Here is a 72,089-nt window from a genome sequence, read left to right as displayed (position 1 = left end):
ACCTTCCGTAATGGAGCCATCGGGTTAGCCCAGCCATTCCTTTGTCTTGAGCACTTAACGGCTAACCAGCTAGCTTAACATAATAATGGGAAAAATTTCTAAAAACTCCCCCAGCCCACAACACATGCATGTACATAATTCCTCAACTCATCTAGATTTCATCAGGTTGAATTTGTTTCTTTCTTTCCCACATACTTGTTCTGAGTGTCTAAACAAATAAAATTATACAGCCCAATGCATCATTTTGGACAACAGAAATTCTATACTTTTTGTGAGGTTAAATCAAATGAATACCAATCTCAAGCCAATTATAAAGATTAAAAAGATTAATAGGTTGCCATACGGATAATTGCAAGAGTTTAAACAGACAAAGTAATTATTTCTCTTACTGGGGTTATTGAGCATGTTTACAAACATGGTATGAGAAGTACAGCTTGCTATACATGTTGGTTTTGGGTTTTTAAAAAATTATTTTATTCCCATAATAATAAAAAACCTATTTAAAGGCAATTAAAAGATAAAACAGAACTTGTTTTAAAAGTTAATTGTTAACTACAACTCTCTGCACTATGTCTCCATTTTATGTGTGTGGAGACAGTCTTAATATGAAAAGAATGGTATCTGCATCATACACCAGATCCTTTAACACATTTTTTTTTAATTGCATGTCTGGGGTTACAATACAGGATGTGAGAAAAGGTATTCTATCACCATCTGTTGAGGGTGGGGGCAGTGATCCTTATCTCCGTGGGAGATATTCTGCTAATGGGTCTTCCATTGAAACCAGGCGGGGCATTGTTCTTTATCTTTTCACAACCCATCCTTCCTCCAGCGAGTCATTTTCTGCTAATGGCCCATTGAGTCCCACTGTGTGACTGATAAAATTACTTCATCCCATTGGAAGTTGCTCCAGCCAGGGGGAAGAGCCCAACATTTCTTACCAAGATAAAAGCAGAGGTTTTGGGACACTAAGGGACCCCCTTTCTCCAGTGGACTCCAGAGGGAAGCTGGATTTCTCCACATCACCACTGGACCTCCGGAGAGAAACTGCACCTTCTGCAGGAGCACTGCTTCAACTGAATCACATCTGTCACTGCAGGAGGATGCAGCCACCATTTAATGGAACTGCTACCAACACCCTGCCTGACGGGGTGTCAGGTTGTACTCTGACTTTGTCAGGGTTTGGAGTTTGTTTCTTTGTAGTACTGTATTTCTATTTTAATTTCCCTAGTAAAGAACTGTTATTGCTAATTCCCATATCTTTGCCTTAGAGTCCCTTGATTTCAAAATTATAATAATTTAGAGGGAGGGGGTTTACATTCTCCATTTCAAAGATAAGCTCCTGCCTTTCTTAGCAGACACCTGTCCTCCAAACTAGGACATTGCAGTATTTTTTTTATTACATGGTTAAAACTGGTGGACACTTTGCTATATAAATATTCCTCAGATAAAGCTATTTAAGAATAAAATTTATGGCAATATCATTATCCACCTGCAGAGACAATATGTATGACGGTGTAGATACACAAAAGGAATTGATTATTTAGAATTATGTCAACATTTATCACTACACCAACTTAGTCTAAGTCTAATGAAATACTTAAGTCCAGCCTAAGAACAGCTAACAAAAGGTAAGTGGCTTTGGACACTCACATCTTTGTAGATAAAGGTGAATTTCATGCACAAATCTAAATATACATTGATTTTGCCACACAGTCATTTAAAATGTATAATAAATCATCTTTGGAGAATACAGAAAAGAAAAAAACTGCTGTGGTGTAAGAATAGAACTTATCAGTCTTTTACCAGCAATACAAAATAAGAGGCAGAAGCACTCTTCAAGGGAACAGATAGTATAAAAATTCCCGAAGTAGGCGAATGAAATGACATAAATTAAACAATTCTTTCTTGTCTCCCATACAAAAACAAGAAAAAATGTTGTGAAATAAAAACCTGGTTTGTCTTTGTTTTTTTGTTTATATAAAGGCATATAAACAGTCATATAAACATGCAACAGGCATGCAAGCAATTACTAGGTAAGGATTTATGCTAAGAGGTATGCAGAGTAGTAAATATAAGTCTCACTTATACACTTAAACAAGTTTTCAAAATATGTTTCTTATATTTTTTTCTTCCCTACCCTAGAATCTGTTTAGTTATAGTCAAAGAAATACATAAAATGGTGTGAAATATTGCTTTTGTAAAAATGTCCAGTGTTAAGTATTGAATCATAATATTTCTTATGTCTTTTAACTTACCCATAGCACGTGAAGAGGCAAAGTAGATTCATGGAGGGAGATTTTTATAACAGTCCTTTCATTCCTCCTATGGAATGAATAAGATTTCAATCATGTTTTAGTATATATTTCATTAATATAAAAAGGGCAAGAGGCAAAGTGAAAGTTTCACAGTTTGATTGTCCTCTCCAATCAAAATGTTCAATAACTGCAATGAAGTGAATTCTGCTAACCCTGCTCACCTTTGTTCCTGGGACAATAAAGGGACCACAGATGATTGTATTGCTTATTAAGACCAGCAGTGCAAGCAATGCAGTCTTTACACTTGGCGTCTAAACAGGGGTGAATTCCACCGGCGGGCAACCTTGGCCTTTTATTCTAGCAATTATATTATTATAAAATATGAGTTTTACAGTTTAACTAAATCCCATCTAGAATCTTCACCCAGAAAAACCAGCACTGCTGTGCCTTGTTCAGAATTTTTCTATTCCAGAGCTGGCATCCAGGTGTGTACTTGAAAAATACCTTTGATTTTATATCTACAATAAGCATAACACACTTTAAAAGCATAGATGCCACAGAGCTTAATTTAGAAACTGCTGCTTTTATTAAATTTAGCTACTTTTCCCCAGCAGTTTTACATCAATGTTGACTTCAAAGTGCTAGTAACTTTCATTAAATTGAATAACTTTCTCCTGTAATTTGAAAAGTAATGAAGCAGTTACTAAATGAAGCTGTTGACAAGAACAGAGGCTATTAAAAATTACATGGCAAAGTATGAGTCATAAACAATGATAGTGTTCAAGGGTAGTTTCTGGATAAAATTGCACAAAATTCACAAAATTTTTCTCAGTCATCTCCTCTGTGCATCTAAGAAGTGTGAATTCTACCTGATTAATTATATTTCTGTTCTTTTTCAAACAGGTTTTATGATGATGTCCTGCTCATTGTATCTGAGTATCTTCCAGCTGAGCATTAAGCGATACAATTACTATCTGCTATCAGCAACTTCTGATTTGCGTCATCTGTTCTTTTACTAAGGGTTGTCGTCTGTTCTTTTACTAAAGGCTGGACTTGATCTTGGACATCTTTTCCAACTTTAATGATTCTACAGTTCTATGATTCTCCCCAGAGAGAGAAGCAGAGTTTGCTTCAGAAGCATTTTTTATTTTGGTGTGCTTTGTAAGTGCCTTTCACTGTCCAAGGAAAAGTTTCTCAGTTTACAAAGGAACATGTAAATATGATGTTTTTATAAAGTTGATTAAAAGCATAGTAAATAGGATAGGATGAGTAAAATGTACTTTCTGTATTTTTCAATGATTTGCACATAGCATCATTCACAATAACTGGAGTTTTTCAAATCCTAAAGCCTTTATAGCTGAAGTTTATTTTCCTGGATTCTGTAATACTTTTCCAAGCTGCAGTAATGGGAAACTGAGTCCGGTTTTAGCAGGTGACAAAGAATTTCCCACTCAAAAAGAAATAATCTGAGCATACTCTCCTTTGATTTTACTTTTGTCTTGCTTGTTGGTTGGTACTTTAATGCCAAAATTGACTTTATCTTTGCAAGTGGTCACCTGATTGTAGTATAGCAGTCCAGTATGATGGAACTTTCTACCAGTAGTTCATGATCAGTTGAACCAAATGGAGAAATGCCCATCTTTGGATGTCTCCCTTTGCAAATGGTACAGACAACAGGTTTGATCTCCTGTGATCTGTCATGGTTTCAGGTTCAAATATTTATGTAACATTTTTGCCTGCAGGGAAGTTTCTGTCAACTCCCAGTTCTATTTCACACCATATATTAATAAAGAGAAAATTGATGAAAAAACTTGATGTACACATTGGAAGCAAGGCATTCTAGATAGCACTTAGGTAGATGGTTTCAACCTTGTTTCCATCAAAACATGCATCTTCAGAGCTCCAGTCATACACTTCAGAGTATACAGAAAGACTCCAAGTGGAGCTATAAGGAAAATTCATACCAGAGAAAACCCTTCTCTGCACCCTGTCACTAGTATAGGTGTGCCTTTGTGAACATTCTTTTTATAGAAGCTCAATTTATCATAATACATGGTCTAAACAATTCACTCTGTTTCTGGAGAGCCAGTATTCTTCTATAATCAACTCTATAACTAAGTGTGAAAAAGGGTTTTTAGATAGTAAGAGTACATATTTCTCCTTTTCGAATAGATAAAGAAGATATCTATTGTGATAAAGAACTACTCTCTCCTGGTCAGGAATTTTGGGATTTTTTGTGAAATTCTAGTGCTTACTATTTGGGTGGGCAGAACATAATGGGCACAATGAAGAATGTGCCTCACATGAAGCAGTGCAAGAGCATCAGTGGCCTGACCAGAGCTGGTTTTGTTGCCCGATGACTTTAGGGCAACACATCACCCCTCCTGTCCCAAGAGATGAACTGATGGAGCCCAAAGTGCTGAATGAATTCCTTGTTTTGATTTGCTTGCTTGTGTGGCTTTTGCTGTTCTTACTAAAATGTCTTTATCTCAATCCTCAAGTTTTTCTTTTCTGATTCTGCAGGGGAGTGGGCATGAGGCTGTGTGGTGCTTTTGCTGCCTACTGGAGTTAAACACAACATACATAAAACAAACGTAAATTAGAAAAATAAAAATGTATTTAGATTTGTTTACTCTTATTTTTGTTCACATAAAAAATTAAATTCACAAAGAACCCCCAGTGCTCAACAGCAGTGAATATTGAGTAAATCACTGAATTCCCCACATATGGATTCAAATAGGTAATTTTCAACATTTCTTTTAGAAAAAATTCTCTATCTTGCCTTATGGGCTTAAAGTGAGATCAATGTCTTGCTCAAAAGCAAGGATCAGCTGGTGCTCTTCCATTAACTAGTGCTTACTAAAATCTCTAAGAGGAGCAATTCCCCACAACTACCCCCATTCCAAGTATTGGCATTACTGTTTAAAAGCTCGATTTAGTGAGTGACTGCCACCTCAGACCACTCAAACATATTTGAAAGAAAGGCAGTAAATGTTGTACTATTAACTAACTCTGAAGACCTTGTCTGTTCATGACTTGTAAATAAGCTAATATCTCAAATGGGTCTTACTAGAAGGTATTGCATGCTTGGCATTTGTCTCTAAAAGACCTCTGAAGCTGGCACTGAGCACAGTAGACAGTAATTATCCTTCTTATTTGCTGGGCTGCAAGGAGACTTAGCTATAAAAAATGGTTCTCAATTACCTGTTTCATGGGTGATAGCCAACTCTACAACTAAATTAATGTATATGGCAATATTATTGACTCTTCTTCCCAAAAGACCATGTTCAATGCTTAGTGTACAGCCCTGTACCTGTAAAGGGATATGGATCTGATGAGAATTTCAATGGTTTTTCAGTAACTAGGTTGTTTAGAAGTGCAAAGCAATAGAGCTGTACACAACTGAATGCCTGCTCAATGCACGCTCTCCAATCTTATGGGTTAAAGTACCAAAAAAGGGGAAAGAAAAACTAGTAGTAGTGTCTAATCTGCCTCCCAATTAATTCACTACTTCAGTGCAACTTGATACTTCATTTTATTTATTTACTGAAGTTTCATCAGTATCAGAGGGGTTTTAAGGACCAGAACATCAAAATTTTTTGAGAAATTTTGCATTCAGTGAGAATTCAACAGCCATTTTAGAAACTCCACCTCTTCTGCTAGCTGAACATGACATTGAAAGTAACTGTTTCTCTGGAAGAAGGGCCTGGTTGAATACTTAACATTTTTACATTCCAATAAATAACTGCAACTCTCATAGCATGATGCATTCTGCAAAACCTGACTGCCATACGTCTTCCCTATTTTTCAGTGTTGTAAGTAATAGGGGGCTAGAGTGTAAATAGAAAGAAGATGAGAAAAAGGAAGGAAGTGTAGCTTTACATATAGAACAATTTTCCTAGTCTTGCATGAAGTACAAGAAGATAATAGAAGGTAAATACTAATAACATACTTGGTTCAGTTTCAGAACCAAAATACTTTTCAAGGAACTCTGTTGGAAATTATATCCTGCAGAAGTTGTAGCAGACAGAATGGGAAAAGACAATCTCCAAAAGCAAAGTACTAACTTTTCCTGAGTAATTTTTATTAGGAAATTCCTTATGGCAGGGAAAAAAAAAATCAATTTTAGTATTGATGTATTTTGAGACTGCTGCAGCAACCTATCAGCTTGTTGCCTTTTTCTGGTCCTCCATCTTAGCACAGCATTTGGGGCACAGCTGAAATCCTTTGGTAGACAGCTTCAAGATCATCACACCTATAGTCTGACCATAGGGGATGAAATCTGGGATGGTGCAAGAAACCTTGCAGCCCCACTGTCACCGTGCCCAGCCTGCTCATGCCCTGCTCCTGGATGGGTTACCAGGCCCTACCCCTCTCCCACAAGGAGTCCTCAATATCCTCAGCCCCCTGGGTCAAGGGATCTTCTGGCTCACGGGCGGCCAACAGTCTGAAAATACAGAAGTTGATGATTGCCAGATGGCCAGATGAAAGGGAGTGGTGAACACCAGTGGCAGCCTTTTGACCCACCACCAGTGTATGATACCTTTCCTAACTGGAAGAATCACGGTCATATAAGGGCAGGCATGTCTTCAAACGACACACCTGATGGACATACTTATCTCTGCCCAAGCTTCTAAAAAAGAATTGTTTTTGAAGCTATTGAAAGTAATTTTAATTATGTTGAATTCAGGAATCTCATTCTCAGATGAGAAGGGTGGGAGAAATATATGAAGATATTAATAATTCAAATATATCAAGATAAGTGTTTTGTTGTAGCCCATAAATCTTTACCCAGTCAAGTTCCAGGTAAATGTAAATTTTCATTTCAATACATTTTCTTCTTTGATAGTAGATAGTAGTAGTTTATACAGAAGCTGTAGATTTTTCTTCTGTATAAAATTTAAGGGGTTGAAAGAGCTAGCATGAAAGCTAGCATACTTTTTTCCCCTCAAACCTTGTTAGAGGCTTATATTGCCCCATTGAAAAATGATATTGCCTTCATTCACTTCTACCTCTCATATTAATACATCTGGTTTTGCTGTGCATATAAAATTTATAGCTCTGATTTTATTTTACTGAGCCTCGCAACAACAAAATCAAAATTATATTGGATTGCTTATACACTCAAATTGAAAGAAAACAGTGCCTGTGGGGATAGAAATGGTCATCTGCAATTTAAACTACCCCTCAGGACCCTCCAAACACAGAGGATGTTAAACAATATGTGGGAAAAATGAGTGTGAGTGTTGACATTTTAGAAAAAACAAATGTTGGCATGGGAGTATAGTCAGTAATGGAAAAGGAAATAGGTAAATTTTATTTCAAAACTGATCATGAGCTTATTTCTCAAGCTGGACAATTTTTGGTTTCACCCCTTGAAGGTGGTGATGTGCTGCTGATTATACTGTTTTCCATTGCTTGTCTGTGTTAAATGGTGGAGCAGTGGCACAGGTTGCCCTCAGAGGCTGTGCAGCCTCCATCCTTGGAAATATTCAAAAGCTGTCATGGTCCTGGGCAGCAGGTTCTAGATGGCCCTGCTTGAGTAGGGGATCAGAAGTCATGCAGAGATTGCTTCTGAGCTCAGGTTTCTGTGATTCTGTGAAATGTGATGTTAATTGTGCTTCTATGAATTATAGTATTCCACGTAAAAAGTTACTGAAATTTGACAACCATCTAGGCAGATGATAGTATAATATTTTTCCAGTGTTGAAATGGTTTGATTTCAAACAAGTTAGTGCCAGGCCAAGTGTTAGCACATTTTACTTACTATCTGGTTAGAAAATGGCTCTGCTTATCCATTGCAACAGAATGCAAAAATTGTCACACCTATTTTAATATAGAAATAATTCTGCCGGTCTATAAAAGAGATGTTTCCTTTTTTCCCCTCTTTTTATCTTATTCTCTTCCTTTTCCTATTCCTTAATATTTTCTGCATATTTACATACACATACATACATACATACATACATATATATACATGTGTATATATACGTGTATATATACATGTGTATACATATATATATGTATATATACACTGGTTTGCTAAAAGGTTGATGAAAACAAACAAGAAAAAATATGTCTATCACATTGTTTCATAATGTAGTTTAAATATTTTCTTGATTTAGTAGCTATTTTCCCCCAGAATCATGTACTAAAATGATTAGGTTTTCTGATCTTATCTAGTGCCTTCTAGAAGATTATTTCAAAGGACTGGGTGCATGAAGTATTGTTTTACTCTGATTTTAAGTACCTACTTGTAGTTTCTAACCTTGTTCTCCAAAAATCAGGTTTTAAGAAAATCTGTCTGTAAATGTACAGGTTATGTACTAACAAACATATATTGAGTACCCATATGCGTACCTATTAAATAAAAACCCACCATTGTTACTTCGTTCAGGTTCAGTTAGAATCTTTTGAATCATTAGATTTTTGCCCTGATTAATAGAAAACAAGACGTGTGTGTATTTTTCCCTCTGAGTGTTCCTGAAGCAATGCTAAGGAGAGGTTTGGGTTCTGCAATGCTATACATATTCATAGGATGTAATCTATATTCCACCAAATAATAGCAAAGATTAAATCCACAAAACTAAGTTAAAGAGGTTCTTGTTCAGTCCCCCTAAATAGTCACTAGATGCAGAGAAAAGAATTCAGAGCACTCCCATGGGATTTGGCATATTTTAGGACCTGGCAAACTATCATCTAGAATTGGTTCACCAGGACACACCTATAAAAACAAGTACCTATTAGTTTGTATGAGACTTCCCTAAAAACCTGGCTTTTAACATTACCCATTATTTTCACTGTGCTTAGTTTAAACTCTGGATCTGAGTTCAGCTTGCATAAATAGGTTGTGTGCTGGGGACTCTGCAGGGGCTGCCAAAAGAGTCACTCTCTCAGTCAAAGAAAATTAATGGCAGCAAAATTACTTCATGGAGCAAGCTAGAGTTTCTGTCCCATCCACACAGCAAATCCAATTCTCTCCTGCTTTGCCTCCTGAAACCTTCATGCTGGAAGAGATATACTTCATTGTATAACCAATTATTTGTGAAACAAATTATTTATTTATTTATAATAACCAGTTATTTACTATATTTATTAATAATAAAATTAATACCCATTATTTAGTTATTTCAATAACAGCAACTTTTTAAAAAAATACCATAAATTTAAAGAGAGTTTTGTTTGTTTCCTGCATTACCATTTTGTGTTGTTGATTAGGAAATGAGCCTGGGAACAGGAAATCATGCATGCTCTATTGTATAAGTTTATGGAGGTGATAGACTATAAAACCAACTTAGATGTCCTTTTAAAAAGCTTTGCCAATGTTTATTTTCTGTGAGATTTTGAAGATTGTAGCTTTAGAATTCTAAACTATACCATCGACTCATGTAAATAAGCAAATTTTCCTTGAAGTCAAGATCACTGGCCTGATTGACACCAGTTGAAAATTTGGCTTGAGCTTTTAAAAATCACTGTGAAAAAATGTTGGTGTTGTTTTTCTTGACTAAGATTGTTTGCGAAAGTGGAAAATGAAGCAAAAGCTTCAGGGCTAGAAGAGTTTCAGCTATGCAGCTCAAAGACAGCTGGGACAATGGGCCATTACAGGCAGTTGCTTCTTCCACATGACAGTAAAGTTAGTTGATCCTTTTTTTTTGGCTAAATCTGTGTCCTTTAGACCAATAAATCCTCTCCATGATGCCAGGGCATTTATGCCCTGGCAGAAAGAGATCAAGGGAGCTGTCAGCTGTGTCAAGCACAGAGACTGTCTGAAAGCCAAAAGAACTGTAACTTCATCTCCAAACTTGGCATGCCAAGTTTGAGACCAGCCCCATAAGAGAAGGCAGGGAAGCTCAAGGCTTGTCTGGGGCAGCAAGGCCTCTTGCAATGAGACCATTCCTCTCTTTCATTCCTTTGGTTGAAGTAAATTGTACCTTGCTTGGAAGAACATCTTCCTGTGTCTTTGCATACTATTTTTATTCACAGTAGTGGAGGGTAACAAGATTAGTTGGCTTGCTGTGCAAAGAAGCTGGCATAGAGAGAGATGCAGCAACTGGATTATAGCAAAGCATCCCAAAAAGACATACAGGGATAAGACTGCTGAGGAAATGTGTGTAGTGGAGAGAAAAGAGCGAGATCTAAGGTCAAGCCTTCTCATGGAATTATAAACAGTTGTACTCAGGCTGTTTGAAGTAAAATGAGAGTCAGTCATTCTTATGTAATAGAGAAGCAAAGTATTTAGAATGATCTGAACACTTCTTTGTTAGTATTTTTTTCCCTCTGAAATAATTTCATACTGTTTTGAATGTTCTGCAATTCCTGCTACTTCCTCAAACATTTCTAAATCAGTGCTTCACTTCCTTTGTTCCCCATAGAGCTGTTCTGGTGAAATCAGACAAATAACATTTTTTTAAAATCAGTTTGTTAATCATACTCTAATCTCTCTGCTTAGTTTAAGGATATAATGTAGAAAAAACATTTGCTTTTTACAGAGTTTTGTCTTATGGTACTGCAACACTTCCCACTTTTACACTGTCTTCTGAGTTGTGCCTTTGGCAGATGCAAATAGGCATGAACAGACTGATACAATGCTTGAAGTTGGAATACGTCTGTTAGTGATTACAAGACTGAGTAACAGCCACCTGAAATAGTAAAACTGGTCATCACTTTCAGCCTACTGTTCCATTTCGTAAAGGACATGTGCTGAGGTGGATATTTTGGGCTCCTGACAGTAGAAATTTGGGACACTGTTTAGAACTAGATGAAGGTCATAGACAGACATCCAGTTTGAAGAGTCATGTGATGAGAGTGAAAAGGTTTTTTTTGTGGAAAATATTATGAAAATATGACTGCATGTATATATGTATTTATATGTACATACACAACATCAAGAATAGTGTTTGCCAGTGTCTGTAGACTGCCTCCACCTAAAGAATGAAAAGCATCAACTACAGTAATTTCACGAATACAAGCCGCAGCAATTTGACAAAAATTTTGGTGGAAACCCGGAAGTGCGGCTAATAGTTGGGTGCGGCTAATATATTAATAATTTTCTGACATTTACAACCCCAGACGTGCCAGCCAGAGTGCCGAGCCAAGCACCGGCCAGTAAAAGCCGGCATTCCACGATTGTTACAGTGTTACTGTGTTGCCCTGGCTCCCTGCAGGCAGCATGGGGGGCGGGGAGAGAGGCGGGAGAGCTCTCTTCTTCCCTCCTCTGCCACAGCCCAGGGGAGGGGGGGGGGGGGGCGCCGCCATTGCCGCTGTTCAGGGAGGAGAGGTGGGGGGGGGGGGGGGCGGGGGGCGCCGCCATTGCCGTGGCCCGGGGAGCCGACGGGGGGGGGGGGGCGCCGCCATTGCCGCGGCCCGGGGAGCTGACGGGGGGGGGCGCCGCCATTACCGCGGCTCGGGGAGGACGCGGGGGGGCCGCGCCGCCATTGCCACGGCTCGGGGAGGAGGCGGGGTGCTTTGTCCGCGCCCGCCGCCGGCGCCACGGGCGCGGGAAAGCTCCGTCCCTGCCCACCGCCGCTGCCGTAGGAGCGGGGGAAGCTCCGTCCCTGCCTGCCACCGCGGGGCAGCGCCGACCCGGGGTGACCGAGCCCAGGGGCAGTGGCGGCCGGCCCCGAGCGGCAGCACCGGGCTGGGCCACCTGGCCCCGTCAGCGGCCCCTAGCGGGCCGAGCCTGCACAGCCTTAGCTCAGCCAGTAAACCCCGCCCTCCCGCGGTTCTGTTACTAATTGCACGCGGGTCCTCGCTGCGAACGACAGAGCGGCTTATATTCGTGTGCGGCTTATCTATGGACAAAAACCGAAATATTTGCCAACACCCAGAGATGCGGCTTATACTCAGTGCGGCTTGTATTCGTGAATTTACTGTAATCCCTACATTACCCTGCATTAAACTTCCTGATCCTGCAGCCACTGGCTGGGCAGATTAATCATAGACTAGTAAAAAGCAGTAGAGGCAAGGCATAAAGAGGGTACTTTCTGTCAGTACATCAACACTGTTCCCTTAAGACCCTTGCAGAGAAGCTTAATGAATTGTGGCCTTGATGAGCAGAGAGTGAGGTAGATTAAAACCTGAATGAATAGTGGCAACCAGAGAGTCACAATCAGTGGCACAAACTCTCATTGGAGGCCAGTGTTCCCTAGTTACCTGTACTGGGGCCAAGCCTGCTTAGCATCTTCATTAACAATCTAGATGGAGGGGGGCAGCACATTCCCAGCGAGTTTGCTGATGACACAAGCTCAGAGGAGCAGCTGAAGTGCCAGGTTATACTTCATCATCCTACAACAAAGTGGAACAACTCTGTGCACCAATATATACTGGGGGACACTCAGTTGGAAAGCAGCTTTGAAGAAGAGAACCTGGGGCTCTGGTGGACATCAAGTGGGACACGAGCCAGCAGTGTGCCCTGGTAGCAAAGAAGGCCAGGGGCTCCTCCTCCTGCATTAGGAGGAGTGTTGCCAACAGATGGAAAGAGGTGATCCTGACCCTCTACCCAGCCCTGGAGAAGCCCCATTTTGGAGTGATGGGTCCAGTTCTGGGCTACTCATCATAGGAGAGACACAGACATATTAAAGAGAGTCCAACAAGAGGCCATACAGATGATTAAGGCACTGAAGCTTCTCTCCAATGAGGAATAGCTGAGAGACCTGTGACTGTTCAGCCTGGAGAAGAGAAGGCTCAGAAGGATCTTGTCAATGTCTATAAATATCTGACAGGAGGATGAAAAGAGAACAGAACCAGGCTATTTCAGGCCTGTGACAAGATCAGAGTTAATGGGCACACACTGAAACACAAGTGGTTTCTTCTGAATACCAGTACACAAATTTTTACTGTGAGGATGCCTGAGCACTGGCACAGGGTGCCCAGGGAGGCTGTGGAGTCCCCATCCTTGGGGACACGCAAAAATTGTCTGGACATGGTTCTGGGAAAACAGCTCTAGGTGGCCCTGCTTGAGCAGGAGGTCTGAACTGGATGATCTCAAGAGGTACCTTCCTACCTCAGCCATTCTGTGATTCTGTGATCATGCTCCTCTTGAATGTCCCTTTTTGTAAAGGCCTCCTCATATGAAAGCATTTAAGACATTACCCAGAACAGGCAATGCTGACCCTTCTTCCACTAAAAACATTTGAAACACCAACATAACCAAAATTTTATGATCATGTCATTATTTTTTAACAGCTGAAGTATTATTATTATTATTATTATTATTATTATTATGGAAAGAAAAGCTACCCTTATTCCAGTTTTTGAGGATTATCACAGATACTGGTGTGATTATTCTGACTTACACTGGTTTAACTAAGAAGATAATCTGATCTCCCATTTATGAAATTTGCACCATTATATCTATCAATACAGAGCTTAGTCACCTCATAATACTTTTTTCTAAAATTGCTACTGCTCAAAAACTGTCTGTTGTCATTATTATTAGAATACTGAAGACGCCCTTGTTATTATGCTTCCTTGTATATGCTCCTGGTGTGGCAGGACTCCTTCCCTGCCTCCCTCTCTCTTCCTCTCTCTGTGATTTCACATGAGCGTTTCCAGTGACAGAGCCCTGCAAGGAGTCTGCCATCCCTCTAGCCCTGCTGTGCAGAGCGATAGCACCACAGACATCCTCTCAAGATTTTCTCTTCTTTTGAAACTCCCACCTTTGACTAGGAAGGAAAAGAAGAATTTATGCTCTTGCTGAGACACAAAGCAGCTGGGTTAGGTGGGAGGAGAGACACTGCCTCTATTTCACAGTCACTTCTGTCACTAGGTATGAGTTACGAGAGTTGGGTAGCAACTTCAACTGTGCAGATACTTTTTGTAACTCCGGGGTCAACCCCAGAAGTTTTACTGAATAACAAGTCCTTCACTAACACATCAGTTAGTCAGTAGGTTGAAAATTGCTATTTCCTTTACACTGGCTTTTGGGAGAAATTAACTGCATTCCACACAAGTAGATTACTTTCCTTGCACTGAGAGGATAACTCACATATTATTACAATTTTTATAACTTTTTACCAATGCATATTCTCTGGATTTTTCACTCCTAACACACTGTTGCCTAGAAATACATATATCAGGAGAGTACCACTGACCAAACTGGCAGAGATACAAGGTGAACTAAAGATTGGAAAGAACAAGCAAAGAGAAGAGTTGAACAGACTACAGGAATATAAGTTCAGTTTTAAGTTCTTATAAATTATTTAAAATAAAATGACAGGTTGGTACTTCTGTATCTACAAATTTAAATATTTAAATATCTAACTCTAGAAATTAAGAGATTGTTCCATTTAGAAGACATGAAGATGTACTTGCTAACTAATTTTGGGAAACGTATTATGACAAAATTATAAAACAAACAACTCTCCACCCCATCTTCAGCATCCATCACCTCCCGATTCCTAGAATACGTCTTAAAGGTGGAAGATCCACAATAGTCTTTATTTCATCAGAGAACGCTGAGAGCTGTAGTTCAGTATTATACACAGTTTCAAGGCATAAAGAAGTATTTTTGAAATACGAGGGATATTTATTATTTCATCTTACAGCTATCACTAAATTACTTCAGACCCACATTTGTTAACACTAACTGCAAATCAATTTCTTCTGCCAGTCCTAGAAAACAGAGAAATGTAACTCAAATGGATGCTCATTTAAGTGTTTTGATGGCAGAAAGAATAAAGCTCACAAGAAAACTGTTTTCTGAGATTTTGAATACTTGTGAGTGAACTTGAAAATTTGCATCAGATTTTTGTGCATCAGTATACTTCACCAAGTTCTTAGTCCCCTACCAGTCAAACTCCAGAAAAATTCTCATTCTCAGCCCCCTTGACCTCAGTATTTGCCAATTTTTACAAAGCAAAAACACCCAATGAGCTTTGAGATGTTACTTAAAGGTTATTTAGTTTGGGATAGTAAACAGGCAGTTCTAAGGTATTAAGATCAATCTTTATTAATGTTTACTCTGTGTTTTACAGTAGCATCTACCAGTTTTACTTATGAATCATGTGATCAAAGCACATCAATTCATCTCCTAATATATCAAAGTGCCCTGCTTTCCTTAAGAGATATTTCTCAAATTCTCTGATAGCTATTCCAACTTTTATTGCAAATTTGTCCCACTCTTCCTGTTAAATACTTTCCATGCCTTTGACTTATGTTAAATAAGAAACTGTGTTGGACTCTCAGCCTTCTCATGAGTTGTAGACATTTTTATACAAATGGTTTTGAGTTGCTGTTTGGGTACTGTAGTGATGTGAGATAAATAAGAGCCTAATGTCTTCTGAGAGACTTTGATAGAGATGATGATTTTCCTCAAGTATTATTACATTTAGGTATTTTGATTGGAATGTACTTCTCCAGAACTTGTAATGAAAACTACATATTGAATTAAAGCATTTGCAGAAAAGAAAGAACAATACTTTTACTGTGCAGTAGATGCAGCAGCACATCTCAGTCAAGGTATGACTTCCTTATTTCTAGGACAAATTTTACATACTACAAAACAATAACAAATTAGAAACTGATTGCCTTTTAACTTTAGAAAACCACTTTAAAATGCTTTATAAGAAGAAGAAGTAACCAAATTAAACCCTCAATCACTAGCAGAAGGGCATTTATTAATAAGCCACCAAACCCATCTCTTTAGATATTCCTCTTATTTAAAAAGGCAAACCTATCTACTTTACCCCACAGGTCTTATTGGATGAGAGAGAAGGGTTCAGAGTGTTTCACAAAATTATTCCTTGGCTCAGTTTTATAGCTGTGCTGGAATGGGACTATCACGTCCTGTACAGTAAGCACTAAATCAATTCATACAATGCACTTCTTTGTGTACTGAACTGAGCTAAATCCAAAATCTGAGACTAAGTCCTTTTGCATAAAATGATTGCTCTGTTTCTGCGTTCACTGCAGCCCACAGCCTCAAAGGTCTTGCTGTTGTTCTGACACAATGAAAGAAATACTCACTCAGAGGACATGTACTTCAGCAGGCAAACAACCACCAACAAGAAACAGATGGATTTAAACAGACAAATACAGAATGAAGATTGAACTGACTACAGGGAAATTTATTTTGCAACTGTTTCCAATTTATCTTTGGGACCTACAGTAGCTGCAATTCATAAGAAGTCAGAGCCAGCTTGCTATTTACATTGCATATAAATAAGTCTAAGTGAGTAATTACTGAAGGACTTGCTTTTCAAACTGTAGGTTTTTTTTGGAAGTCCTACTACCTCCTGGCACTTTTAATTTCTTGAGGATCCTAAAACTAATTAATATTACTACAAAGTCTTCTGAGTTTCTCAGCTGCAGATATGTGAGCAAGTTCTTGAATTTATTCTAAGATCATACTCTTAATACGGATATTGTCATAGAAAATCATTCATTCAAACACATCAAAAAAGTTTTTTAAACTGCATAGCCAGACTTTATATTAAATAAATTTCAAGCTTATGGTTAATATTGTTATAAACTCTTATGCTTTAAATTAAATTTGGAAATTTAAAAGCCCAAGAGTTACTGATATTGGCAACTGATTTTTTTTGTGTTTCTACTAAGACATAGTGTTGTTTGGCCAGCACATCTCAGTTTTCAACCAACACCTTGCTGCCAACCCTCAGACTAATTCCATTGTTAGCAAAGATAAAACCAATATTGGATAGAGCACTGGGAGCAGATATTGAATTGAATAACTGGGGTGATTGCTGCAGCAACCAATGCAGATAGTTAACACATAGGAGCATCGTGGCCATTTCGGTTGCATGTTCTGGACTTTCCTCCTTCCGTCTCTTATATTTTCCTGTGCCTTATCATACCAAGTTGATCTGACTGGGGGGTTTGCTAGCTTCTGAATATTTAAAATTTATTATTAGCACTTTTTACAAGATGCTATGATGGTTTAATGATGTAGGCATCTGTCTCCCAGCAAAGAGGCCAAGATGAACAAGACAGCACAGATCATTGAACAGTTGATAACAAATTTCAGGTGTCACATTACCATCCTATGTTAACATGGAGCAGAAATCACATTTTATTGTATTTTCACTTGTCATGTCAAGGACATGCTTTACTAACAACAATATCAATAATATAAATAATGTTCATATATTAATTACTATTTCCATCGTTTACTTCTGACAGCAAAGACAGGCTAAAGCTAAGACTGACAGCATGGCTTCTTTTCCCATATTCATAATGCATGTTTTTATAAAATCATATGCAATTTTCTGAGCGTTAAAGTGTGCTGTCATTTGTATATCTAAAGCTCTCTAAGATGCATATTATATACTGAATGAAACAAAAATCTTCAGGCTTTTCACTCCTTGTATAATTCCCTAGAGTTCCACAGATGCTATAAAAACCCTTAAGCCATACAAGTGTGACACTACAGTATTTCATTCAATATTTATATACATTTCTTAACAGAATACTGCACTGTATGAATAATCTTTGTGATTTCCAAATATTTATGTTTCTAAATCTTGCCCTTTGTATGACTACAGAAATTGCAGGAAATAAACCCTCCCTTGTGTATTCACAGGAATCTGGGTTATCTGGCTTAAACCAAATTCAAAACATACTTCAAAAGCAATTGCCACACAGAAGACACTGTTAATGTGAGTAACTTGGTTACATCTCTGCCATATGAAGTAGAGTGTCATGCATTGTTCTGAACATATCTATCAATACATGCAAAACAATATCTGATGTTATTTTCTTCTTTCAAATCCACTGAGAATCCATAGATAGCTGACACTCTTGACATTTACATAAAACTTGAATCTATTTCTTCAGGTAAAAAGCTGCAAACTTACACATAGGCTATCCCAATCTGTGTTTCAGGCTTGATTTCAAAATCACTTCATGCAAAATTTTTAGATCAGACTGTCCTCTATGCAGAAATCAAGACACAACAACATCTCTGAGCCCTTTTATAAAAATTCCTCAGCATCCATATTTTAGAAAATGTTTTTTAAGCTTCCTTAGGTCATGTCCAGATAGTACTGCATGTCCCATGTTCCCTAAAGCAAAAGTATCCTCGCACAGCTCCCAAAATGGTGAGTCACTGTTAAAAGAATTATCTGTTACTACTTCCACTGTTCATCAGTTATGAGATCAGCTATTTCGGCTGGATGGGACGCAGCACAGCAGAGCAATGCAGCAACTGGGCCTTACTGAACAGCTCACCAGGCAAATGACCCAAGCTTGACAAATGTTTGACTCCTCTCCAAATAACTCCTATACACTTCTTTGGAAAATATTCCTCATGAAGCAAATTTTAATGGGAAAAACCACAGGATTGCAAGGAAAGGTCCATATGGACCCTTTGCTGTTTCATATATGCTTTTAAGGGCCTACTGTATTTAGCAGGGTTACACTTCTTGGAATTTTAGCCCTTTCAAAAATTATAAATGACAAATATTGGAACAGTATTAGTGTATTAATATATTAAAGGCATCAATATATTAATACATTTTTATCATGTATAAGTTGCAATAATTCTCGTTGACTATTTCTAGGTCTTTCCTGAGAAGAAAGTAAAATATTATAGATAGCATTATATAAGATTTATTTTCTTGCTGATTATCCATTTTTTTTTAAATTTCAAGTTTGGAACACAATTTTTAAGCTGCTCAGTTAACCAAACATTCTTCAGAATTTAAAAATTTACTTTTCTGTATTTCTTTTCATCCACCAAGTTTTCCAAGTTTTCCAGTACTGTCAGTTAATTCTTTTGGGCTTTGTGTGAATTAGTTGTGAGCATCTGTTGTTTCTGCTGCAGAAAGAAATATCAAAGTATAGCTCTCACTCTACAACTTTCTGGAAATGTCTACTCAATGACTTATTACTTATAATAAACACAGAAGATATTTTCTCAAAAGCCAGTGTCAGCTGGAATATTTAGATAAGAACAGGATAGTCATTGCATGTGGGAAAGGAACAGAACTCCAAAAATTTGGGCAACAGAATATGTGAGGAGAAAGGGTGGTGAGTAACTTTCTTCTTGTCAGTCTGTTGATCAGTAGAACGGCTCACAGCAATTATTCACACATGGAATGCTGGAGGTATCTCTCTTTCTCCTCCCACCAAGCACAAATTTTATTGTTATGGCCCCAAGGGACCACCCCTGCCCCATTGCACACTAACTTCCAGAAAGTGTAGGTTGGACTCTACAGAAAAGAGAAAGCAAAGATATGCCAAAGAACAAAAAAAAGGCACCAGAAAAAAACCAGAGGAAAAGGGTAGAAGTTTGGTGTAGCAATTGTGATTCCATGCAGGACTCCATACACCCATCTACCTGAAGTAGGTGTAGATGTAGGCAGGTAAAATGTCTTGTTTTGAAAGCCTCCCTCAGTAGTTATGTGTGCCCAAGGGTGGCTTTATTGCATTTTGTGTTCTGATAATCCCAACTGCAGGTGTGCAAGATGTTCCTGTGTTACTCCTTTGGTGCTTTTAAGAAAAGGTGGTGCAAGTCTATCTCAAGCCTTTGACTGACTTGGAGATTCATCACAGTCTATTCATAACAGTCTACTTGCACTTCGGTTTCAATCCTGAAAAATGGTTAATGCCAGTACTGCAAAATCTATATAAAAGCTTCTTTCAATGGTCACCACTTGCAGAAAAAATTAGGGTTATACATAAAAGACTCTTTGTCTCCCTCATCAATTTGACCTGGGTCAAAACTCGAAAAAAAATGAGATTTATCCATAAGACTTCTGATGAAATTAGTGGAAGTTTTGTGTCTAAACTGCCATTACAGTTTTAGAACCTCATACTATGGTTGCTTGCAATGTTTAGGTCAGAAATACAAACAAAAGAAATATTTAGGTTGATTTCTTTCTCTTGAATCATGACCAAAAAAATCCAAAACACAAAACAAAAACAAAAAGCAGTGAAAGGTATTTTTACAATGTAAATTAATTTTATTCAAAACAGATTAAAAAATCTAACAAAGCTTGCCTAACTACATGAGGTAGTACATGTAGCAAAAGAGAAGGCAGAATATAGTATTCTGAAATATGAAGAATATGAATAAGTTTACAAGTTGGAGTGAAATAAATTCAACAACAGAAACAAAATATACCAAAAATAACATTTAACAGCTTTTCAGTCTTAAAGCACCAATACACTTTTCATAGAAAGAAACATAGTATCACCACTACATGTTCTTCATATACCATAATATGGTAAAATTAATGTAGCAAGCTGTTCACCATAAATGAATTCTTTAATATTGTGAAGCAACAAATGACATAATTATCACTTGGCTTCGTACCACTATACTTCCTGGCCTGCAGGAGTATTTGCCAGGTCACAAAGAGCAAGGTTAGCCTTTGTTACTCTTTTCTTTGGTTTTTTTTTGACATTTACTCCCATATTAATGTTTAGCATACTGATAATGTACAGTTCAAGGCTATAAGCTTGCAAATATTTTTGCATGTGTACAATTCTACATTTTTTTCTGAACCCAAATTTAGGTAAATTGAAGGAATCACATGGCAAAAATAAAGTGTGTTTGTGCAGAACTGCAGGTTTATTACTTAAATTCAGGTTACTGCACTTTTTAATAAAAAGATTTTATGAGATCCTTCAAGGTTACATGACTGTTTCATACACTCATCCCAAGACAGTGGAATATCTCTGAAGGACTGGGCCATAATGAATTATGGTTATTTGAACTAAAGAACTTAGCAGCATCCAATAAATAATTTATTAATATATTTTAAAAATAATAGACATGAATGGCCCAGTCTCTTAAGAACATTTTTAGAGGAAAAACATGCTAGCATAACCCAGGGCTTCTTCCTATATTTTATATTTCCCATTTTATTTCAAAACAGGTGTTTGTAATTGTTGTGATTAGTGGAAAATTGAGAACAATCCAGCTCTTCATTTATGCTTTCTTGGCTAATGCTACTTTAAATCATCAAAAAGTTATATATGTCTTTATTTTGCTTTAAGGCATGATTTATTTTATCAAAATATTGGGATGACTTCTTTTATGTACATTGAAAATAAATCCTCCGGCCTCCCTCTGGTATAATTTTAAGGTTACTGTTAGTGGCATATATAAAGCACCATATAATAATATATTCAGATGAAGAAAACAAAGAACATTTATGAGCTTTGAATTAACTGTATAGGAGTAACTGCTAAGAAAATATAGCAATATTTAACACAGGATTCAAAGTATTGTAATATATCATTATAGATTTTCAAAAGAATTTTTCTCCCATGTTTATTTTTAATGATTTTTTCATTAAGATTTATATGTAATTTAAACTTTTTGGTGGAAAGCAGTATACATCTTCTGTACAATAATGTTACAGCTTTATACAAATTTTAGGAATCACAAAGAATGGCCTGTATTAATCTTTTCCAAGCGCTCTGGTTTCACTTGCCTGTTTTATGTTTTACTTGCTAGATTCAAACAACAGCAAATACTCTGAAAGCCTTGCTTCCTGGAGGATTCTGTAAACTGAAACATAAAAACATTTCTTATGTCATTTTTAAGACCATAACACTTCAATAACAACGTTTTAAAATTTTTAATTGTTAATTCTAGTATCCTGCAGCACTTCTTGCGACAACTCATTAATTTATCTATCTAGGATTTCTTTAAAACTGCGACAACTGAAGACTGTCTGGGAAGGAAAAGGAAATGGAGGTGGAAGCAAGAAAAGGTACAATGCAACAGGTTGGCTGCAACAGCTTTAGAATTCATCATCTTCTGCTTCCCAGAAAACTTGCATGGTACTGCTGACCTCCCAAACTTTACTAAGATGATTTACATGCAAATATATGTGTATTCATACATATTTTCAAATTTGTATTTATAGATAAAATAAAATATGTATATTAAAGTATAAATTATGATCAAATTTGCAGCACTCTTCTTGTCTGCCTATCTACTCAAGATTAATATGGAGAACAAAAGTGTCAGTAAGGAAACACTCTAAGGGCACTGGATGATTACAAAGAAAAGTCAAAAATATGCAAAGTCATCCATTGAGCAAAGAAAATCTGTATTTTACAAGCTTTCAGATTTGTTGAAAGGTCTGAGAGAAAAAGAGAAGACATTCTCCTACCCACAATTAAAAACAAGACAAAAACACTCAATATTTTCCTACTTTTGAATTTTCTACAGAAAATTTTTGAGGCTTTTTTCTCCGCACAAATTTCTCAGAAAGACTATAGACTGGCTAGGTAGCAATCATTTTAGTCTAAGAAACAGTCTCAGCTTTACAGGACAAAAACAGTGGTACAATGTTTTTAAAGTAATTTCTATTACTTCTTTGAGAACCTGGAGAATCCTTTCAGGGATTAAATTTAATCAGCAACATATAGCCACGTGTTATCACACAATGCATTACACAAATACACTCAATACAACTAGTGAACTTTCACACCATCTCCATGTCTTTCAGAAAAACACTGTTAATAACAAATTATTTTTTAAAAAATGACATAAAAAGTCTGTTTAAATGATTGCAAATTTTAATGTTGGTGAGTATTAAGTATGATTCACGATCACTGGTTGGATACCATGTAAATAACTAATGAACATTTCATCATTAATGTAAATTGTTAATATTATGTTAACAATAATGTTAACCAATGAACCTGCAACATTAACGCTAATTTAAAAAAAAAATCCCTAAGGAAGTAAATGCAATTTTCTTATCAAATGTTGTATTAATTGCAACAGAACCAGCAAAGCAAACAAGAGGTTTACTTTATTTCATAAGCAGCTTTTCAGGGTACTGTTGTATGAGCTTAGAGGAGGCAGGCAGCTCCACCACCACAGCATCTCCAAATTCACCAGTTACACAAGCTCTGTAAATCACCCCTTGTTCGCTGGGATTCTAGACTGCCCCAGGTACAAACACACACAATGCAAGACTGTGAACCTTATCGAGGTCAAGAGTAAAGTGTAACCTTTGCAAATGGGCTCTGTACCTTTCTGAATATATCCCATTTTGGAAGGAAGCAACATAGACCTTCCTTTTGTCTACTGGCATCACATCAACGTAACCGCCCTGGTTGCGGACCACGCCGGCGTGCACGGCTGCCCGGCAGATGCTGGAGATCTGAGGAGGGAAGAAAAAGACTGGCTTTGCACTCATGCTTTTATTTCATCCTTTCTAAGAAGACAAATAAAGATATTTAAACCAAGTCTAGGAGACATAAAATAATTATATTTACTGCACGACTAATTTTATTAGTCTTACAGTATTTAAATCAGCTTCATTAGGAATTAGGTCATTTTATAGGAATTCAGAAAGATATTTCAGATCACTTTCACCATGATGCAAGAATCATTTATTTCAGGGTCTTTCAGTTCAAAGATCAGGAACATGTTTGAATTCCTCAGCCTTTCAAAATTAAAGGATCTATCAGCCAAAAACTCAAACATCAGTGAAATGATCCATAATTAAAGGGAGCATCACAGTTTTCTATCCAGGCATGGGTAAAACTAAAGCTAATTAGATGAAGGGTATAAGACAGAAGGGCATCAGACAGAAGATAAGAGATCTAAAATGAAAGTTCTCTGTGAAGTTAACAGCACTTACAGCTGCTTGAAACCTCTATTTTCTGATCACTAATTCCCTTCATGAACCCATGAGGATAAAACCATATTCACAAAAGGATCTCTCAGTAACAGTCTTGATAATGTTAATTTAAATAATTGATTTAAACTTGCAGTACTCTATAACTCTTTCAGCATTTTAATAATTGCCAGAAGAATGAGACTTCCTAGATATTCCAGAAGATAGGTCCCAATCTTTAAAACACAGCATAGCAAAGTGCAGTTCCAGTTTCAGTGTACCTCCACTTAGAGACAAGTTTTTTTTGGTGGGAAAAGTTTTCAATGCAATAGGTTTCTCCACAAGCAACCTTAAAAAACTTAGCCAATGTAAATATAAATAACTGGCCAAACAGGCCACAATTTAAACAAAAACTACATTTCTTCCAGTTAAAATTGGAATAATTTATATATGTTATCATAGCCATTTTCAATCTCAATGCTATATAAAATCAGGAATTTAAAACAGCAATGATTTTCCTACTTTCAATTTAAGCAAAGGAGTTGCCAGGTTCACTCATATATAGTTTATCTTTTAATGTTACAATATTTAAAGCAGTAAAGGTCTGAAATATTTAATGCAAATAATCTTTTCCAAAGATGCTTTAGAGTTTTTCTTTCCACACTGCTGGGCGCAGTTTTTGAACATTTCAGAAAGGATGCCATTTATACCCCTCTGTACTTTTCCTCCTCCCAAGGTTGCAAAACTTTTGTTCTACCCTGAACAGCAATAGATGCTTTATTGTTGAGATTATAGTACTCCTTATTTATCCATACTGTGGAGTAACTAAAGAGTAGACTGATCATGTGCAATTTCAAATACCCAGGAGGAAAAATGGCCTCAGCAATACAATTTTGATTACATTCAGAAGAAATAAAAGTTGATATTTACAAGCAATTAACTACACTGAAGAACTATTCATTCTATTCATTCCTAGTACAATAACACAGCAGTAACTTTTTTTTCAGTTCCCACTGCAGATATTTTAAAAAAAGGTTAGAGGTACAATTGGGGAAAAGAAAGATCAGCTCTTTCACCTCTGTAAGAGCAATCAAAATGCTACACGCTTTACATCATGAGATAGGGATATCCCTTCACAATTACATTTGAGGGTGGCTATGATACTGGTTGTTCCAACATAATTTGAAAGTTTCTAGTCAAGTAAAAAGGAAAGGAAAAGTCAAGGGATGGAGATTTTGACAGAGGAGGCTGACTGCTTGTTGGAAACTGTTTCCAGCAAAGGATGGCGCATTGTTAGGGTTGGCACCACACCTGGACCAATCAAGTATGGCTGGGCTAATGCACAGCATTTCAAAGCTGAAGGCAAGACACTTGAATGGAACATGTGAAAAAGGAGAGGTCAGAGAACTGGGGTTCATGAAGCCAGCTCAGAGGCTATTTTCAGATAAAAAAATTAACTGGTATTCTGACACTACATTCCAGATGAGACTGGAGAACAAATGCACATAGTTTTCAAATAAATGAACAATTACACAAGTATAAATTCATAATTAAGAACCGGTGTGTAGGAATAGCTATGAAGAGATGCATATATTTTTATAAACATATACAGAATCTTTTTTTTTTTTCCACAAAGTATTATCTCTCAAGCACTTCTCATTGTCTTGGAGAGAATTATGAATACTTTTGCAAAAGATTCAGGGAATATTTCCATATACAGTTACTGAAACAAAAATTAGTATGACTAAAGTTGTCAAATGGTATAAAATTATAACTCCATCAAACTTTTTAGATAAAAGATATTTGTTGGTCTCTAGCCCCTGGAAGAAGTAAGGTAGACACACTAAAAAATACAAATGAATTCTGCTGTGAAGATACCTATTTATCTCTTTTACCACTCTACTCTCTGCACTAAAAACTACTGAAAACATAATCTAGAACAGCACCTTCAGTGCTTCACCTTCATTATTCTGACAACATCTGAAGTTGGTAAGAAGACTCCCCTCTCTGTTTTTTTACCTGTATTTATGTCCAGCTTTTTTCCTAAAAGCAGTATGGCTGCACGCATTTCTATATAATGGAGATGAATGATGAGATAGTACACCCAAAACAGTTTTAAAGTATACCTCTATAACACTAATTCAAGTCACCTGGGATTCCTCCAGCCAAAGAAAATATATATTCTGAGATTTTCTCCTGTCAAGGTTAAACACAAGCATTTCTTCCTCCTACAACAGTCTCTTCTAACTCACTGGGAAACTTGGTCTGTAGCCCTTAATTTCAACCACAAAGCTGAAAGAAAATCATCTTCCACAAACTGGACTTGCATAGAAATCTATTTTCACTGCCCCTTTTATACACATTAAGGATCCAGTTCACAAATCAATTCTCTTTCTAAACTGGAAACACTATTCACACCCATGACACTGCTTATGGACAAGAGTGTTTTCAGGACAAGACACTCAGATAATCTAATGGACATCAAATAGTTTCAAAATGCTGAGGAGTAAATATTCACATACTATTTTCACACTTTTCAAAGAGCTGGAAAGTAATAAAAATCATCATCTGACCCAGCTGGTTGCCATACTACCCTTTATGAAATCCATAAGACAGTTAAACTCTAGAGCTTACTGTCAAAAATGCAAACTGCTTTCTCTGACACTACATTCTGGCTTCTCCACAGGAGACATGAAAAAGGAGGGACATAATTTAGAAATCTCTTTTCAGACTTTCTACCCACCTCAGAACTAAACATGCTGTAGAAAAGATGGGGAAAAAAGTTGACTAGCAAACAGAACGACAAAAAAAGTCTGTTAAAATAATATTACAGAGTGAGATACTTTACACAAATATATCAAAACCCTGTTGCAAATACTTAGTAATCCACAGAGATAAGAAATATTCAAAATAATGAGACTGTGGACATTTATTTTAAGAGGAATTTTTTTTTAATAGTCTGACAGAAGTTATGGTTGCATCAGGATCTAAATTGCAATGGTTTAAATGAGTATACACTGCTAATGTTAAGCAGTGGGAATATTGATAAAAAGTTTAAATCACGGGTTCAAAGTCTAGTGAAGCCTACAACAAATTTTCAAATAACTTTTAATATCTTCAGCATCTGACTACCACTAACTTAAATGGGAGCCTCTGAAAAAGAACTGTTGAAAAGATTGTGTAAAAAAATCATCAAATGGAAGAAATCTATCAATATCTAAAAATATCAATATTCTATCTTACAGTTATTTTATAATTTTTTTTCATAGTTTTATATCTCATAACACAATGTAAATCCCTATACTTACATCAGAATAAATTCGTGTACCAATTACACGAGCGTAGTGTGGATTTGCCTGCATACAGTTGTGAGGACAATACACCCTGAAAGACCAAAAACAAACCACATACAGTTAGGAAGAGTATCAGAGGATTAATATATCGTGTGCAATGACAGCATTATTAAGTAAAAATCAAGTTGATTGTCTCTACATATGGGTCCACAATGCTATTTAAAAGCTGTCAGTTTTTGAGGCTTTCACCATACAGGTGAAACCACTGCTGATGTGCTGAGGTTCATAATAAAAGTTCATAATCATACTTAAGCAAGTCTGGTCTTCTTTCCTTGGATAAGAAGATGGTGTTCTTGTTCAACATATGTGAGGCAAGTAGAAAAATCAGTGAAAAGAGAGTCTGTTCATTATTCTGTAATTTATCTAAGTGCCCTATACTAAATGTACAGTCAGATACCTTCTCAGAAGAGGCAGGTCTGACTGAGGACCTGCTTTGATACTGATGACCTGGTGACACAAGCCAATTTAGCAACTTATAATGAAGTTGAGCATTGGCATATGTGGCTAGAACGAAAAACTGTGGAAAACAGTGAGACTTCTAGCTGATTCTGGCAGGTCTAAAACTAACATTATCTTTATTAACTGCATTTTATTAACATTTGAGGAAAACTTTCTCGGTGATTAATGCCTTCTATAGCTTCAAAATGCACAGGAAAACCATGTGGGAAGCTAAGAGTTGTACAGAAGGTAACAGCATCTTATTTGCTAACTGTGATATGCTACAAGCAAGAACTCTCAGCTGACTCTAGGTCTACTCTGAGCTATTTCATTCGAAAAATGGAGCCACCCTACATGGGGCAGCCCTGGGCAAGTGTTCTTCTCTAAAATGTTATCCAGGCTCTAATCAATATTTGGGAAGTCACATCACTTGGGCATGCTCAAGTCTTGCCAGATGGATAACTAAAATATGCTGATAAGAGTTAGAAAGATATTTTGGTCAGAAGTGTTGAAGACATGCTGATTTATAAGATGAGAGTAAGAGGGAAAAATGAGGTTGTGTAATCAACGCCATGGCTGATTGCTGCTTGTAATTCCCAAGACTACATTTTCAGGATTAAGAGCATGCACAGAATCTTGAATGAATCACTGCCATTGTGAAGTTCCTTAAGTTGACATATCAGAATTACGAAAATTTTAACCTTGTATTTATTTTTTTCATTTTCCTAAAGACAAAACCTATTTTAATGAAGCTAGCTTCAGTTTTTAATAATGAAGAAAAAAGAGAAAGAAGATGGAGATTGTACCCATCCATTCCTGTGTTCCACTCCTTAGCTTACTTCTCCACATCTTCCATCTAGAAAGCCAGGAGTCATAGCCAAACACCAAGTAAGTCCATGGACCCAAGTGCTACATGAAGGGATGTTTTCCTAGCAGTTTTGGCTTTGTACTTGTTTCCTGTGTTGGCTGTAGGATTGCTATGAAAGTAATCCTGTGGATATCTCCAGCTTAATTTGTGGTAAATCATGCTACAGTGTATTTACCTTTGACTCATCTACGGTTTTAGGAACTGTTACCAAATTCCTTTGTCAAAATATTGCGGTGCAGGCGCCTTTCGAAGAGTTAAAACACAGGTTTCAAAGAAATGGCACAGATATTTAAAGCCAACCTGCAGACCAGACCTTACCTTAACCAGATATATTTCAAGATTTTTTTACCCAGTTTCTCCAGAACTCCCAAACAAATTGGCAACTTAAATGATAAATATCCTTCTATTTTATCTATTCTATCCATTCCATCTATTTCTAGCCTTTTAAATGTTATCCTTCGATTGTATCTGTTTTACAGGTAAATAAATTGAAACAAAGTGTATTTTGCCCAAGGTGCATATATATAATAATGAACAATGAAAAACAGAAATACACATTTATTAACAGTCTTTAATGTAAGGATTTCACTAAGATTAGTAACAGGATCTTAATGAGTAAAACAAAATGAGATTTTCCTAATGAAAAATTCTGCAGATCAGCTTTACCTGTCTTGCCTTCTACTGAGACTAAAGACTAAAATATCACTTGGACACTTTTTACTTCATTTTTACAGCTACTGTTGTCACCTTTCTCAACAACTTAAAATAATTAGTAAATGGTAGAAAATAGAGCAACACTTCAAATTAATAACATTTTATGAATTTTACCTTGGACAGTGTGAGGCTGGTTTTTGAAATGGGCACAGTTGTTCCACTGTGGTTTCACAGGTGATAGCCTGAACTAAAGAAAATAAAATACAAACAAGTAAATGCGTGCTAATTAGAAAGAACAGAGAAGTACTGAGCTTGTAAGAAATAAATACTAACCTGTTACCTTAGAGACAGTGAAGGAGTTAGCAGACTGGTATTTTCTGAAGAAGAAGAAATATTAGGAGTTATCAGTAAATAACATATTTCAGTGATTTCCTTTAGCTTTTAGAATAATTTTTATTAGAAAATATGGAAATAAACCCAAGAGAATGTCCCCAGTCAGTTTTTACTCATTTCACCCCCTTCTCCCCAGTTGGGAATATATTTATTGCAATGACACATTTCCTTTGTACTCCCTGTGAATCTGTTTCAAAAACAGCAATCTGTGTTAAACTCTTTCAGGAATTTAATCTGCTATGAGAATGTGTGACAGGAACCAATAAAGCAATATATTGAACCAATAAAGCAATATATTGGTCCCTCATAATGTAGCATGTGGTTTCTCAGAAGCTTTCCCCTACCAGAAGAGCTCATTCACCTTTTGCTAAAGGTTCATTCCTATAAACTCCAACACTGAGAAGGGTTTCTCCTCACAGCCTTTCTGAAATGTCTCATTACATTTTACTTTTGGATCTTGCATCTCCTGTTATCATTACTATAATTTAAAACCCAGTATAACATGTAAGAGTTCTCTTTTTCCCAGTAATTATATGGCACTCAGGTATATCTGCTTCCTGTTGTTATAAAAAGTCAGGTACATAGATTATGTTGTTTCATTACAAATTGATGAACGTTTCTATTTTATTCCCCTCATCTTCTATTTTCCTCCTCTTTTAATTCCTCTGGGATATGCCTCTGATTGTGATATTTTTCATCTGTAACAAAGAAGCTGATGATGCCTTTGGCACCCATTAAGTTACATATTAAAAAAAAACCAAAACAACAAAACAAGGAAATGATTCCCTATTCACCTTTGGAGAAAATTGCTCCTGTGGACTCCACTGTTTGCCTGCATTGGTTTATTTACTTGTATGACCCCTCAATTTCACATTGCTCATTTACTGGACTCCAATTTGCTTCCACTGATGTAGTTCATCCTTCTGTTACCCTAGCATTGTTGAACACTGGTGTAGGAATATGTATTCTATTGTTGACTGGCTTGTTGAGATATTCAGAACAGTACCCTTCCTAAGAAAATCCAGCAGCTGAAACATTGGTATTAGCAATCCTGATAAGAAATCAAAGCAGCTGAAGATTAGGACATTTGCTGTATGCTGCACTGACACTTTTCTGTATTCTCTATTCTGTTTTGCAATACATAGTGGAGATGAGATCCACTTTATTTCATCTATTCTTGAATAGATGAAATAGCAGTTAATGCAAGACTCCATCTACAGACATTGGTTGGAGTCAGGTAGCTGCAAGGCATCCCCTGCCTTGTTGATGGGCCTTTTGAAGGTTTGAAACTTTGGCAAATAAACTTTATTTATCCCATAGCCAAAATAACTAGCCCTGAGTTCCAGTTCTCAGAGAATAGGTGCTAAATGCCCTTTATAGGTTGCACAATCATACAGTTTTGTCTCATATAGCATAGAAACACAGATTTCAACTGTTAGGAAATTAGTCTGTTCCAGTTTAAAAACTTTTTTACAGCTTATCTACGCCTAAATTTGTAAGCAAGCTGGCTCCTAATATGTTAGCATTGATATAATCCAGATCTACTTCTCCCTTTGTATAAAAGCAAGTAAAAAAGAGAAATGCTTGTATCTTCATTTTTAGGCAGGTATATCAAACCAGAGTCAGGTCATCAAGTGATCCAAATAAACTAATTGATATCAATGCCTTAAGTGCTACCCAGGTGACCAAATTATAGGCCAGTGAATTTAGTCTACCATGTCAATGCTCCTCTCTATGCTGGATTAGACATACCTGCTGCAAAGAGAAATTATGACAGGTGTCATAGCCTGTATCATTTGTTTGCACAGTACAGAGTGAGAGCACAGCCTCTGATGATTACCTAACTCCTTGACTCTTGGGTTTATGTGTGAGCCAAGTATATCACTCAGAAAAACACAGTTTTCTTTCAGCTCAGTATTACCCCATGAGATACACACATACCACTATTGCACGTATACTAACTGTAGACAGAAATAAGGACAGAAATGTAAAGCTATGAAGAATACATTATGATATAGTGAAGTGTAATTTGCAAATACCAATAACATCTTAGATTTAAATATATTAGTATTGACACTTTTCTATCATTGGATAATTAAATATGAAACAGCCAAGCATTCCAATTTCTAAGCATTGCTTTTCTGGGTTTTCCTTTAGCATGTCTACAAGTATTTGGAGATGTTTTCACATACCAGTCCTAAGGAAAGCACCTCAGCAGTGCAGTAAACCTCCAAATTAAGCTTCCACAGTATGGAATATTATTCCATCACTGACCAATGTAGAAATCATGCAAAATATTTGTGCAAAATGTCATATGCAAACTGTGGAACTGTGATGAAATTAATGAGCCATACAGGAAGAGGTGAATTTTCTTCTTATTCCATATGTATTCTACAAGAGGGTCATTTACAAACACAAACTTGTAATATTATTGTTTTAACTGTCATAGATTGCTCTGTCCATGTCCAAAACACATAAATAATCTGCCAGTTATGCCAGTTTTTGACAATAAATATATACTCTTAACAATTCATTAACTGAATGCTCTCAATAATATTTAACTACAAAATCTGACTTACTGCTCAAGTCACTCTGTAAATTATTTAACCATCTTTCATGCTACTGTACCAACTCTCTGTCCACCATTAAACACTGGTTAAATTTTCAGAATGGACACAATATCTCTACATCCACGTGTCTTTTTATAGCATTTTCGTATTCTTTATGACAAAAAGCATTCCAAAATTTTATTTTAAATGTGATATGTTTTGTATGAAATAAAAAATATAAAGATATTAAAACCTTTTCATACATTTTAAGAAAAAACTTACCCTATTGACTGAACACCATTTCTGTAGGACTTGATAAAGTAATTTTTCCTTCCTTGCCTAGTGACATCAACCCAACCACCTTCATTGTCTAGGATGCCATAATGTATGGCAGCTTTACAAATACTGGATTGCTGAAAAACAGAGCAGGAAAAGCAGATCCACATCAGACAAACAAAGAAAAGGTTTTAATTACAGCATGTCATAATAAACTTGGTAGAGTATTATGTTTTACTTGGTCCATGTAGGTGTTATTTCAGATAAACCACTTTGTCTTACTCAGAGAAACTATTCTCATTTTAGTACACTTGTTCACAGTAGCTGTCATTTCCTACACTGTTTTCCCATTCTACAGAATATATATTTTACTCTCAGCTAGTATTAAGGTTATACACAAGCAGGTCCATCTTACTGAAACAATTTCTACAAGCATATCCACAAATTGCTGTATTCCTCCTTTAGTTCCACCTTTATGTATTTGCATGTACATTTGTGGACATAAAAATTCTACTTCTGTGTATGTATAAGCATGAAGTACATTTGTACAGTACACACAGAATAGCAGATACAAATTTAGGTCATATGATGCTTTCTTAAACATTTGGTGCAAGCTTTTACTTTTGGTGAATGCTGAATCCTCAAAATCCATTCTTAATAGGATTTTAACTAGTAGGCCAACAGAAAAGACATTTCATTAAACACTCTACTGGTACAAAATCTAATTTAAAAGTATTTACCATTTCATAATGTACACTTCCAATAACTTTGGCTTTGCTATCCAAACAGCCAGCAGGACATTCATACCTAAGAGAATTAAATACAACTTGGTTTTAAATCCTGGGATTACAAAAAGGGGAAATATTCCAGCTCATGTACAAATATAGCCTTTCAGAAAAATCTCAAAATGACAACTGTAAAATTTACCATACCTATTGCAAGTTGTTCCTTTGCACTGATCTCTTAGCCTTACTTCACATGAAACAATCTGGGCTAAAACAAGCAAAAAGCAAATTCACTGCAATGAATTTGATACCAGATAATTCAGTTTTGTTGACCACTTGCAAATCAGGTAAATTCCTTACACATCTGCTGCGTGCTTATCACTTCATTTTTCTCACTGTCATCAGTGCCTGTGGAGGCTGAAGGTTGATGTGTTCTTGGCTGGCTTTGCACAGTTGCATCCTGGGCTTTGGATCGCTGGCGTTCAATCTCATTGGTTTCCTCTTCTGGTTCATGGGGGGAATAAGGCCTTTCTGAATCCTCTGTTTCAGAAAATGGGCAAAAAAATATAATCTCTCAGAAGAAAAAAAAAAAACAGCGTGGAATGTAAATCCCTTACCATGTTTTGGTAAAATAACTTTGTTCTCATAAAATGGTGGGCAAAAAAAGAAAGCAAGGAAAACTCTCCACTGCTTCATAAGACAGATGACTCAAGATTAATGAAACACTTCAAGTATGTTTGTGATAGTGAGAAAAGATAAACTTTTTTTTCCCCAGCATGTGTAGCACAATTGAAGTATGAAACTGCACTTAACACTCCTGTTTTAATATCTTTATCCCATCAGAAAATCAATAGGACAAAGACAAACTTTGTTACACATGGGCAAAGTTTTACCATAGATAGCATGCAATTAAAGCTTATTTCATAGTAACATACACCTGAAAATGAGGCCCTTCTATTCATACATAGTGAAAATAATTCTGAAACACTCATAACTGTATCTACATTTTTTATTTAGAACCATAAGTGCCACTTGGGCACACGCATGCAGCTTTCATATGGTCCACATGCAATCTCAGAAGTTATCAACAAAAATTGTTAAATGAGTTGTTCACAGAGCAAAACAAAAAGAAGTAGCAGTTTCATAATGCACTGTGTTTCAATGCTCTAAATACTATTCCAAAAACTGTAAGTTAATAATCCTCCTAGCTGACATTTTATTTAATTACTAATGTCTTCTAGCTTTGTTCTTTATTTTTCATACATACCACATGACTATGCCACTGAGATAATGGTTCCCTATAAACAAATGACTCCATAGACTTCCAGTATAATTACAGAAAGGAAAATAAAGAGCACACAATGAGTGTCCATCTTTGTGTACTAAAAACCCCGAATCAGCACTTAGCAGCAGGAGTTCAGTGCACTCCATTCCCTCTGGTGAGACTCAGCCTCACATATCACAAGTACAGATTCCCATTCATCATAGTAGGGTCTAACTGATCTTTGGGCATATATATAACATATTTTACCCCACTATTTTAAAGCACAATAAGGAAAGAAATCGAAAGAAAACTTATATTTCTATTCCCATTTATAGTTGTAACAGTGGAATAGTACTTACCTCTATAACAAAGGTTTTCTCTACAACCTCCTCCAAAACTAGGGGGACATGCAGAACAGGGACGGCCGGGTTTATAAGGAGCATGACCCCACCAGTTACCCCTTTACAGAAGAAAATAACAAAAAATGAGCACATTAATATATTAATATAAAACAGCACTTAATATGTCAAGAAATAAATTATGAAAACCAGTAGGCGCACAGACCATAACATTGTTTTAAGATTCCCAAGGTATAAGCAGTAGGATGAGAGGAAATGGCCTAAAGTTATACTAGGAGAGGTTTAGATTGGATATTAGGAAGCATTTTTCACAGAAAGGCTTGATAGGCACTGGAACAGGCTGCCCAGGAAGTGGTGGAGTCACCACCCCGGAGGTATTTTAAAGGTGTGTAGATGTGGCACTCAAGGACATGATTTAGTGGTGGACTTGCCAGTGCCAGGTTACTGGGGTGGAGTCAATGGTCTTAATGGTCTTTTACAATCCAAATGATTCTGATTCTACACCAAACATGCAGGATCTAGTTGAAAAGCCCATGAAGAAAAAAACCAAGAACTGACATAAATCAGTGTAAGGTCTTTTCAGACTGGCACAGCACCGTAAGACTGAATTCCTCCACTTCATGATAACAGGTTCCACTCTCTCCTAGATGGAATATTCTATAGAATTTGATCTTAACCATGGGCTTCCTATTACATATTCCTTTAAATCACAGTGGGGAGATACATTTATTTTTCAGAAAAATATCACACTATAATAAAAGTCTCTGACGCTGTGTATGTACTAAAACACAGAAAACTGAAGCACCAGAAAACTCGTAAGAGTATTTATGCAGCTGAAGGCTGGTTGGGAACAATGCTCTATTTCATAACAGTACAAAAACCAAAAATCCAGACTGATTTCCTTCCAGATTATTTCCTTGTCTATTATAAAGTATCTTTTCCCCTCAAGACATTTTTGGGTGTCAATCTACTTACTTTGGAGAATAATTGCATACAAGATAAACTGCTTTTGGCCAAATCTGCCCCCAGATGTTCATGTTATGACACAAATTAATTGCACAACCAATTCTGCTACTTGTAGCCCAAACAACCTATGAAAAAGAAAATAGGAAAACATGAAAACCAAAGATGATCAACTTAAAATCAGAACTATCTCCAATATACAAAACTCAAATAACCAAAGTGATGTATTCCCCTCTGCCATAAATGGCTTTAATTGGCCTAATTACAGCTGTCAAAAGGTCATTCAGTTACACCCTTATTAAAGAGAAAAGTTTTACTTTGAAGGAAAAGATATGGCTCTCATTTTATACAAATGCTCTAAGCTTTTATTTGAAAGCATAGCAAAACGTTTACAAAACATGATCTGAAGAACTGATTGTTGGAACCACAATTGATTGATAATTGTGAGTTAGAAGCTGGAAGAACTCCTGTGTGCTGGAGTTCCCAGTACAACCTAAAGATCCAGAGCAGTTTGGATTGGTTGGACTGAGACAACAGATATTTTTCAGCATAAAAGGAGGCAACAAAGGATAAAATCATTAACGAAAATACTCATACACTGAATAGACCCAAGTAATGGATTTTAAATGAATATGCTTTCATACCACTGCAATCTAAGGTGGCTGTGCTCCTTTATTCACCTGTCATTGCCGATCTCAAAAAAAATCCAAATGACAAAGTCTGGAATGTTCAAATGATACAAATATGACAGTTGTTGAAAATCTATTCATTCAAGGTAAGCCAAATCTGTCAATCCATCAGGACTTAAAGAGTTCAAAGTGATGAGTATTGTGAAGTACTAGTACCACAAAAAAATCTGTATATATGTGTTGATCTTGCACGTAATAGTAAATGTAATTACAGGTTATAGATATGGTAAACAAGAATATGGAGGTAACTTTATTTTAAAACTAGATACAATTGCGCCTTATGCTAGTAAACAGAAAATAAGTGTTTAAAAATAAATAACTTTTAAGTTTTCCAATGTTATATCAAAAATTATATGTGGACCATAGTATAATCTGAAGATTGTGTATTTCCCGTTCACCGAAAACATGACTGGTACCCCTCAACAAAAATGCAGTCTAGATACACAGATTTCAGAAGTATGAAGTAAATGATCACTATGCAGTTTTAAAATCTTCCTGAAGTTAAAACAAGGTCTTAAAAACTACTGTTTGATCTGAAGAATTCACCGAAGAAAACTTTTTAAATTTCTTTTTTTAAATGAGCTGTTTCTCTAACAGATTATGCAAAGTGCACTGGGCAGTAACACTCAGTTTAACACTGGGGTTTGTGAGCTTTTTCCTCAATCCTGCTGATATTTATGAGGCTGAAATCTGACATCTTTACTAAGTTTGCCATTGGTACCCAGTGCTTGCAAGTATGGAGTCTAAACAAGCCCTTTTTGGGATTTTGTGCTGTGGTACTGCAAGTTCAGTACACTCTAAGTGTCAGTCAGCAACCTAGCTGGGAGTCACTGCCACTCTTTTCCATAGGTGTTTAAAATCAAGCACACCTACATACCTGTGTGTAATGTGTACAAACAGGACCAGAGCATCTGTAAGGACAATATGGATTGCATTCATGAGGATGGGGATATGTGAAATCTCTCACTTCATCATACCATGCTTGGACATGAAATGTTGGAGGTCTGTACCTAGGAAAGCCAGTAGCAGTGTATTAGATCATTAAAAAATTGTAACTTCACCATTTTCCCTTTAAGTAACAAGCAAATTTTGTTAGAATTTTTTAAAATTGCATATATTGCAAAAAAGTCAGTATCAAACTACCTTCCCCAGTGTGCCCCCAGATTCTGCCCAATTGATGGAAGAAGGCTTGCTGGTCCATGCTCCCACAAACAGGTTTCAGCCCATGACTCTGCAGATCTCTCCAGTTCTGTGTCCCATGTCTGAAATTTAAAAGAAAAGAAAGGGAAGTCTTCTTAGAAATATTTGGTGTGTACCTTATTCTTAAAAAAAAAAAAAAAAGTCCATTTTTTGAATTTTTGAAGTTTCTTTTACTGCGGTAGAAGACTGAAAAATAAGAATTGAAAAATGTATGCTGCATTCGTGTTATGTAAGGAAGAAAATGTTTTCCCCACAAGAAAAAAAGTTTTAATCCCTTCACAGTATTCCCTTTAGAAACCACGTGCAGCCATGCTGCACTGAATAAAGCACAAATATGAAACTGAAAGGCTTAGTTCAACTTTCCAAGCTAAATTAAGTACATTTTCTGTCTTGTGAGATTGTTTTTCAGTAATGGTATTATCCACCCTGCTTTCAAACAAGGCTTCATTTCTTCTAAACCAATAGTTTATGTGAAATGAATGAGATTTCCTTTTCTACAACCACCTTTTGTTGAAATAATACACAATTCAATCACAAATTATGAAAACTAGAGTAAGGTTGTCATTCATTGATTTTATGGATAGGTTGGCAAAAAAGGGACATTTGTGATAGTAAAGTCATGCTTAGAAGAAGTAAAAAAAAATTATGAATTGTTTTTTATCCTTAATTTTTATTCTTCAAGAAAAATAGAAGAAATAGCTTGCAGCTGAAAGGCAAATCCAAGTTTCTTTCTTTCAAAAACATACTAAGACATACTCTTCTTGAAAAAAGTCATATCATACTGTGAGTGCATTGTTTTTACTGCACTAAGCCGGGGTTTGTTCAAAGTGGTCCATGGCTCTAGTGCAAGGTATCCATCCTTCTGCTCGGCTTTTGGAATTTCCTGATAGCTGCAAAAATAGTTTCCAGATACCTGACTCTCTAATACCAACACTCAGGTTGGGAATCTAGAGTATTTCCAGGAAAGAAACATGTCTTGGTAGAACCTGAAGAACTTCACCATACGTTCAGACTAAATTTCATTAAGAGAGACGATGCTATCCAAATTACAGTAATTTAATATTTCCGGATCCAAATTTCCATGCAGATACTGGTGATCATGTCTACTAATTTATGGCACAGATGAAAGGTAGGAAACTCCTTAACACAGCCAAAGATCACACAAATATAAACAGACAAATTCTGCATGATAAAATTTATTTTTGGATTTTGACATGCAGTTTTCAAATTATTGATCAGATAACTCATTAAAAACAAGTATGTCCTTGGTTATGCAAGACCATTATTAAGTAAAGATTTTATTATCACTCAGTTTAATCCTAGAATATCTGTTATTGCTTCTCTTCTTCAAAAGTCTGTAATGTTTTGGATTGCATTTTGTCTGTTAATATTATCAGCAAGTAAATAATTCACAGGATATATTATGACTCCCAAGATGCCACATTTATTTTGACAGAAATACTCAAAGAGTATACTAGTGACAGAATAAATCTTTTGATCCACCTATGGATACAAAGACCACTGACTTTAGATAACTCTACGAATTTTCCGTTCTCTCTCCTGGGGTATTATTTCTGTGTCATAAGCCACTACTTTTTTTAATCTCCAGAAGAAAATATTCTAATCTTAACTCATGAAGTTTTATGACAGTTCATATAATTCTTTTCCTCTTCCCTTTAGCTGTCATACCACCATAAAATGTTCTTCTGCAATTGTACCCATTGCAAAAACACATTAACACACTTTCTCCACATATATACTTTGTTCTTATAGGCTGTAGTAGAGTTGTTTGATCTTCTACCACAAAACCACAAGACCATAATATTGAAAATAAAAGCCACTACAATTTGTCTTTGTTGCATATATTGTATGATATTAAGTCACCTCAAAATCTTATAATACATAGATTTTTCTCCTAGGATGAGCAAGTCACAAAGTTAACACATTACCCAAAAAATTGCTATTAGGAATGGTTTTGCCAAATGGACTCTGAAATACAAATTCAGAATACATTAGACTTACAACAGAAAAAAATTTCAGCACTTGCTCAGTTTTAGAACTTCTATCTCCAAGGCTAGCTAGAATTTCTTATAGTTTTTATGACCTTCAGAAAGCCAGGAGATATTGTCTTGTAAAGCATCCCCCCACATTTCCTACTCCTAAAACAACACAAGTTTAAAAATATGTTATGGAGCTACTTTAACTGAAATAATGATACTTTTGGGGTTTTTTTTTTAAATTTAGAGCTAGGCAATCAATAGTAGCTGCTTGAATCAGCTCTTCAAGTTTGTGCAGTAGTTACCTTTAATAAAATTTTCTTTAAAGAGTGATGAAAGCTATGCATGACAGAGCCATCCAGAACTCAGAACAAACAGCTTTCTGATGAAAAACTTAAATTCATCGTTAATCCTCCTGACAGATGAACACCCACACTCCAAGTACTGTTGAAATTGGATACAGCCTTCAAAAAAAATTCTGTCTTCTTTAACTGTTTCTCTGCCTTCACCCATGGTATAAAATAGTCTTTACTCCCTTTACTTTACCCAGCCAGAGATAAGCACACTTCCCACTTTATTGGCCTCATCATAATGCTCTTTCCTTGAAGCAGCTTCATTTATGACTACCAAGAAATAACTTAATTTCTTTCTCATTTTACTCACTGAAGTATATTTTGAGATGTGATGGAGCAAATATCAAAAGTGTTACATATTCAGGTGTAAAAAAAACATTAGTCAAGTGTAAATTGCACTATAGTGAAAAAAAACTTCAAGTGCAATGTTTATTGTTCAATGGGTTCATTTTCTCATCAAAGCCTACACTTCCTGAAATGTCTTCCACAGAACTTAAAATTAAAACAAACAAACAAAAAAGTAAAAAACAACTCTACTAAGGAACATCAATTTTACAAAACATTCTGGAAGAATGTCCAAATGTTCCAGTTCCAAAGAATTTTCTAGAGATTTGAATCACTTTCTTCATTACCAGAGGCTTCAAAGAAAAAGTGTGAACAAAACATCACTAATGTCCTACAGCCAGTAGATGAAAAAGAGATAAAAGTGCTAGAAGTCACAGTTACTTGTGTCTCCAAGACCTACCAAGACAGAAGCCATAAAACACAAATCCAAATCAATGTAGAAATGAAAAGGTTTCCCAACCAGGATCACTATAGTGACCTTTAATAAAAAGAGGAAAAGTTAATATTCAAGGACCATTTTCTCCAGACTCAGGGATGAGGCATTCTGATGAGCAAGAAATCAGGCAAAGGGGGTAAGAGACCTGTGTGGACGAATAAAGAACTCCTGTCATTACTCAATCATAGCCAGGAAATACACAGGAGGTGGAAGCAGGGTCAGCCACTGGGAAAGAATATAGAAAGGTTGCCAGAGTAAATAAAAAATAGAGAAAGAAGGCCAAGGCCCTTCAACAATCTGGTCAAGGACAACAAAGACAAAATGAAGGACTCATTCAAGTACAGTAAGAAAAGGAAAACTAAGGATAGTGTGGGCCTGTTACTACATGGAGCAGGGTCCCTGGTAGAGGGAACACCTTTGCATTTGGCTTCACTGACAGGATCAGATCTCAGATCTAGGAGATCAGAGTAGTGGAATAACAGAAGGAAGAGTTTCCCTCTGTAAAGGAGGATTGGGTCAGAGAACACCAAGGCAAACTTGACACCAACAAGTCAATGGGCCTAAAAGTGCTGAGACCTGGCAGACACAATAGTGAGGTTGCTCACAATCATGTCTGAAAATCTTGTGGAGATCAGAGTGGTGCCCAAGGACTGAAATAACGCAAATGTCACCCCCGTCTTCAAAAAGCACAAGAATGAGGACCCAGGAAATTACCACAGCATCACTTCAATCCCTCAAAGGCAATGGAGGGCCCCATTCTGGAGGTCATCCCCACCAATGTGAAGGACAAGGTGATCAGAAGTACCAAGCACGGATTCACTACAGGTAAATCATGCTTGACCAGCCCAATTTCCCTCTATGATGAACCAACTGCCTGGTTGGATGAGGGGAGAGCAGTGGATATCATCTATCTTGACTTCAGCAAAGCTTTTTACACTGTTTTGCACAATATGCTCATAGGCAAAGTCAAAAACTGCAGACTTGATGAGTGAACAGTGAGGTGTGTTGAGACCTGGCTGAACAGCAGATCCCTGAGGGTTGTAATCACTGGAACAGGGTCTACTTGGAGGCCTGTCGGTAGTGGTGACAGGATAATGGACCCAATATTGTTTAACTTTTTATCAATTACTTGGATGAAGGAGCAGATGTCTCCTAAGGAGGTTCATTGATGACACAATGATGGGAGGAGTTGCCCATACCCCAGAGGGCTGTGCAGCTCTTCAGAAGGACCTGAACGGGGTGGACAGATGGGCAGAGGAGAACCTTTTGAAATTCATCAAAGGCAAATGTAGGGTTCTGCACCTGGGGAGGAAAAACCCCAAGTAAGAGGGGACCAAGAGACTGGAGTCAAGTAGTGCCAGGCAATATGACAAGAGGAAATGGGCAGAAACTGGTGCACAGGAAGTTCCACCTAAACAGGAGGAAGAACTTTACTGTGCAGGCAACTGAACCTTGGAACAGATTGCCCAGAGAGGTTGTACAGCCCCCCTCACTGGCAATATTAAAGAATCATCTGGATGCTATCCTGCACCATGTGCTCTAGGATGACCCTGCTTGAGCAGGGAGGTTGGACTAGAAAACTCGCTCTGCTCCCTTCCAATCTTACCAGTTCTGTGATTCTATAAATGGTATTCCAATCCCTGATGCAACCATTTGGAAAACTATCTTAAATTTATATCTGACAACTCCAGTAATGCAAAAATTATACAGAGGTGCTAGTAACATGAATACATATGAGTTTCTGAAAACAAATTAAAAAATTGTACAAGAAATCTCTAAGATTGCAATGCCACATCAGAGCTTACGCCCAGAAAATCAGCTCAAAGGTATTTTTAAAGGCCATTTCTACAGCTACATGTAGGTAGAATTGGAAGGATTCAGAAGATTTTTTACTGAATTATCAACATGCCTAATCACTGCTTCAGAGATGGGATCAAGAATAGGAAGAAGCTGCTTTACGTTTTTGATACCACCTTGAATTTTGTTCTTCTCTTTCAGTAATTAAAATAGGAGATCCAAATTTCTCTCCTAAACTAGTTATTCTAATTGAAGTTATGGGGGGAAAAAACTATGTATCTTAATTTTAAGGATAAAAGACTGTTTATTTTAAAGTTTTTTCATAATAATCCTGTCACATTAATTCTAAATATAATACATTTCACTCACAAAACAGGCTAAATCAAACAAACATGTAAAATAATCTGGATAAGTATTTAAAGCATACCTCTTTACTGAAATAGGAATTTTATTGTTGTGCTTTTAATAGCATTCCCTTACTTCACATATATTATGGTAGCTTGGGGCTTCAAACAATGAAAGCCTCTTCATATACCAAGATAAACACCTAAGTTTTCATGTTCATTCAGATCAAATAACACAATGAAGAACTTCAAATAAATACAAAACTAATTAGTGATATTTAAAATGCCAAGATGCTCAGCATTTTAAAAGCCAGAAGAAAAATGGAAGAATATGAAGAGTCACAGCAACCTATTTATTTTACATCTTACCAGAAGTAAGCATTTCTCAAATTTTAACTACAATGTCATTTGTGATATTAAACTCCGGCAACTGAAATATATATTGAGCTGATCTGAATTAAGCTTTAAGCTTAATTCAAGAAGTTCTTCCATAATACTCAGAAACAGTCAGTATTTTACAGATTTAAACCAAGGACACTTTTAAAACAACTCTGAAAGAAATTATAAACTTGAAAAGAAATCTCTGCATAGCTACAGGCAAGGATCCTTTTTTCTTGCCAAAGGATGAATTAAATCTTCAAACACCGTTACTTAAAAATATAGGAAACTTCTTTTCATAAAAAGGGAGACCATAATTTTTTGAAATACAGGCGTGCACAGCACCTGATTTCTCATTCACTAGCTCCCTCATCCATGTTCTGATATGAATAGGTTTCAATGACTTTGCTCTCTTCTAGATTTCCTTGGTAAATAAGGAGAGAACAAGAAGATGAAAGTGCATCCAGGCAGCTGATTCCCAGGTCTGACAAGCGCTGACTGGGGATCATTTGGTACTACATGCAAGGTAATCCAACTTGAATTATCAAGAAAAAGTATTGCCCAATGCTCATTATCAGAAAACTACATGAGATCTATCTTTTGGATAAGGTATCATCATCAGGGTTGGTTTTCTACGTTGACATAGGCACACATTGAAAATATCACAAACTGCCCAGCAGTATGAACCTCCTTGAACTTACTTCTTTTGTTTTGCAGAACACAGCTAGAGTGCACTTTGAAGTTGTTCACGGATATTCATTCCACAGAAAGACACAGCAGAAAAAAAAACAAACCCTGAAATGCAATTAGCATCAATTCTTTTGCTCTACAGATCTGTTTGAATGGCACCACAACACTTGTCAACACAGGCATTTCTTTCATCAGTGTCCTGCTAAAACTTATGCACCATCAAAGAAACACAAATATGGCACTACCAGTGTTTCACAAATGTTCTCAAACACCACCCTAGCTGAAGCCAAAACCCAGCTGGGCAGGTTAAACTGATTGGTAGCAGCAGTTACTGCCTCCAGCTACCGACTCTTCCTCTACCCCAAAAGATTGCACTGCATTTTCAGCAGGGACGCTGCACTGCAGGCAATATGGATCTTCTGACTGCTTCTGGTTTACAACATACCACATTAAAATAAACCACAACTAATGCCAGTTTAGCTTTACAGACTGCACTACAAATTTTGGAATTTAACCTCTGTCAACTTGGGGTTCAGGTAGAGTGTAGACCTAAACCAATGCTCTGCTTAACGGAGGAGCTGCTGTTTCAGTGGGACTACCACATCTTAAATAAAAATTCATCAACAGCCAAACAAATTACATGGGGTGGGATTAACCTCCCCTGAATTTAAACACCCTCAAAGCAGATACCTATATCTGAGCTAATTATCTAAATTACTTTTGCAGTTACATAGACAAATAAGCATGTAGAGAGGGAGATAATTTTAGCCACCCACCTTTAGCTGAGAAAAACTGTGTGTTGAAGATTCTCATTTTTCTCCACTAACTAAAAGAGACTGGCTCAAATGCGGACATCTACATCACAGACATCAAAAGCTTTGTGAGATGAATCCCACCATTTGTGTTGCACAAATATTAATTCAAAAACATCCATTCTCATCCAAGCCACACCAGCATGAGTCCACCTATTACACCAAAAGGTATTGTAACAGGACTGCAAAGACCAGTAGCTCAAAAATATTTTCCAATAGAAATAATTTTTAAAAACCCAACCTCAACAGTGATAACATTTTAATTGGAGATATTTTCACATATGTTGGAAAGCAGAAAAAAAATCATATGGACTGGAACTGTATGGAAATTAAAGAAGAGCTAAAATTTTAGCTCAGTAAAAGTGGAAAAGTAAGTACAGTGGGCACCACTGAAAGTAAACATTTACCATGGCATAGTATAAATACCTCATTGCTGTATACATTCTAAATATAGGGAAAGAGTGGTAAAGTAAATACCACGGTACAGTATGGGTATTTATTTACTTTTTAAAAGAATCCACTGTATTAAGACTAATGACACTGAGAAGGAAAAAAGTAAAGATGAAACCTAGAATGAGAAATGCCATTAGCAAATATTCCAGAAATACAGTTAAAAAGTAGAAATCACCTGCATGGCACCAACACAGAAAAACAGAAAAGTACAGCTAAAATTACTTTAAGAGATTGAACCTGACCATAGTCTATCTAGCCTTTTCCACTGATAACACAAATACACAAATATATGTGCATTATCCACATTTTTGTAATTTAAAATTGTAACAGTATTTTCAGACTATTTACTTTAATTTTCTTCTAGATTTTTATGATTGTAAGAGTAAAGAGGATCTCCTTGGTATGCAATGTAAGCCTCCTGACCTGCAATGCTAGCTGATATTTTATTGTCACATAAAAATAAAATTTAAAAAAAAATCTCTTTCGTGTAACTATCTTTATTTATTTTTCAGATTAACCAAATTCAGCTGCTTCATTCCTTCAATCATCTCATAAATCATGTATTAACTTCTTTCATTCTCTTTAGAATAGGTAGACCATTCTTTAAAAATTACCAAAAATAGACATTTGCATTTCAGGTAAGTTCTCATCAATTTCACACATAGATGACTCCTTTTTACATATTTTTAAGTCAGTGCAACTCCTGCATCTTTGTATTGAAGTTTTACCTCTAGGTTTTATCCCTTGTATTTCACTTGTTTGATTCCTTCCTCATTCCATCTGTGCAGTTAAGTTTCATCATGTTGATCCCTGGCCACTACTCATATTTCCCAAGTTCTGATTTTCATCATGTTCTTTAAAAGAACCCCATCCTGTGCCCACATTATATATATATATATACACAAAAACATACACACTGCAGTTTTCAGGCGTACTCTTTGCTCACACGTGCTTAAAAGGAGGTTCTGTCAATTTTCTCTCACAAAAACATCAGGGAAAGTGTCAAGAACTTTCCAGAGTCAAAATATGGCACCTAATACTTCCCTAATCACTGGGTCATTAAAAAAGTAAGATGGTTTGGCTTGACATGATCTCTTCTTGATGAGCAGACATTGGCAGTTTTCATCAGCTTGTCTTTCAGTCATGCTTCAGTGAGGCCATTTCATCAGCACAAAGATGCCGAAGGAAGTCCATGAAAACTAATGATAATTAGCACATCTGAAAAGTAAATAACATGCACTCAACTGAGATGCTTACCTCCAGTCATTTGACTCAGAAAAAAATGTGTCCTCCCCACAGCCTGAGGTCCCTTATGCAGCAGTGACCACAAAAACTCAGGAGTACTGTAACACCAGGCAAAATCCCCTTGAAAATAAAACCCCAACAATACTAACTAGTTCTGATATATTCTTTAAGCACAAAGAAAGAATAGCTAAAACTGCCAAACTTTCCTCTACCAAGAAAGTAAAGACAGGCATTTTCTGCTGGAAAACTACTACCTGGCTAGAAGTGAATTGGTAAGGAACTTGCATCCTACCATGTGGCAGACTAGAGTTTATAGAGCTTTAAACTGGGCAGAGATCCCTGAATAGACCTTGAGGTTTCAACTACTCTTTTGGAAAAGAGTAAAAAGTAGGAAAACTGTGGTTTTTGCTTGGAAACAGGAAAGTGGTATAAGGCCAAAAATATTGTTCCCAAACACTGAAAAAATTGCACCAATATTTAGAAGTATCTCCTTATTACAGCTTCATGTGTTAGAGCTTTTTGTGTTGAAGAAGTAAAACCAGGAATAGGAACCAGCAGACATGACTAATCACGTTTAATTCTCTGTGTACTCTAAGAATGTTATAAAAACCTTGCTGGAATATTAGCTTTCTAAGGCGATCTGAAACAGTGCATTTACTTTGCTACTTTTAAAAAGCAGTGCATTAAGACTGTCTATTAGAACATGACTAAAAATCTCCTACTCACTTCTATATTCTAACAGGAATGGAAGAGAAGCAACAGCATGAAAGCCGATCTTGATTTCTCTAGTTTGTCCATTGTCAAATTATGAATTGCACACATTCACTACAAATAGTATTCATGAATATTTATACCTAATCACAAACTGACCAAAGCACAGGTCCTTACCTCAAATCCTAGTAGAGATTACCAGGTTAAACTCACTGTAACTGATTGCTTTCATACAGCAGTTTTAGAGATGTTACAGAATTTCCTGGACTTTGAACAGGAATTAGTCATGGTATCTCAAATATGTGTCAAACTAAATGCTCTTAAAAGATAACCACTGTGTTTTGACATAAGTGAACTGAACTTGCTGCCAGAAAGGATCTATTGATCATATGTGACCTGACACTAGTCATAAATACTTTCAAATAAAATCTCAAAAACCATTGGAAAATGTATTAAAAGAATCCCTGACCACTTGAAGATCCAACAGCGAATTCAGGACAAATCCACTGTGATATGTATCAGGCAGCCGAAGTCTGGATTTAACAGTCTCACTTTAAGAAACTGTTACCTTCTTTCATAATAAAGTGGAATTTGTCCATCTTTATATTACCAGAGGATAACCTTTTGAATGAATCACATTTTTTCAATGATAGTCACTCATGCCAAATCTAAGGCTGATTATATTTATGTAGAACAGGATAACTTCATTTCTCACATTTCAATGAAATAATTTTAAGAAATAAGTTTTTTTTCCTCAATTAAAAAGAAAAAAATTAGTTAAGGAAGATTTTGAGGCAAATATCATGAAGGTCACAGGCAACAGGGAGGTACTTTTATAAATCTCATTGATCCTTTCTGTGTTCTGTTCATATTTTGTACTTAAGCTTAGATTCTGCTACTACTGATTAATATTTAATGATTTTGTTTTGTTGGGGACAAAGAAGTTCTCTGACAGCAAAAATAAAAGATGAACAGTGTCTGTCCTGTGTTGCTAATTATTTTATTTTGGGAAGGCTCCCTTAAACTTTGAGACAGTGAGCCTTTTTGCTACTTTCCACTTTCAGTTTCTTTACTTGGAGCTGCTTAGTTGTTGTTGGCATTACATCAATAGAAGTCATACCACTTTTTTTCTTGGCCACTTCACATTGCACAATCCTTTGCTAAAACTGCCAGGGAGAATAAGAGGATAAGTCAACGTCACTGTGCTCTTTGATGCAGAGTCAGTAGCCTTTGAGCACAGGCAAAGAAGCTGAAGCACTTCCACCAATCTTTGAAGTGAAGCAGAAAAGTGGAAAACCAGAGGGAAAGGGGGCAGGTTCACTCTGAATAGAGCTGCTCTGTTCTTGGCACCCAAAGTGCTCTTCAGCCACTTAGGGAATTCCACAAACCAAAGCCCTCTGCTCAAAAGGAACAGGAATTGTTTTTAATCAAGCATCCCTGAAGAGTTTTGGCAAGCTGGGTAAGATACACTAAACAGAAACATCAAAATGTTTTGTCAGAAAGGTCTAGGAAATTTAACAGGGCACTACAGAACAGAAAAACTCACCAAAACATGTATGTCCACTATAAGGTCTATATGTTTCCTAATGCTGTTTCAATTCTCTGAGGAATACTGCAAAAATAAACAAAACTTCAGCTGGGAGATTACAGATACACATAGAGAGGAGTTCTCCCTCACTCAAAAATACCACAGAACCTAAATGCATCACAAAATAGCAATACAATTTATTTTGATACCTATTCAGTCACTATGATGCCATGAATAATCTTTTACTATCATGCAAGAGCTCTATCCACTAGTGGGTTCATATAATCCAAAGTCCAATGGTTTCCACTTAACTATAACAGAAGATTGCCTACAGGAAAATTAAAAAAAAAAAAAAAGGAAATAAGCAATACTTCTTAATTTTTTTCTTCTGAAGTCTTCCTGAAGCTACTGAAATGGAGAGGCAAATCTTCAAGCCTCCCAAAATATAAGGTCCTTCACAGAGGTAATGAATTAGTCAGGATTTTGAAAGGAATTACATGGTATCAGCACTTTAAACACATCACTACCGAGGTTTTCAAACTAAGACCTTTGGAGGTATTATACCAACCTTATACCAAACTAAGAAAAATATAATTTTCCCCCTCAGTGAACAAAATATGGATCCAATACTGCTGCCAGATACACATCCAGAATTTTCCTGAAGAGCCACACAGTTATACTAAATAAATATTCTAATCCAAACTGTTTTAAAAGCACTTCTAGAACTTTGTATTTTTCTCACAAGTTTTCCAATGTAAAACTTGACAGAAGCAAGTTATGGGTTTTGCAATGACATCCCTGGTATTTATTGGCAGGATCTGGCCAGGACTAGAGATAATGAAATAAGCAAAGACTTTCCTGCCGTAGAAGACACTGGTGTCTCCAATTACAGTAATTACAAAATGCAGCACATGGCTCAGGGCCAAGAAATACCAGGTTGAAATGCTCTGCTATCTATCAAGCTGAAATGTGAACACTCAAGTACAGCAAAGGTACATGCATGGAATGAGGATATCACATGAATCATTTGACTTTTTTGTTTGGGAAAATACGTATGAAATCAAGGAAGAATACTTAAAAGAATGGTTTAAAGTAGAGTGCATTATAAATTCATTTACCAAAATTACTTTTGTGAATATTATTCTTGGTGAATCATTTTATTTTGCAAACTACAACTGTTTGGAATATAGAGGAATTAACAACTTCCACTATCCAAATATCCAATCATGACTATTTTTAAAGTCTCGACTGCAATAATCATGAGGAAAATCAGTTTTCATTAATATATTCATATATTCAGATTTACTAAAGTGCAATGTTACCAATGAAATTATCGGAGGGAAAAAGGTTTTGTAATTTCAGTTCATGATACACAACTAATGCTTAAAAAAAAAAACCAAAAAAACCTCCAGAGATTAGGAGGACAAAGCATGATGGCTCCCATTTTTACCTTAAAGGATAGGTCTTTGGCAAGAGAGGCTGGGCAGGCACAGGCAGCTCTAGAACAGTAGAGCACTTTCCAGTGCTGTTAAATTCATGCGCGCAGTAAAAAGAAAATGTTCCTTACACCTTTCTTTAAAAGGAAGCAATCCAGATATGCAATGCATTTGCCATGCATTTTCATAACACACTGTTCATCATAACCTCAAAAAAAAGATTTTTCTTTTTCTATTTAAGTCATAATGTCAACAACCCAAAAACTTTCTCAGCTTTGAAGAAGGAGGTCTAGGAAAGAATGATCTAACATGCAGTCATAAGGTCATATAAGGCCACTGCAGAGGAGTTTAATGAATTTTTGCAATGCTGTTCCCTACAGAGGAGCTTATGCACGTTCTCACACCAGAATTCTTCCATACAGAAAAAGAGACAGAAAGCGGGGTGGAGGATCCAAACCAGCCTTAAGAAACAACAGCCAAAACTGAAAATACTGACAGCATCCAATTGCTGGGACCAAACAATATCCTTCAAGAACCTGGAAAAACTTGCTCATTAAACTTCTAATTACTGTGCAGTACATTATCTCTCTTATTACACATTAACAAAAACCAGCACATGGTTGATACTATTTTTTAAAAGCTTCTAGAAGATCCTGAGAAACCACAGACTAAAAACCAACTTCCATTGGAATGATTTTACAGGGTAAGTTCAAAAGATATGAAATATGTACATAATTGCTCCCACATATATTACACCTTGAAAGTGTCAACATGTGGAAAAGGGTTAAATGCACTTAAGTTTTCCACAGAATTCCTCAGTTACTTAAAAATTAGCAAACTAACAAAGTTAAGCTATCATAAGATGAAGAAAGAAGTGATAAATGACAGAAAAGGGATTTAAGAGTACAAAACAGTTTTTCAGATTCCTTGCAAGATGTGTCCATGGTCTCTGCAGCATACCTTCTCCACAACAGCCCAAGAAAAGAGAATGCAATACAGTATTCACTATACAGGATAGATAAAAAACAGGATAGGAACAATAAAAGATAAAGACAGGAGACTCATTAATGCTAAGTGATTGGAAGACAAAATTATGTGTAGCATTCAATGTGAATGAATAAAAAGTAATAAGGACATTGCTGGTGCTGGAGATAACAGTAGTGTAGTAGTAGTGTAGTAAATAACCTCTTCGCACTTAGAAAGATCTTGAAGTCATTGTGAATAGCTCTACAAAACATGCCAGCTGTAGGACACTAAGTCAAAAAGTAAAAGAATGTTAGAAATTATTAGGAAGTGAAAAATGCAACTATAACAATTTGCAATATGCCGTAACTATCCACAGTTTTGCCTTCCCCCTTTGATTTAAAAGGAAAACAGGAGAATCATAGCAAAATGGAACAGTTTTTCAGATAGAACAATTTTCAAGTGAAGGAATTAGGATTCTTCAGCTGAAAGACTTGTGATCACTGAGGAAATTATTATTTCTCACAACAAATTAAAACAAAGCATCAAATAGAAGATCAAGTTTAAAGGAAAACAAATGTTCTTTTTCACCAACTGCATAATTAAATTTATACAGCTCTGCAAATTGATGCCATGGATTCAAACAATACAAGTGGACTCAGATGCTTTCAGATGCATAAAGAAATTTCCATGTAAGAGTACTCCATCTGATGCAAAAAATACAACAGCAGATTGAGGAAATTGCAGAAGTTTCTCTTTCCATGCTTTATTCTTATCCTCTTATCTTAGGAATCCTTTACTGCTCACCACCAAAGCCACAGTACTGGGGAAGATGAACTTTTCATCCAGTAAGTTCAGCCAAACAACCATGAGAACTCTTTGTTCATTAGACCTAGCTTCTGTGAATCTTACTGCACTGTAAATTTAGGCCTCTGAACTATGACAGCCCAATAATGTTTGCTTTTTCAAAGCATATGGGAAGAGTGTACAGCTCAGTAATGAAACTTTTTAGTTTTCCTTGGGCTGTTTTTTTTGGGGTTTTTTTTGTTTTGTTTTTAATAGAACCAAGATCTTATGCTGCAGGCCTTATAAAGTAAGGCTAGACTTTGTAAATCAGTACTAAAGCAAATAGCTCCTACCCAGTGTGGATCTCCATCCCACCCATTCCTTTGCTATGCATTCCAATGTTCATTTATCAGCACTGCTATTCATCTGATCCTGCCATGCAGGGAGACAGTGTCATGACTCTGAATGAAAAAAAAAACTAAAATTACATTTTTTTAATTAAAATCTGATTCTTTAAGTACATGGTTGAGTCTCATCAACTCAGGTGCATTCCACGGGCAGGAGCAAGACAGAGGCACTTCAGCCAGAGCTGCCTGTTAGTCTGGAACATCTGGGGTAACCTAACAGTGCAGTGAGAGAGCCTGCAGCCCCCACATACTTCTCCCAGCTCCAAGCACTCTTGGATATCTTAAACTTCTCAACTATACCACAGATGTATAGAGACACAGGTTTATCAGGGAGGCACCTGGACCTTGCTCATCTCCATTCAGGTTCAGCAAGACATAAAGCTTCACTCCCCCAAGCAGAACCAGCGCTTTTCACAAGGAGAGAGTTACTAATACAAAGAGCAGTTTACAGGGACGTGACTGTGCCAATAGCAGGAGACCTGCTTGCCAGTACGTCTATACTAATAAACCACCCCAAAAGGAGACAGAAGTATTTGAACTCATCTTTGCACTTTGCAGAAGTATATGCACTCATCTATCTCACTAAACATCAGACAAGCATTTAGATGGATAGTTTCCCTCTTCTGGAGCACTAATAATTATCTTTGGTAAGACATTGAAAGAAAATCTCTAAGAGTACCATAAAAATATATGTGCAAACCATATAGGAAAGGAAAAAGTCCTTTCCTCCTTCTGTTCAAGTGGCTTCCACTGTCTTCTAAACCCTCCTGTCTCCATCCCCTACACTAACTCTCACCTGCTTCCTCCAGATACAATCCTGCTCCCCACTTACTAACAGGTTTAGACTTTTCAAATAGCCTCTCAGCAAATTTCTGTGCTCTTAACCTCCCTCCATAAACTTCTGATCCAAATCACAGTCACAGGTCTTAGCTTAACCACAGCTACTCATCAAAAGCTCCATCACAATGATTTCTCAACACCTTCTTGACCACTCAGGCTCTCTTCACAGCCTTCTCATTTGTCCCTGTCCCTCCACAGATATCTATCCCTCTGACCACACATTTTACACAGACCCATTGCCTTCACAAGTCTCAAACCCTTGCCTATCCTAATCCCTCATTTCCTTGGATATGATGCCAGAAACTGAATCCCACTCTCTTGAAAGCTGCTGCTCTGTTCTGAGTAACATCCCTGATGTTAAAATTGGGTAATTGCTTTTCCATGCTACTTGTACTCTCTGGCTCAGGCATCATTGGAGAGCAGAGAAAAAACACCATAACCAAAAAAGCTTGTTCCAGATGTAGACCCAACACAGAGTCTAAGCCCAAGTGTGTGCAGTGCTGGAGGAATCTTTGAATAAAGCTGTCAAAAACCTTACTTCTGTGAGTATATCCAAATTCTCCTTTCCAAGACACATAAGACAGACAAATGTAGTATGGCATTAGGAATGGAAAAAGGCGCATAACTAAAAATCAGCTATACTTTTACAGAATCTCAAGAAAAAGGCCTGCAGTATTTTAACAGGGGAAAGCAACAGTCTTCCCAAGTCCTCTTTTACAAAAAGACTTAATAGCTTGTTCTTAGCTTTCCAGAAAATAATCAACCTGAGTGACTGGGAGCAAAACGTTAACCCTATTATAACAAGGCGTGAAAAAAATCACAACAGAAAACAAAGTTTACAAATATGTGCAAAAACTGTAACTGAACAGGTTAAAGGGGTTGCAGGTATTATAATCCCTTTGTTTGGAGATGATATGTGGTAACATATCCTGTGATTCTGTGAACTAATTCTCTGATGGCTCTTATTGCAATACAATAACACTCATACAGGTAAACTTAAGTTAAACTGCCTTTAATGGGGGGGATTATACAACCTTTAAAGGTCCCCTTCAACCCAAACCATCCTATGATTCTACGGATGGTTTAAGCAAGCATGGTTTTTCCAGGACATACACATTCTCAGTTCAATCAGATCTCCAACCTGAAAGACACCACTCCAGTTTAGGAAAGATATTTTGATCTGGAAATGTGTCAATATATACCTCTGTCATGGAAAGTGTCAAGAAGCCTGTATAATATTTGATATAAACAACTGAATCTACACCAATGTTATTTCTTTGGTGCATGAACAGATAAGTCAACAACATACCACGTGGAGAGAGGAAAAAGGTGCAGAAAAAAGAAAAGTTGCCCATTTTTGTCAAACCTCTTAAAAGCTCTAATGACCTGATTTCATCTACTTAGTAAGGAGAGATAGAATTAGCCTTGAACTATGACATAAAAACAAAGTTTAGAAACATGGGATTTAAGGCCACTAATAATAGTCCAAATATAGAGGTTTCTTAAGGAAAAAAAATATACAAAAATCATGCATTACATTATTAATTTCAACACAGAAATATACAGCCCTCCAGTTACACATGCCAACTTAAATAGAAGACTTTCTTGTTTTCAGACCCTCATTTTGCTCAGAAATTCCATCCAAACTAGAAGCATGGGAAAGAATACATGCATGCTATCTGGAAACTTCATAGTTCAGTACTCTTCTCAGATGGTAACTTTTTAGGCCACAATTGTAAAATCAACTTTATTGAGTACTGCAGTTTTGGAAATTTGTCCCCAACACAGGGGAACTATCACTTAAATTTAGCAGAGTTATGAGAGATTAAACACATTAATAAAAGTAGAGCATGACACTTGATCCACAAACAGGCATTTTTATCTCACAGTTCATACCTGTACAAAAAAAAAAAAGACAAACAAGTGACAAGTTCTTTAAATTATAAAACAAGCAAGCTAAGTCTGAAAGTATGCTGTTTTATAATGTGATAGCAGCTATTCTAAGAACATTTTTTTCCGCATGTCACTATCCGTTTTTCCTTACCATATATTCCATATTGGAAGCTGGTGGATACACCTGACCCCGTAATTTATTATGAAGATCCAAGATACTTTGCATATCACTGTCTGTGATAGCCCTTTTCCCTCTCTGCTTGGCGATCCACCACTCACCATCTTCATCCATGTACTTTTCCAAAAGTTCCTCTAAGAGCGTGGCATTGGGAAGCACCATGGCAGAAACTGCTTGAGCTATGAATAGCAAGGTAGTTACTCTGAGCCATTCCTGTACTACATACTTCATGATGAATGATCTCAAAATGCTCAGGAGTTAGCTCCAAGACAAAGTCTTTCTTCCAGGTTTGCTGGCTGTAAATGCACAAGAGAGAGTAATGTAATTTGTAGACTGAAGGACTGGCCTGCATGAACTTATTAAGCAACAAAATCTCTAGTTCATACAGATTTTGTAACTGTTTTTCTAAGGGGAGAAAGTAGGATGCTGCATTTTTTTACTCTAAAAGTGCACACTGTTGCTTTGGGAAGACAGCTTATCTTCAGCCTTATCAGCTTCAGTTTGTTCAAGTGGTTTTATATCTCACATTCACACGCACATTTCAGTGCCTGCATGCAAAAAGCATGCTTTTCATATCTACTTAAAAGGAGCCAGACATCTATGAAGATTAGACTGGAGATAAGGTCTTCCAGTATTGGAACTTAACAAAAGAAGGTTAAAGGCTTGCAGTCATCGCCAAAATGTAAACGGAAATCCACAATTAACTTGATCTAAAGTATCCCCTTAGTGATTTCAAAATATTACTTTGATTTAAGCTTTTGTTTTACGATTTCCAAAACCCTAATGAAACAAAAGGTATTCAACTCGGACACGAAAACAGGGGAGAGGGCGTTTTGCTAGTCACCACGCAAAAGAAAGCACTGAAAAGTCTCAGATGAAGCAGCACCACTTTCAAGAGTGCGACATTATAACAACGCCTACTAAGCGACCGAGTGCTTTAGGTAGCAAAGCCGAGGTCCCTCCTTCTCCCTGGGCGAGCACGCGCGAATCCCGCCCGGCGGCCCCAGCGGCTGCGAGGGAAACACAAAGAGGGGCTCGGGCTGAGCGAGCCGAGCGCTCCCGGCCCGGCCCGGCCCGGCCCGCCGCCCCGGGAGGATGCTGCGGCGAGGATGCTGCCCCCGGCAGTGCCCTTACCGCTCCGGCGGCGCCCGCCCGCTCTCCCCGCAGCCAGCTCCGCTCCGCTCCGCTCCGCCGCCCGCCTCTCGCCACGCCCGCGTGGGGCCGGGGGGCGCGGGCACGGCCTCGCCCCGCTGGCCGCCCCGAGCGGCGCTGGAGCGGCGCGGCGGGCGCGGACGTGTCCAGCAGCGGGGCTGCCGCCGAGCTCAGCCGCCGCCGCTGCCTCCCCCGCCCGCCTCCGGGTCGCCACCACCGCCCCGAGTCGCTCCACGCTTCTCCCCGCGGCTCCCGCCCCGCCGGGCATTTATCGCGGGCCGCGGTGACGTGCGGCGGACACCCCTCCCTCCCTCCCCGGCTCCGCAGGGGCGGGACGGCCGCGCTCCGGGCACCGCGCCCGCCGCGGCCCCAGCCCCAGCCCCCGCACCCTGCCCCGGTACCGGCGCAAGCCCCCGCACCCTGCCCCGGTACCGGCCTCGGTCCCCGCACCCTGCCCCGGCACTGGCACTGGCACCGGCACCGGCACCGGCTCCCGCGGCGATACCTGCAGCCCGGCGGGCATTTATCGCGGGCGGGGACCGCAGCCCCAGCCCGAAGCTGGCCGCGGTCCTGCGAAGGCTATCGCCCAGGGGGCCCCGTCCCCGACCGCCTCCATCCTTGGCAGCAGGCAGGAGGATGCTAAGCCGGCCTGATCCTGCTGAGACACGGGAGGGAGGAAAAGGTGTGAGCTCCGCAATAGTCCAGAACATGTGAATATGGCTGTAGGTATCAGGACAGGAATTTTATTGTGGGTACAAACCAGCCACATGAGACTTCTCTTTACAAAGTAGAATTCAAAAGTTTGTAACCACTCATTCTGTGCCAAGCAAGAATAGGCATCAGATACATACTTTTTGTTGTATCGAAGTCTTCTAGACTGAAATTTTTTGCAAGCTGGTTGGGTTGACATTTCATTTACTTAGTATAATTTGTTACATTGAGCTAACGGCGGGATTGACCAACTTCCAGTCTTCACAGGACTGCTGTATCAGCTTCCAAAAGTTTTCTATATTTTCATTTTCAGAAACTGAGAGGCTGAGGTTAAAATTCAATCAGAATCCAGCTGGCTTCAGACCAGCTCTATAAATGCTTCCAAATTTCATGGGCCCAAGAGAAACAATGCCATGCAAGTAACACACTGCTGCTTCTTGTGCTCTCTCTTTCTGTTTTAGTTATAATTTCCCTAAAGACTTTGGAACTAAGTGCAGGATGCTGTAGGTACCCTTTTACTTACACATTGTGAGACACTAAAATTCTTAATGCTCCATATTGTTTGATCCATCTAACTTTTTGCCTTGCAATCCTGGAATTGGATTTCTGCACTCAAGTATTGGGCACTAAACTTTTTTTAGAACAAAACTGTGTGAGGTAAAATGCCACTGTGCAGCTGGATACACAGAGTAGATGCAAATTTTTTCAGTGTTTATGCACCAGGATAACTTATGTCTTGTATTTTGGGTACAGTAGAATGAGCCATACTTATAGACTGGCCATGCAGAAGAGTTTAAAGAAATAGGAAAGAAACAAAAAATTAGAAGTACTTGCTGGAGTCTGTATGTCAGATCTGGAATTTTTTAATACTCACTTCACTTTTGTATTGCTGTATCTTGTTTCCATCCTCTTTAAGCCTCTGGAGGCCAAGATGCAGATTCTGTACCATCGAGGCATAGCTTTGCATTATCACCTCGTATGTGCTATTTATTCTGTGTACTGGCACAAGTGTTATTTCATTATAAAGCAGCAAATAGCTTCATTACTCGACCCAGTAATGATTGCACACAATAAACTGCAAAATTTAAAAAGAGTGAGGATATTTATGGGTTCACATCAACTGGAAATTGCAGGAGTTGCCCCTTTCCATCAGCACTCAATACTTGCTGGGTTTCAAACAGAATATAGATAAAATATGACTCACTGTCTTAGATTTTGAATATTCATGATGCTTTTAGAAAGCACTTGATCATATTTTGTCTTTGTCAAATTGAAGACATTGTTCTATGATGCAAGTTTTAGATTCATTAAAATAAATACTAATGCAAAAAGCGATAGGCCTCATTGCATTTTATTTTTTTATCGATTAATTTTTCAGCAAATGAATAAGCCCTTTGCACTCCATGACTGCCCTTTGAGTTTGATTTATAACTGTATGATTTGTGGTCATATGAAAATGTTATGATTTTGACAAACAATATTTTGACACTTCCACTAGTCTTTGTATATTAATATAATTAAACATTGCTGTATTTCTTTTCTTAATCAGAATGGGGGATGCCCTCTTCTCTTTTTTGGTTGTTTGTTTTTGTTTTGTTTTGTTTTTGCTTGGGTGGGATTGGTTTGTTTTTTGTTCGTTTGTTTTTTTGTTTTTCTATATTGGTTTAAACCTCTGCCACTGGATATATAACTGCCACCCATAATTTGAAATTATTATAATAAACAGTTAAGGACCATTACATGCAGAGAGATGGACTGAGTAACTGTTTTCTGAATAGCTATAACAGCAACAACAAAAATTGTGAACAAAAACCCAGTTGAAAGAAATTAGTAAGAGGCTAAAAAAAGTGACACTGCCAATTAAGGAAGACAAGGGAAGGCTCTAACACATGTAAAGAATGTTTAACAAATCTCCTCAATTATAAGAGCTGGGATTTTAATTATAAACAGAAGGAAGGATCCAAACCCAGGCAATTTTTTTGTTGATTTTAAGTGTCTTTGGTTAATCCACCTTGTGATTTTCTGCTTGATGTTATAACATCACAGCACTGTATTGACTAAAACAACCAATAAAAAGTCTGATCCATTAGAGAAATTTGGGAACATCTTATTTTTTACGCAAAAATTAGACCTACAAAAGCAGTGTTTAATTGTTACCTGGTCCTGACAGTGACTAAAAAGGCAACTAATAATCATGGGAATGTGTTTTTTCTTGCCAGAAAGACCTGCCATACACCTGAAGTTTAACCCCTGGAGGTGTACATTACTGCTGTCAGACACATAAGCAGCAGTGGCTCCCAAATCATGACCCCCACCTGCCTGTCTGTACTAACAATGTGGCCAATTGTTTCAAATTCACACAAAAATGGTCAAGCAAGAGACATTTCAGGAGAGATGTCTGTATGGTGAGAGACCAATTTTCAGATTTAATCTCTTCCTAATGTGGAGCAGGTTCTTGAATGCTCCTTTGCTGAGATCTAATATGCCTTCCATGTTGCTGAGTAGTCTGAATTGATTTTGGTTTTGGTGATTCTTGTTTATTCTGGTTTTTTTTTTCTTTTTTCTGGCTTTTTTTTTTTCCCAGTTAAATATGCATATAGCTAGAGAAGGTAAATATATCTATGTGAAAACTGGTGACTAAAATGGATGAACTCTGCTCAAAGTCTTGCTTTAAGCTTTTACCCCCACCCTGCAAAAAAAAAAAAAAAAAAAAAAAAAGACTTCTGGAGAGGACAACAAATGAAGTATATGGGTTACTAGTTAAAAAAGTTTCAGTTTAAAATTTTAATATAGTGGGTATATGAAGACAGAACTACTATTTTATATCATTTGTATTACTTTGAAAAAGGCATTATTGTGTATTTACAGGGTTTGGAAGCAATTATTTCTACTAAGGGGAGCTTCTATTCTGCTTCTAATTGAGACTAAGAACAGTTTATTTTTTTAGTTTGATTTTGTCTAAGATCAACAATGAACAAAAGTTATAATGAATTAACATTCTTCAACTGGTATGAAATCCAATAAAGATTGTAACCAATGGAGAAATGTCAGAGCTGCAGGCCACTGGGGAGCTGGGGTGCATGGAGGCAGGATATCATTAAAAAGAAAAATGTCATGATTTAAATTACTCTGAAGATACATTTTAAAAGAGAGATACAGGAAATTGTTCTGATTTCTGAACTGTAGTTTATTATAAAGCTGGCTAATTTACACCACTTTCCTTTTAAGTGCATCAAGATCAAAAAGTATTTTGTTTACCAAACAAAAAGCTCTTGAAATAAAGAACAATTGGACTCTTTTGAAATAGTCTCTGCCATCAGATTTTAGCACCTAGAATCATTATTTCAATATGGCTGTTCATAAAATAAAACAAAAGACAAATACACACTGCCTTTTCCTTTACACAGTATCACAAGAGATAATCAGCCAGCACCTGAAGAAGTAGGTTTCCATTTCCACCCCTTTCTAAAAGAATTTGAGCCTGATTGCCCATGATTAATTTTCCCAACCTGTACATTACAGTGAATGAGAACAACATTCTCTCTGTCACTTCTATTTCACAAAATAATCAAGTATACCTTGAGCCAGAAGGGTGTGTAGTAACACTTTTGCAACCCAGTGATGAGGCCACTTCTGGTAAAATGAAGTCACACTGAAAACCCATATTTACATTTAATGTATTTGAAATAAAGTGCTAATTGGGGCAGGTTTATGGTACCATATATATTCTTATTGATGTAGTCTCACGTTTATGTTCACTCTCAAGCTCACAACCATATGATTTTTTTTTGTTATGGGGGAATAGGGGACTTATGAGCATATTGTTTTTTCTGCCTAGACAGATACACCCAGACAACTCCAATAAATTCAGGCCTTTAAGCACAGAAACACTTTGTTCTAAATCCCTTTGCCACTGATTGATTTGGAGTACAACTGAGAACTTTGTTGGAGGTTATTGTCTCCAGCTATTTGTCCTGTAAAATTAACTGAATTAAGTGTTGCTCTTGTGCTCAGTGTTACTGCAGAGACAGGACTGGAGCATTTTGCCGAAAACTAACTTGTACCTCAAGAGAGGAGTTTTGTCAGGATAAGTTTGGAGCAAAACCTAATACCAAATTTCATTATTTTTCTTATATTTTATATTGAATGTGAAGAGAGCTATTGCTCAACCCAGTGAACCGTTCTGCAAGAGCAACTTGCCAGGAAGAGATGTGGCCTCTTTGGGGGAGACTTCCAGCATGACCTGTACAGCTGAAACTGTACACAGCTATGGCACACACAGTCTGCAAGTATCAGCCTTACATGTTAGCCATGTGATGTCTGCAGGGCCTCATCTCCATTGGAAATATTGGAGGAGAAATGACTGGTGATCTTTACTGTGTGGGAAAAATAATACAGGCATCTGTGCTGAGCCACTGAACAAGTCAGAGGGTCTCACTGATGCTATGGGTATCTAGAAGCCACCATCTTACGATTCCAAATATTATATTGCCAGCAAATTCCAGGTTGACCTTTACTGTGTGACTGCATGTGAATTATGCATTTTGCAGTCTGGAAAGAAGGTGAAGTTGCCCTGGTGTCAGACTTGATGCCCTATTATTGTTTGTGTGCTTTGTTCTTCAGGGTAGCAGTAAGGCAGATGGTTACAAACTGTAACTTCATGTGAAATTGTCTGATTTCAGGAGCAGCACTGTCACCCTGTCTCTGGCAAAAGCAGCAGTTACACAGCACTGGAATGACCAGCACTGTAAGGTACCTTGAGGTAATATCACTGCTCCAAATCCTGCAGGTTCAGAGCTCTTGTAAATAGGGTGGGAGAGACGCTTTGGTAAGGTGATGAGAAGTATAGGAAATAACACTGCCCTGCCCCAGAGCTAGAAATGATGCAAGGCATCAATGTTTCCTGCTGACAGAAGTGCTTGGGTCTGGTTTATGTACATACTTTATAGAATCATGGAATCATTGGTTGGAGAAGACCCTTAAGATCATCAAGCCAACTGTTAATGTTGCACTGCTAAGTCCACCCCTAGAACGTGTCCCCAAGTGTCATTTGTTTGGTTTTTAAATGAAACACATTTGGTTTTTAAATCAAACACATAAGGAAAAGGACTTATGGAACTGCTTCTACATCGGCTAGTCTTCTTTACTCACAGTTTCCTGGTGCATAATCAGAGGATTTCAGATGTCTTAATGGTCAAGAGTAATCTATTTCTAAAGAACAGATTTTTACCATGGGAGAGACTCTGCCATGTCTGGCCCCCTATCTTGGATTCGTCTTCTTCTTCTCACACCATCCTGGTTCTTAAAATATGTGCCAAGGGGAGGGTAGGAAGTGGAGAAGACCCAGCCTACTTAGGACAAACTTTGTGTGACTGGAAGAGAGCAAACTAGGCTGACAGTGACTCCAGCAGAGCCTCTTCATGTGAGAAACATGTTCAGGTGCCGATACAGAATCACCTGCATTGGCACCTGCAACATCTCACACCATCCATGCCATTCTAGGCAGCGGCCTTCTCCTAGATATCTCATACATCCAGCACCTCTGTGTAGGTACAGATATTTATTATCAGATCAGGCAGTGAAAAACAGTATGATTTACAAGTCTCAGACCTTACTTGGTATAAATCACATATCTTTCAATGTGGGTGAAATCAGTAAGAATATTTAAGTCTGATTTTATGTTGGCATGAATAAGCATGCTAATTCCACTGTTATGGGTTGTTAGTAATCCATTTGTTTTCTTGGGTTTTTTTTTCTATATAAAGCACTCATACCCTGCTATACAAAACTGGGTCTTTATAAATTATACCAGTATGGGCTGTTATGGTCAACTTATTAAAAATTAATTTATGTCATCCTACATATCACCTCAGTTTTCAATACCAACTAATTCTAAATGATGAAAATCAACACAATGTTCAAAACAAAGATTTAAATATTATTAATTTTTGTTAATAATGTATTCCCTGTAAATTTCTACATAAGTGTAATCAAATATAAGTTTCCATAAGCTCATGAAAGGAAGGAATGATTTAAAATTGATTCATAAAGGAAGTTTTAATTAGAATTATGAAGGACAATGAAAGCAATGAACTTTGTCAGTAGGAATATGGCTCTTTCATAAGTAGATCTTTGAAGAAGGTGGTCATTAGCATATTTCTATATTTTGCCTGTGAGCATTTCAGCCAGACTTATTCAAGTTTCATTAATATTTTAAAATTTGTGGCAAAAATGTAACTTTAATTATGGGGTTGGATTATTTGAAAATTAAAATACTGCCGTTAGCTGTACTAAAAGAGCACTCAAAAGAGACCTTGTGAGAATCTTATTTCTCCTTAAATCCCACAAGATGGAATCAATTTCTCTTTTAATTAATAGCTTATTTGCCAGTCATTTACAATTCAGTGTGTAGCCTTGACTGTTAGCACCTCTAAATACTCATTCCTCATGATGGGTAAAATATTTTCTAGCGTCAGGAAAAGGTCTCTGCTGCAGTGTCTTTTTTGAGGCAATGATGGCTTTGGGAATTGATCCATGTGACACATTTGGGTGTATCAAGGAGACACAGATGTGAACATGGAAGACTAAAACCATTGCATGGACGGTATGATGTGGATGGGCTGGCAAGCTCAGCAGCAGCTTTCAGCTCTGTGCCTCCAGTGCAGGTGGTCCAGGAAGAACCATTCTTCCCTCATTTCTTCTTTAAACTAAACAGTGTCAAATGTTAATAGAAGGAAATCAGCCAGTTCTCATCTCTACTTCCTTCCACCTACAAGCAGCCAGACTCTGTGCTCTCTCACAGGAAGACCTAGCCCTTTATTCTACACTTCTTCAACTTTGCTACTTCATTTGCTTACCTGCCTCATATTGGGATACCTGACTGCTCCTCAGGAGTAATGACTTTACAATTCCTTATCTTCCTACCTCAACACTCAGAATAACTGTACATAATTCTAAATAAATAGGTCATTTATTTACTTTTTGCCTGTGTAGCAAGTCTCTGCATTAAAAAAAAATTATACATTCAGCAGAAATATGGGCCTGGGTATACAGGTGGCTGAAAAATATAAAAGGATGTTTATTAGAGAACTGCTTTTTCCTAGGAATCTCCTATTTCATCAGTCTTCCATATTCTGATGTTCCACATCACATAATTCAAATTTCCTCTTCCCTCGAACCCACTGTTAAAAACAGAGCACCACAGCCAAGGACTGGGGAAAATGCTGCATCCACAGCTGCTGCAGTGGAAGGCAAATCCACATAGCTACTTCTGCAGCTACAGCAACAAGAGGGTATGTGAGGATTTGAGTTTGCTGCTTTGAAGAAATAGCACCGCTAAAGGAGTGCAGGATATACACATCAAAATACTGACCTGTTTATATTATAAAACATAATTAGTTGCTTACAGAATGTGGGGCCCCAGCAGAGTAAGTTCAAGCAAGCAGTATAGTATAAGCTTTGCAAAGAACCTTTCAGGTTTGCAAAGTCTGTTGGCGCTTTCCAAAACGGCGTGGCCAACGTCAGCCAGGTAGGTGCCACTGCAAACACCACCAGGGTAAATACTGAAAGGTCAGCTCCCCTTTTGTGCCAGTTGTGTGTGCCTGTTCTTCAGCCTTTTCGCTCTAAACAGACCGATATCTGTATGTGTGCAAATATTAAAACATACATTCTTACACTGGTGCCAGTGTCTGTTTTTCTTAAAGAAGCAGTATTCATATGTGCAAACAAGACAGTTACAGAGGGTATGGACTGCAGTATTTACACACCACAGTTCCTTCGTGCCTTGAAAAAAGGGGAAAAGGGACAGGTCTTTCCTGATGAGGAGAGCTTTGGGATCTTGGCATCTTTGAAGTAGTACCTGACCAATCTGAGGAAAAACTTTGTAAGCCATATGGTCTTTTGCAAATAATCTTCCAAAGAATGCTATAAAATTCAGTGCAGCCAAGTGGAAGTAACATAACAACTTTTACTCAAAGTCCGTTTCCTTTGGGAAAGAAATTTGATGTGGCTTTATTTTAATTAGTTTGACTGTTTGAGAGAGGAGGTGTGAAATGTTCAAACTGCGGTTGGACTGCTGGAATCATAGCCTGGATCTTACAGGAGACAGGGGTTTAGGAGGCTTCCTCACATCATCCTTTTGGCACACATCAAAGAGGATGCTGAGGTGTCTGTGGCTGTCACAGTGTGATTGTGCTCTGGAGACGTGCTAATGTCACGGAGCTGGACGTTTGGGCTACTTGGGAAAGATTGCTGCTGCTGTTATCACCAGATCTGCAACTTCCCCAGATGTGAGTGCATGGCTAAAAAGGGGAAAATTTGATTTCTTCATTTCCTCTGTGCAAATCATATTGACTCAGTAATGGAGGAAAAAAACGAGCTATCCCTCACATATTGTTGATAGCCTGTATATCCTTTGCAGCTAGCGAATCAAAATAGCACTGTGTTTGCTATTGCTTGTCAGTCTGATAATACAAGAGCACAAAATTTCTGGTCTCTGATCTGTTATTATGAAAGTGACATTTTAATATTTGGGGGTTTGTAATACATTCTGCAAGAGGTGTACAGCAGTTTGGTTTGGGTTTGTTCTTTTTTTTAGGTCTCATCATAACACTTTGAAAAATAGCAAAAATGGTAAAATACTGCCCCTTATGTGCAAGTTTGTCAGGGTGCATATTAAGAAAGTTTTCTTAAAAGGTGCTTATGCCTGGGATAAATACTTCTCAGAAAATTCTCAGAAGTTGAAATATTTTTTGGAAGATTGTGAAAACTGATCCTTGTGGTTTTGGTGAAAACTTGTGGATGACATTTTTAATGTATTGTGGCCTTTTTCTCCTAAATATTTCATATCATATGAATTTACAATGGAATTACTATGTATGAATGATAGGATATCACATACTCAAAATAATACTATCATAATAAAAAGCCACACAGCATTAATGTGGTGACCCACCTGCCTCTGGGCAGATTTTAACTCTTCATGTTTTCTCACCTCAGCCAGGCTTCCCATCCTCACATCAGGACCACCCACTCATTGACATATGATAAAGTCTTGAAAAATGACCTGTCAGCAAGACTCAACATCTATACTTAACAAATCATGATAAAAATAACTGAAATTTCTAAGGTTCCCAAAATATACATTAGAAAAAATGTTTGAGGTAGCTATATAATGCATTATTTCCAGATGTATAACAAATATCATGCTTCTTTTAAAAATGCTAAGAAAGCAGTTTCTTCCAACATTTAAGACAGTTTAAGGAACGAAGCACATTAAATAAACAGCATTAAGTACAGAAAAGTGTTTTGGAATTGGTAATGTCTATAGAGATTTCTGTAAGGAAACTAAAGCCCAAAGTCCTCCTAACTATAAAGCTTGTAATAAGTAGCTTTAATTATAATGTATGTATTTTCATGTGTAGAAAAGTTATTTAAAGTATCACAGTAAAAATATTTCTGTTATATTTCACATTTCCCACAACCAACTGCTTATTCAACTTTCATACCCTTCCAGACTGCTGCTGTCAGCACAGTGCCTTTGTCAGCTCATAGAGATACCTCCATGCCTGCGCCCAGCCTTTTCTTCTGCATGAGATGGTACTCCCAAATCTCTTTGGTAAGGCTTGATTCTTTCTTGGACTGTAGATACTCTTCAAATCGTGCTCTTCAAACCTCTGGTGGTTCAGCATTTTTCCCTAATCTCACGGTACATTTGGTAGCACAAGCCAAGGCAGGCTGCACACTGCCTCCTGCAACTGCATCTCCTATGGAAGTGGAAATATCAAGTTGTCCTGGAGAACCCTCAGGAAGGCCAGTTCAGATCTGGTGGGCAACCATCTATCCCTGATAGAGCCTAAAACATGACTAACCAGGACTGATACGATTTGAAGCCTTTCCAGAGGGCTTGTATAAATAATTCATAAACAGTTCCATACCATCTTCTGAATGCAAAGAATCCACTAAGTTTTACTGGAATGTATTGATTGTTTTTTGTGTGCAACATTCAATACTATACCCTATACCTTGTGCACTTACAACTGTCTTGTTCACATTCCGTATTTTTCTGCAGTTAGCCCTTTTAAGGTATTTCCCACTACTTGCTCGCCACAATACTGTTCCAGGCAGTTCTTGCCCATTAGAATGAATTTTCTCAGTCTCTTTCATTCCATAGTTGTTTTGGGTTTTTTTTACAAGCCTGAGATCTTCCCTGTTGCCTTTTTTATGCTCACTGTCTTTTTCTTTTCATTCTTGGAACAGAGCAGGCATCTGTTTCTTTGTCGGTCTTATTTCAATTCCTCAACAAGTGTTTTCCCTTTCCTTGACTTTATTTTTCCATCTTCTCTCCATCTGTCTTTTCCTCATACTCCACCAGACTAAAATGGTTGGACAGGCTACACCATTGGATGAGACCCAGGAAAACATATCTCCTGCTATAAATGCCAAATATAGCAATGACAGAAGACAGCTGGGTCCTGTTACACAAATCAGATTTTTGAAAAAAGTTTGATTATTAAATAGCAAGTACCAGTATTTTCTTTTTTTCAATGTCTGCTTTTATCTTTACCCTTCAAGTAGCAATGCAGTACAATATCAATTTAATATCACTGCTACAAAATAGTTAATAGAGTGCAAGTAGAAGCTGCATAGCATGCGGGGAGGGAATGGAGCTGAATCAGCAACTGGGGTGAAATTACTCTCCTTGGATGAACTTGGTTCGTTATAATCCAATTGTTAGACTAATACACATCCCAAATTACCTGCCTTGAACTAAAAGCCATCTTTCACTGAGCATGTGCTCTATATTTTATAGATTATAATTTTAAGAGTGAAGCGAGAGAATTTTACACCCATTATTAACAAAGGTATGCATGACTACTCATGCCACTCAACCTCCAACTGAACATAAAGAAATAGTATAAGAGTAAGTTAAAAACAGGGGAGAGGTTATGGAAGAAGTTAGAAGTTAGTTTCCATTGTAACTTCTGGGGTCAGTTGATGGGCTGAACCTGTCTGAACCTGGGATGTCTATTGGGTAAGAACCATATTCTATGCTTCCTAAATTATAACCTCAAGCTAACTTTTACTGGTGATGTCTTTATGCTACTTTGGATACCATTTTGCAGTCAGATACTATCACCTTTTCAAACCTTTTCAAATTTTCAAACCTTGACCTGTCAGACTTTTCTGTTAATGGTGTGTATATAAATGAAGTGTGTTATTCCACGCACAGTAAGTGTTCGTGGCAGTCACCAGCAGTAGGTGACATACTCAGCTAAGAGTGGAAACCATGGAGAGGTGCCTCTTGTACTGTGACCCTGAACATATTAGCTAAATCATCCTCTGATCCATTAGGGGAGCATGCCCATAAGGGGACACAGACAGACTCGTCAGCCACAAGGGTCTCAGCTTTCCTGGGGTGCTCACAGACCAAACAAGCAAAAAAGGATTTTAAGAAAGCCCTTCCCCATTTCATGAGATTATCCCATCTCTTCAGTCTCTCACTTGACTACAGAATATAATATGGATCCTGACTTCAATTTCCTTGATTGATTGATTGATTGATTAATTGATTAATTTATGGTTATTAAACATAGTATGAAATATCAGTGAGTGGAGAACTACAGCAAGCCTGTAACTTCTCTGTAAGGAACTGAAAAATGTAGACCACCTTGGTTTTTTCACATGTTCTCTCTTCATTGTCTGGAAGTATCTTCAGTGATCATACATAGAGAGTAACAAACTGATATGCTTGCTATAATATTTCTACTGTTTTGAGTTCTAGGTAGGCCATTTAATTGTAACCATTTCAAATCTTATTTGTCTTTCAAGAAAAACCCTAGATGTTTTTCCAAGCTCTGAAAATATGATTGACAAAAAAGGAACTCTTTGGTAAGCATTTTAATCCACTAAAAGAAATGCTGATATGGCACACATAAAATGATGGGCTGATGTAAAAGAAGTTGATGAAAACAACCCCTAATGAATTAAATTGCATTATTTTTAAGCCAAGATCTCCTGGTGAGGAAAGTGATTTTAATGAAACTCATTTTTTTCCCCCTTTAAAGAAAATCTGTGATAATATTTTATTAGTGGAATAAACCTTGCTACTTAAAAAACTATGCTAGATTTCTGCAGATCTAGTTTTAGACAGACACTTGATTTTTGGGACTTAATTGTATGTATCAGAAAACTATTAAGAGAATCTGGATTTATAATTTGCCAAATTTTAAGCAATTTAATGGAGAACTCCGATTTGCATTATCATCTTTTCATATCTACAACAAAAAGTATTTTACTCAATGTCAAGGCTGTACTATAGTTGGTAATTCTTTGTTCAAAACAAGTGAAATGCGCTTGCCTCTGTCTCTTTTCTTTCCTGGACTGACGAATAAAACATCTCATTTTTATTTATTAGTTAGTACTACTTCTCTTGTGTTTTTATTCTGTCTTTCTGCCTTCTTTTTATGCCTTTTTAATTAAATATTATTCTGTCCTTTCATTACTTATTAATGTTTTTATTGGCAAGCATGGTTTTCACTCTCCTCACACAGCAGAGTCAATTTATTTCAATAACCTTATTTAGACCTAGTTATCAACAATAATACAAATAATCCATTTGTTAATTATGTGAATTGAAGTGACAATTTTAGAACACATGTTCCTAACACAAGGTCAAATGGTCATACCTGGAATGGAGCTTCTGCTTCATTAGCAAATGGGCTGACTATTAATGTGACAGCATCTGATAGAAATTATTTACAACTTCTTACTAGGAACACCTGAGGTAGATAGCTATATGTCCATTGTGAAGGAGTTTGAGCACCAAAGTTGATATCCTCATTTTGGCCAGCCCTCTAAAGCAACCTACAATGACTGTACAGAAGCTCAGACTCCTAGTTTAGGTGCCTGAAGTCAGGCAGTGACAACAACCTCTTCTCAATGTCTCTGCAAATCACCAGATTTCATTTAGCAAAGTATTGACAAAGGCAATTTAACTCTCTCTTCTTTTAGCCATGTTCCCATGGAATAGTTTTCTGGTGATACTTCCAAGCTCGTGTTATCTGTAAACCTCAATCCACGTTTTATGCTGACTGCTACATTTCTTATAAATTTGCCTTCACTGCATAATGGTTTGAAGAAAAGGTTCTCATTGTTTTGGTCTTTGTCTTGGTTTCTCATCTTCTTTACCTTGCCAGTGGACTAATTCCTAGCATTTTCACTCCTACCCTTATAAATAACAATAGATTTTAGTACCTACAACTTCCTTAAGAAAATATTTAACAAGTAAAATGTGCAAGCACCTCATTTTGTATACTTTCTTTGGTTTTCTGATACCTTCTGTATGCAGTGAGCAATTTAAGCAACATCACTCCTTTTTGGCATTAGCAAAAACATAGCTTACTTCTAGTTCTTCATTATGCCATAATGAAGAAGAGTACAAGTAAAAGATTACTTGGCTTCAGTCATGTGGCATAGTTAAGGTTATAGGAAATCTTAGCAGGCTAGCATCTGTCACATGACTGCTGATAAGCTGTGATTCCAATGGCTGCCAGGATCACCATGACTTGCTGGGTAACATCAGTCTGAAAGGAAAGAGAGCACACAAGATAATTTACAAGTAAAAACGTCTTGATTTGAAATCCCTGCAATATTATAGATTGGGGATGGTGTGGCTAGACCAGGCAGGAAGGGACCTGGGAGAACTGGCTGACAGCCAACTGAACATAAGCCAGCAGTGTGCCCTGGTGGCCAAGAAGGCCAATGGCATCCTGGCCTGGATCAGGAATAGTGTGGCCAGCAGGAGCAGGGAGGTCATTCTTCCCCTCTACTCATCACTGGTGAGGGCACACCTTGAGTACTGTGTCCAGTTCTGGACCCCTCAGTTTAGGAAGGCCTTGAGATGCTTGAGAGCACCCAGAGGAGGCAACGAGGCTGGTGAGGGGCTTGGAACACAAACCCTGTGAGGAACGGCTGAGGGAGCTGGGCTTGTTGAGCCTGGAGAAAAGGAGGCTCAGGGGTGACCTTATCACTCTCTACAGCTCCCTGAAAGGTGGTTGTAGCCAGGTGGGGTTGGTCTCTTTCTCCTGGCAGCAACTGAGAGAATGAGAGGACGCAGTCTTAAGCTACACCAGGATAGATATAGGTTGGATATTAGGAAGAAGTTTTTAACTGAAAGAATAATAAAGTATAGGAATGCATTGCCTGGGGAGGTGGTGGAGTTACCGTCCCTGGATAAATTTAAAAAAAAGATGATGTGGCACTTATTGCTATGGTCTAGTGTTAGGTGAGGTGTTAGGGCATGAGTTGGACTTTAAGATCTTGATCAACCTAGTGGTTATGTGATTCTGTGATTTCGGAGAGTCTGCGACACTAGCCCAAGGGGTTCTGTGTAGAAGCCACAGACACACTTCTGACAAACAAACATTGAGCTCAAGCACCATCAGCAGCTTACAGTTGTAATCCAAACCAAAACAGTCTGTAAAGTATAAAAGTAGCTCACACCAGAGAAAAGTTGCTGAGTAGTAAGTGGATGGGTGTACAAAAGGAAATGATTTGGAAAACAAACTATTTCAGTGCTTGCATGGAGGGAAAGGTGAACTTTTTCAGAGAGGTTATTGGAGCTTTGAACTATCCTTTCCATCTGACTCAATGCTCTGTTTCAAGCTTCTCTTCTTCTGTAGCTTACTGGCTCTGGACTAATTATAGGTTAATACGTTAAGGAGCAGTTGCACAGAATTGCCCTCTGTGTGCTGGATGTTACACACCAGCCTTTGGCTGCTGTCCCCACCGCAACATCGGGCTGCTTGTGTGAGTGGTGAAACAGGCACACAGGACACTGAGGACAAACAGGCATCACCACGGCAGCCGCAGCCCCACAGTGGCACAGCCACAAAACTAGCATTCATAAAATAAGGGATGATATACAAAAAGCTGCCTACCCTGAAAAAATAGACTTTTCAGATGCTGGAGTTGTTAAATATAAGTGAGCGCTCCTTTTCACCCTGGTTCCACAGGAGTTAGCAGTGATATCTCTGCAGCTAAAAAACTGTGATGACATGACATTTCATGGCCTACAGCATCAGAGGACAACCCCATT

General features: G+C 37.5%; 1 protein-coding gene across 3 annotated transcripts; it reads right to left on the bottom strand.

Annotated features, from left to right (window-relative positions):
- Nucleotides 1-20,156: 20,156 nt before the first annotated feature.
- CRISPLD1 (cysteine rich secretory protein LCCL domain containing 1) lies at nucleotides 20,157-56,857 on the bottom strand. Of its 3 annotated transcripts, none has more exons than XM_033081133.1 (15): nucleotides 56,787-56,857; nucleotides 55,103-55,425; nucleotides 37,481-37,599; nucleotides 37,215-37,347; nucleotides 35,661-35,776; nucleotides 34,686-34,786; nucleotides 33,423-33,602; nucleotides 33,270-33,330; nucleotides 33,078-33,144; nucleotides 32,344-32,474; nucleotides 29,453-29,496; nucleotides 29,294-29,366; nucleotides 27,115-27,190; nucleotides 23,217-23,347; nucleotides 20,157-21,735 (listed from the first exon to the last, which is right to left on the bottom strand). In XM_033081133.1, the coding sequence occupies exons 2-15, from the start codon at nucleotides 55,358-55,360 to the stop codon at nucleotides 21,684-21,686; spliced, it is 1,542 nt and encodes a 513-aa protein (XP_032937024.1). In that variant the 5' UTR covers nucleotides 55,361-55,425; nucleotides 56,787-56,857; the 3' UTR covers nucleotides 20,157-21,683. The 3 variants fall into 3 exon arrangements, with proteins under 3 accessions (XP_032937024.1, XP_032937014.1, XP_032937033.1); XM_033081123.1 differs by lacking the exon at nucleotides 56,787-56,857 and adding an exon at nucleotides 56,264-56,316; XM_033081142.1 differs by lacking the exon at nucleotides 56,787-56,857 and having other exon boundaries at nucleotides 55,231-55,317.
- Between the last annotated feature and the right edge of the window lie 15,232 nt (nucleotides 56,858-72,089).

Source organism: Catharus ustulatus, chromosome 1, assembly GCF_009819885.2.
Source record: "Catharus ustulatus isolate bCatUst1 chromosome 1, bCatUst1.pri.v2, whole genome shotgun sequence".
In the NCBI taxonomy this organism is placed as follows: domain Eukaryota; kingdom Metazoa; phylum Chordata; class Aves; order Passeriformes; family Turdidae; genus Catharus; species Catharus ustulatus.
This window is presented reverse-complemented; position numbering and strand designations above follow the sequence as displayed.

Coding starts and splice junctions, on each gene's coding strand:
- CRISPLD1 (XM_033081133.1), bottom strand. CDS start 55,360: ATGAAGTATGTAGTACAGGAATGGCTCAGAGTAACTACCTTGCTATTC. Junction 33,145..33,269: donor AAAGGAACAACTTGCAATAG/GTATGGTAAATT, acceptor TAATTCTCTTAG/GTATGAATGTCCTGCTGGCT. Junction 21,736..23,216: donor AATGGGATATATTCAGAAAG/GTACAGAGCCCA, acceptor TTTATGTTTCAG/TTTACAGAATCCTCCAGGAA.